This window comes from Micromesistius poutassou (assembly GCF_964030765.1).
Source record: "Micromesistius poutassou genome assembly, chromosome: 8".
Taxonomy (NCBI): Eukaryota; Metazoa; Chordata; class Actinopteri; order Gadiformes; family Gadidae; genus Micromesistius; species Micromesistius poutassou.
The window spans coordinates 12394951-12454761 of NC_140278.1; the positions used below are offsets into that span (position 1 = coordinate 12394951).

The window sequence follows — 59811 nt, forward strand, 5'->3', positions numbered from 1 at the left end:
TCCGCCCATACCGATATATAGCCTATTGGATTTTTACCTGGATTCAGAAGATGCTTCATGAACCCTGTGCGTTCACACCAAAAGCGACGGGGCGACGCGACTCCATACAAAGTCAACGTAGAGACGCGTATCAGGCGACTCTTGTCGCTAGAAAAACCTGCAGCAAGATTTGACTTGTGGCGCGGCATGAACGCCCTGTACCGGCGAGCGCGTTCTTTGTCGCGGCTGTCGCGTGATGACAGCCAATCAGCGTTCACTCCCTGAGTGACGTAACGTAACAGCCAATCAGCGTTCAACCGGCCGGGCCAACCCTGCACTTCGCAGTGAACCTGAAGGAGAAAGTGATTGTTGCCGTTTGCGACTCCCGGAGCTCTATATCTAATATTATACGATATAATATAATATATAATATATAATATCACGGCCAAAAGCTGTGTGCGCCTCCGGATGATATTATGAATAGACTGCATCGGGTTCTCCGACGTCTCTGGTACTTCCACAACAACTCAACTTCCTCATACACGCGTGACTAAATTCGCTTTATAAAACTTATAAAACGTCACTACAGCGACGGATTATGACTTGTCGCACGACAAAACTCAGGCGACACCGCGACCAGACGACAAATGTGGCGTCTGGTGGTGTGAACGTGCAGTGCAGAGTGCACGCCCGTATACATTGTATCTACATTTGCCACTCTCCGAGTCATACCTAGCCCCGAAACCACGTTACCATAGGATGCAAACTAAGTTGATTAGTGACCAATGACCATGGTAATATGTTATGGACATCATATGGTAGGTATGACCTATATTTTTCTGGTCGTGTGTTCATGGCAATATATTATGGACATATTTGTGGTCGTTATGTTTCTGGTATGGTAACTGTCACATTTCTGAATAATTTGTTGTTGCATTTTATAATCTCTCAGTACCATTGATTGAGACCATCAATATATCCTTAAATTTTGATCAGAAATGACAATCCGTTAGAAATACTTTCATAATACCGTCATGACAACATAGACTACTCTAGAAATTAAGCATATTTTTTGTTTCAGTTTCGTTCCCAGGAAATGGGTTTAGCGCCTGTCAGGTAAAGGCGAGACGAGGGTTAACCAATAAGGATAGGTTCAGGGCGGGTACTTATAGCTCCACCCAGTAGTCTTATCATATGATTCAGGCTGATCCACTTCTGTATTGCTACGGCGAAACTTCTTCGTCTTCTGTGACTATATGCGTCTCAAAATAAGTTATTAAGAGTTCTTAAAAAATGATAAAGGAAGTACCGTTTTACCAGGTAATGTGTACAGTTGTTTTTTTTTAGCTTTTCACTAGCCATAACCTAACCTATTGAGCTGATGATTAAGAGAGGGCTTGGTAATGAATGGTATTGGATGTGTGTCGTATAATGTGTTGGATGGCACACAAAAGCTTATTACACGTGTTATTATTAATATCAATATTAGCAGTGCTAATACTATGACACAGACACATCTGTTGATAAAGGTCTACTTTTTAAAAAAACAGACAATCCCTGCTGTTGCTGCGCTGTGCCTTTTGCTCCCGTCTTTATTCCACTGACAGTAACCTACGCTTGCTGGTTGAAAGATTGTAAAATTGCCCATATTGTCGTTGATAGGCTATGTAACATCAAAACCATTCGTAGCCTGTGTATATTTGAACAGACATACGTTCTCGTTTATTCAAGTTTGCTCTGCGCCTGTGTTGCCTTTGGTGCTTTTCCAGGAAGCTTTTACTTTTACTGCCCCTTGCAGCGTTTCATTGAGTCTGTTGTCAACACATGGCGTTAACACATGCATAGGACATTTGTGTACTTCTTTGAGCCCTGCACTCCAATTTAAACCGCTTGAAAGTATTCTATATTGAACTACAATTCGTGGCATTGGTTCCTCATAAACGCTAGGAGGTAGGCCTATACAGTTACCATAATAATATGGGTTTGGCGCCTCTCTCAACTCTCAGCGCAGAGCCCATGTTACTGACAGCCCCTCCCTCCCTCTCTCTCGATAATAAAAAGAGACGAGACGCCTGGGACGAGGTTAACCAATAAGGACAGGTGCAGGTCACAGGTGTGGTATTAAATAGCTCCACCCGGTAGTCTTATATATGATTCAGGCTGATCCACTTCTGTACTGCGAAACTTCTTCCACGTTTGTGACTACGTGCGTCTCAAAATGTAGTTATAATATGAAAAAGGCAGTACCGCTTTACCAGGTAATGTGTACAGGCTACTATTTGTTGTGTAGCCTATATATCTATTTGTTTAAACTTTCCACTAGCATTTACTTATTTATTTCTATTTCTATTTCTATGTCCTATTTGAGCTGTCGGTCTTTGACCGTGTAGTTAGAGAGAGAAGCTATCGCGACACATCAAGTCACAAGGATATAAATATAAATCAGGGGGTTGTGTATTGTTGGTCGCTGTGTCTCGCAGAATTGGTTTCTCTACAACCAATCAAACAGTCGTGGGTTACCTCGGCTATGTATCGCTTAGTATGAATGAAGCTTATTACACGTGTTATTATTAATATCATTATTAATTGTGTTGTTTCAGGCATCCGATATGCAAAACGTGTATGATCTCATGGCTATGGCTCTTCAGAAGGGAAGAGAGTGCTGCCAGCTTTTCTACCATTCTCTAGGGATGTGTTCACCCTTACCGTTTGAAAGAGGTAACGTTGGGGTATATGACAGTGGTCTGTCTCTGTAGATCAATGCCTTACTCTTCACAAATAGAATGTTGAATTAGTGGGCTATAAGACTTATTTTAATACACAGTACATGTATATCTAGTCTGGGATAGATAGATACATAAATAAATACAGGAAAAGTCCTTTAGGCCTATTATTATTATTATCTTTATTATTCGACAATACACTAATTGTGATTAATTAAGAATATTATTTTCACAAATAATTTACAGTAAATAATGATTTACAAATCCTTTTTCTAAAACTGGTTCTCTTTTTGCTTCCATGTGCATTGGAAATCATAATGGTGCGAAAGACAAAGTCATACTACTTCCCATTCTCATGGTTCTCTATTCCTCTCTCTGTGTCTACGTCACAGCACATCTCCTGCACCCGCCAGCCACCACGTTAATTATAAACATCAGTAACTCCACCTTGGTAGACTGTGCTATTGGGAACGGAAACCTACCACACGCAGTAGTGGAAAAACAACCTCTAATAGGGGACTACACACACCACATCTATGGTGCGTAACACTTTATTTAACAAATATTTGTGTTTTATTATATTTAATCGTTCATTGTTTTGTTTGACCTATTAGACAGGACTCTGATGATTATTCTGTAGTTTCTGTGCTTTGACCATAGGGCTTTCTCTTACAAGTCGTCTATCCTTTTTGTTTAAATGTTTTTAGAGGACAAGAGGTGTAGCTGCTTCTATGGCCACCCAGTGGCAGCACAGCCTACTCTTCCTCCCCCACCGGCCACAATCCACGTCCATAGCTCAAACCTGAACTATGTCATCATAGGAGACAACAACTACATGCACGTGGACCAGACTCACTGACAGATGCAGTGAATTGGACCAATGCTACTTGCATGTTGAAAGTATAGCTCTCTATAATGTTATTATATGGCATGCAATCACCCCCATGCAGTAATAACATGAAGGGAACTACAATTGATTGAGAAATGCTTATTTTATTTTATTTTTTAGACTAGTTGTAAAAAAGGAAAACAAGTTAATGTAAAATGCATTTAAAATGTAAAAATGTATGGCCTATGGTCAAGTATGTAAAGGTAATGTAGGCTACTTAGTAGTTCTGACATTTCCATAAATGTTCCAATTCAGTCTAGACTGAGGCTGTTCTTGATATTCAAGTTGACAAGTAATGAAAACTCAAATCGTTGTTGCTGTAGTGAAATGTGAATTAATAATAATTTTTTATCAGTTTGTTTTTGTGTTTGTTACTGCTTCTCTATGAAATAATTTGTATTGAGTGTGGTATTCCCCTCCCCCCCAAAAAAACAAACAAGTCAAATACTGGTTTTCACTTTTCAGGTATTGCATCACATAGTTTATTGTCTTGGTCATCATCAATAGAATTGTCCGCAGTGAGTTACAGCTTTCAGGAACTGCAGTAACATGCATGATGTCTTCCACCAGCTTCCAGCATCATCCAGAGTCTTCAAAACCGTCACGTTGACCGTTCATAAAAGCTTTATAGTCCTGGGAGCGCACCCACCCGCATTCTCTCTCTCTAGTAGTTACAGTAGATGGAGCCGTTCAAAATGATAATAACGGGTGTGACCACACAAGGTGGATGATTTAAGGCAGAAATATTGGAGGGGAAAACGATGTTGGAAGGAAACATAGCAATGAAGACAGACAGAATAACGTGTTGTTTCCTGAATTTGTTTTGACAAATATGCTTTATCACAAGGGTACTACATAAATATGAATGTTATGTCATGTGGGGGAAGAATAATGACTTTAAATCATGATTAATATCCAATCCTTTCTCACGTCAACATTATGTTGGACAGTACAGGTTGTAGTTTTGCATTCTATGCTTCGTTTACAATGCACAGATTTAGTTAAACTGTACAGTGCATTCATTTATATTTAAATAATACAACTACAGGAAGTAGCATTGATGGTCACTTGTATATTAATCTGAAATAGTTGTTTGACAATAGTATCTAGGAATTATTTCCAATAAAATATTATATATAAACATCCAATTGATGACTTAAAGGCATTATATCTAGCAATGGCAACATGCTAGAGACCACAAGCAGGACAGAAACACTGTTCTGCTTGTTCAAGTTATAGGAAATGGTGGGGACATCTGAACCAAAAAAATAAGTTTCCTGTGTTTGGCATTGAAAGTAAACAAAGAATTGTCATATGCTTTCTAAAAAAAATGATAATCCTGGTATGTGTAGTTAATGTGCTTTAAACTGCCAGATGGATATGCCGCTGTATATTATTGCAAAATCATACACTTTATTTACACTGGTCACACAACAAGACATATTTTGGTTGTACACTAATTAGGGGGTGTTGTAGATTCATTTGGCACTAAATCTCAAAAAAAAGCTTCCCACAATTTGATTCTCAAGCAATTGAAGAATTCCTTAATGGAGACTTTCATATAGTCCTAGTAATAACAGACTGACCCACAAAACCCATCAATAAGTGTGATCAGCAAAGTTAAACTACTTTGTTATTTAGTTTTCCTGTATGGACCAACCTCACATACTTTACATACTTTATATATATATGCAATACAAAATTATAACTCATAAAAAAGATTTACAGATAAACATTTATCAGGTAGTCATTGTCTGTTCAGCCGCAGAATAAGGTAAATAAATATAACTCTGAGGCCATTACATGTTTGGTCCTGGCTTTTGGGTCACTTTGTGTTTCCCTTGCCTGATGAATTCAAATGCACTTAAGTCTTTTCCTTTTTTTCTTGTGCTCATCTATAAATGTCATTAATTCCATGTATTCATTGATGATGGACATTAGTCCAGGGAAGACAACCTAATTGTGGCCATTGGTAACAGAAGAAAACCTTTCACTCTTCTTTCATTCTTCTGGGACTCTTCTGAAATTAAATGAAATAGCCTCCAAGATCCACATATATCCACAAATAGTGAGGGAGATTTGATCCAGGAGGGAGCCACACCTCTAAGATCAGGACACCACACAACCCACAGCACACCACTTCAGACGTCTTCAGGGACGAGGTGACCCACCAACCCATCCATTCTGTACAGGGTATCAGACGCGTATATGTGGAGCGTGGAGAGAGCTCACATCCAGCACTGAGTCTTGAGAATTGTGCTATAATATCTGGAAGAGAAGTGAGAGAGTGAGAGAGCGGGAGAGCAAGAGAGAGAAAGTCAACCGAGACCACAAAATAAATAGAATGAAAGATAGAAAGCAAGAAATGAAAGAAAGAAATGAGGAAAGAAAGAAGAGAGAAAGAAAATATGACAAACATGGGGAGAAGAGAAAGAAAGACAAACCGACAGAATGAGCCCTAGATCTCGTTGATTGTCCGTTCCGAGGGTCGGTATTCCTCACGGCCCTTAGGGGAGGACAGGTAGAAGGACTGGGTCTTGCGCTTTAGCCGCGCCCGCTTGGTGGCCAGCGACAGGCTGTGCTTGCTGGAGGAGATGATGTCATGGATGAACTTCTTGCAGTCCACACAGACCTCCATGGTGGCCCAGTCCTCGGTCAGCTCAGGGGGAAGCTCCAGGTCATCACTGGTTTTGAGGGACCCGTGTTTGGACAACCTTAACACAGATGTTTACATGTAAGTTGGGGTTAAAAGGTGTATTTGACGACTTGTGGGAAAGTAGTACACGCTTTGGCTTTGATTATAATGATGAGAACGATTAGATTGTGTGTGGTGTGTGTCATTTTGGGACAACGCATTTAAAGGAGATCATTCTGGGGCTGGGGAGCCGGCTCCCTTATGAACACCGCTCATTTCAGATTTAATAATCTGACGAGTGTGTCTCCATCGGTAGGTACCAGGTAACCATTTCAGCCAACACAGGTAAGCATTAAATAGCATGTGTTTGACCTAGCAAGGGAGCTATCTACAATTCAAATCAATGAAAAGGGAGGCTCAGACTATTAATCTACTTCAATATTTTTCTTTTTACCATGACCAGGGTACATATTTCCAAAAAGGATAAACTCATAGTGGTAGGCTTTAAATAAAACTGTCACAGAGGAGCATGAGAAAGGAACTCAAGGAAAATTAAACACATTTTGTGCAAAAATACAAATGTAAATATAAATTCTTCTTTCCCGAAACCACAACATAGTTTAGCACGAGATATCGAATATAGAAGATACATATTTAGTTACCGGAATATAGCCTCGATTTCCAGTCTCTTTTGTGACACATTTGTTGTATAAGAGAGCCTGGAGGACGACCCTAAAAGTTAAGGGCCAATGACAAGTCAGGGGTGGAGCTTGGGAGCGGTGTGTTAGGGCGTATTGCTCCCAAAGCGTATTGAAAGGTAGGGCGGGCAGCCAATGGCTGGCTAGAACCACGTATCCAAATGCAAGCAGCAACGAGAGAGCTAACCCTGGTAAAAGCAAGGCATCGGGTCCGACTACCGGCATACTGAACACCAACAGGGGGCTTGCTCTAAGACCCCCACTGTTCCAGTGACTCACTTTGACATGGTCTTCTGAAGGCTGTGGCGCGATTGGCCCTGGGAGGCCTTCTCGGGCGAAGCCCCTGCTCTCCCTCTGCCTGGCCTGGAGCCCTTCATCCCCGCGGAGGGGGAGCCCTTCACTGATGCGGAGGCGGAGGAGGAGGCGGTGGTGGGCGGTGGCGCCCCCGATGGCCCGGCTCCGTCGGCTACCGACATCGATTTAGCAACACCGGCCATGGCCTCCAGCCTGTCTCTAGGTAGGGTGTTGGTGGAACCGATGGAGTAGATGGGCAGACTGGAGTACGGCTTGGACGGCAGCCGCATCTGGTCGAGAGAGAGACCATGCAATTGTATGAACATACGTCTCCATGCTGAGAGAGAATAAAGAACCCTGTGTGTGTGTGTGTGTGTAGCCGTAAAACGGGTGCCTACCTTTTTACAACAGTTCGAGCACACAGGCCTGTAAGACATAAGTCACACAAATTCATGGAGGCGAATAAAGAAAGTAATTTAACAATCATCGGAACAGCAGAGAGCCGTTCCCTGTGAAATAAATCGGTTGCTAGGTCTTACCGCTTGCAAAACTGACAGGTATAGGACCAGGTGAAGAAGGAAAACCTTTTGGTCCGACAACAGAAGCAAAGCTGCAATATAATCAAAATAAGGCGACAATGAGTGGAGGTTAACACAATATTCTATATATATGCAACATACATATATGCAATCCAATGAGATGGGTATTATTAGGTTAGTATTGATCGTGATGGATTATGTTTATTGCTTCACCTTTCCCTTCTTCATGGCGTTGTAGACGTCCTTGTACTGCTGGAACTTCTCCAGCTCTGCCTTGACCAGCACCTGTCTGATGTGCATCACCTCCTCCACCGTTAGAGACAGACACTCCACTGGGAAGCAGAACTCCTCCTGTCACGGGACACGCACGCATGCTGTTACGGCCACCGCCATTATCTGGGTATGTGTCTTGTCTATGTATCTATGTGTTGTGCAGCGGTGTCATGTGTGATCCCTTGCCGATGATTGGCTGGCACGAAACCTGTCTACCTCCTGGTTCCAGCTGGTGATCTGATTGCTGCTGATTGGTCCTCCAATCATCTACCGTCTTCCAGACCAGCCCTGGGGTTAAAAGGCTGTCCTCAGTTGCGATTCAGGGGCGGAATTAACTCGCCTCTGGGGTATTGTGCTTACTGTGATAAAACTGTTGATGTTTGTAGAAGCTTAACCCTAGGGATTGTTAAGTGTTGAACCATTTGCGTTGTCTGTGTTGCATTACTTGAAGACATGTGGTAAGGAAATTGGGCAAGGGACTAGGTGGGGTAAACTGACACCAATCAGACACCTGTAGATACTTTCTGTTAGACTGATTAGGTTTTAGAGGGTGCTGCTTACTTTGTATTTTGATTATTCTTGACTGGTCTGTATTTAGTTTACATTGATTTTGAAGCAGCCGGTGGCTATCTCTTGTTTTGAAGAGATCTCTTTAAGTTATATTCCTTTCTTTGATTTAAGCAGGACCTACCTGCCCTTTTCCTGTTATTTTTGTTCTGCAAATAATAAATAACTTGCAATTTAACCAAAAACAATCTGGTTCATGTTGCTTCCCTCTTCCCCACGAGCCGGGTCGACACACACACACACACACACACACACACACACACACACACACACACACACACACACACACACACACACACACACACACACACACACACACACACACACACACACACACACACACAATGAGTTATCATGAAAGCACCACTGAAGACAGAGGGCTCAGTGTTTGTCTTTCCAACCCACCCCCCCACCCCAAGCACGCACACACACCTCTCTGAGCCTCCTATTGGTGGACATGTGGCTGAGCATGTGACCAGGCAGACGTGTCCGTGTGTTGAGGGAACGTTGTGAGAAGCGGGGAAGCCCATCAAAACCGGGCCTCACCAAATCCTTCCAAGAACAGCATGGGCCCCTCTGAGCTCGTCACCCCAGCTTCCCTGAATCAGCATGGTCTTTATTTCTGGGGGCCAGGGCTTTCTCTAATTCTCCATATTACCTATCTATAATCTATGTAAAATGAAGCAGTACCAACTTGAACAAGCAGGTGTTAGTTTTATGATTTACAGTGAACTGCAATCTACGCTCATGCATATTCTGTTTTACGGGATGATTTATGGGGATTAAGATTAGCGGCCTGAACTATTTGCAGTGTGTGTGTGGGGACTGGGGAGAGTATAATTTATATGTTTTGATTCCTTATGAAGTTGATCAATTTCTTTTGGCCACACCCTGCATCATTCATGCATCTCTCTCTCTCTCGCTCTCTCTCTCTCCATCTCCCTCTCCCCCTCCCTAGTGGATGATTAATATCCTGAGAAATCACTGTGTGTGGGGATGTGCACAAGTGTGTGCGTGTGTGTGTATATAGGGGGGGAAATGTGCAGACTCAGCCAAAGAACCTATATAGCTGTCGCTGTTTCTACATTATAATTTAGAAAGTAACATAAAAAAACAGAATAAAGAATCTCTGCGGTAAACTCTGGCCGGCTGAAGGTTTGGCCGCTCACCAGGGACTTGGAGTTCTTCTTGGTGGGGGGCTGAAACAACCTGACGTTGGTGGGGGTCTCCTTCTCGATGGAGTGCCTCCTCTGCTGGGGCTGCTTCCTCCGCTCTGGCTGGGGTGTGGATGAGATGGGCAGGAACATGGGGGGAGCTAGGACCCAGAGACAAGGCAGAGGGTGAGGAAAGAGGGGTGCGGAGGGCCGATAAAGGTTATGATAAATATGAAATATATGAAATATGAAATATGAATAAGGGATAAATATGAGAGAGCCACATGAATCCATCCATTAGTGATGAGAGCCCCCCCGTGTGTGGTGGAGGGAGGAAGTGGAGGGGGAGAGGAAGTGGGTCTCGCTCACTTTTCTTGCCCAGTGCCGTCTCCGGGGATGTGTCGTCCATCACGGACGTGGCCATGCTGGAGCTGCTGGCGGATCTCCGGCCCCAGGTCTCCTCCTGGAGACACAGAGAGGAGGGGGGGGGGGGGGGGCACATTAATCAATACTTGTCTAGCCGCCAAAAGTGGAGCAACAACAGACACACACGTAAACCACTAGTGTTGTTGGTCTGGCTTGTTCTCGGCCTATGTAAAACACCTAAAGTCATGCTCCCTATGGATCAGTAACTGGATGTTTGATTGTGTTTTATTGTATGCTGCTGCCGTCTTGGCCATGTCTTATGAAAGAGATGCTCAAGCTCAACGAGACCGCCCTGGTGGAATAAAGCTTCTATGAAACATCCAACACTCACATCCGAGTCGGAGCTGTCCAGCTCTGCGAGGCTGGGGGCCTTGAGGAGCCGTTTCCTCTGGGGGACCGACTGCGAGCCGGCCGCGTCCAGGCGGGAGGAGTCCGACACGGCGTTGAGCAGCGACAGCGTGCTGGACGACCTCCGGCCCATGCACGGACTGAAGTCGTCTGCGCAGGGCCACAGCGGAGAGAGACAGGGCCCGTTTAGTTTGGGGGAGGCGTACGACTCCCTCCTGAGACCAACCTCAACGCTGCCCGTCCATCCGTCCCTCACGTCCTCTCGGGTTTCGTTTCAGTATACACTAAGGGCCTTGTCATGGCCACTTTCACTTTCAGTTTGGGCTTTTTCCAAAATAGAGAGAATCATGAATCAGTCTTTGAACGAGAGGACGCTGTGAACGTTGGGACAGAAAGGCAGGTGTCTGAGGTTGATCCCGGTGAGGTGGAGTGCGAAGGGAGAGGGGTGGTGGTGGTTGTAGTGGGTGGGTGGGGTGCGGGCAGTGTTAATTTTAATGGGAGGCCAAGGGGGCGAGCTTATGTTACACACAGAACAATGGGGGCCGTTGTGGACGGACATGAAAGCTCAAATCTCCAAACACTCCACCACAGAGTTGGAAGCATTCTTGTGTAGGAGGTTGGGGGGCGGGGGTACTCCCTACCTCCGCCATAACTCCTCTTATATACACTCTAATCTCCCTCAAAGGCCACAGGGAGAGGTAAAATGTAAGAGAATAACATGGCTACACCAGGTCCAGCTACAAATAAGGCCATCTAGCAGCTGAATCATCTCATTCTGGCTTTGGTTGACATGTTCCAAGAAAGGGGAAGATCGAAAGAAATAGGGTGAGGAGAGGAGAGGAAAAACGTTCTCTCCCATCCAAGATAGGGTTAGGGAGGGAGGGAGACGTGGGGAGATCGGGGGACGGGGGGACGGGGGATGGGTGACGGGGGGTTGAAAAGAGCTAGAGACAGCAGATAAAGAGCATTGCAGGCAGATACAATCTTAGCCTCCTCAGGAGTTCTCTCTCTATCTGTTCTTTCTCTCACTTCGTCACTCTCTCCTCGGTTGCTGTCTAACAAAACACCAAACTGTCCGACGGCTTCTTTCTACTGCCTGGCTGGAACAAACCTTCTTTACCGATGCTTCAGAATACCAGGGTAATACTGTCGCTAGACACCATCCGTAACTAGGGCAACACAGCCTGCATCAGCTGCTCTTGTGACGCAGAAACTAGCTCCGATGTGGACTGAAGCCCCTGCAGTTTATTTCATTGCCATTTTAAACCCTGTGTTTCCCATCGACACCCCCCCCCCCCCCCCCCCTCCCGTCCATTCATCAATCTGACCTTTAATGTTACAGGGGAGATTAGTAAAGCCGGGCAGAGGAGACAGACCGGGCCTTTGTGGGTTAGGGTAAACAAGGGCTTCCATTCCAGTCCAGTCTGGTTTAGTCCAGTCCAGGACACCGTTTCATACTTTACCTTTACCAGTACGGAACAGATCCTGAGGCATGCTGCGAGTTTTTCCAAAACCTATAAGCGGGCGATAGCTCCCTTATTATGATGATCATAACCACAGTGGACCTCTGGGTCAGATAGCTTCCACCTCCCTGATCATGTCTGCTGAGTTCTCACTCTGTCAGAGAGCATGAGACGCTTTCCATGTCTCACACACACACACACACACACACACACACACACACACACACACACACACACACACACACACACACACACACACACACACACACACACACACACACACACACACACACACAGCTGAGTGGCTCCTTAACAGCTTACAGTATGGGGACTCAGGGAGAGATTTATAATCGCGCGCACACTCGCTCAACACACTCACACACACACACACACACACACACACACACACACACACACACACACACACACACACACATTGAAAGTGTGCACACTATTGCATTATGCTTTTTTTTTTCAGAGAGCGCACAAATGAGTAAGCATGGTGTTGGCAGAGCTTTGGCCCGGATGGGAGTCACTGGCTTCAGCAGGAAGGGGCTTTGGAGTGCAGCAATATACTGATCTGCCCCCCCCCCCCCCCCAAACAGTAATCTCTAGCTAAAACTAAAAACAACTGTCCGATTAGGTTCATCAAATGTTGTTAAATATCCGGTCCCAGCCAGCCCTTCTAACCCTCACACCCCCCTTAAACTAATCCATTTGCACATCAGATTAGGCTCTGCCGAGTCATACGGACACATGAAAGGGTCTTTTGTCTGAAGTGGAGGATTTCTGCAGAAGGACCCGGGAGGTGGTTCTGCTCTGGTGGGGCTGCTTTCTCTCTCTAATTGGCTGTTGGGCCACATTAACAATGCTCCTCCAATCTCACTGATTCTTGACTTTGTTGACATGTTCAGCGAAAAACACTTTGTGAACTGCTTTAGTCCTCTGAGAAGTTACATAAGCACCGTGTCGTCTGTTTGAAGTCCTCTCTCTGACTTCAGGGACAAATATGACCTGTGTTTCCCGAGGGATACCAAGTCCTCTAAAGGAGGATTTAAAAAGAACCACTGAGATCTGAAACGTTTTCATTCGAAAACGGCTCCTTCTCAAAATCTTCTTAGTAAATTAAATATCAGCATAGCAGAATGTTAATGTCTTCCATTTTAATTCACTTTAATATGTCTTACTTTTTTGTATTGCTTACTATTGATTCCCTGTCTTAATGCTGGCGTTCTTTCAAACACACACTAAGCATTTACACTTTTTAATTATGCCTCTCGGCAAGTAAATCCAAAATGTTGACTTTTGGCCAGGGTTTGATCCAATCATTCTGATTGTTAAATGGCATATATAACTTTCCTTGGTGATACACTGAACAGTACGGTAGATTCTGATTGTTACCTATTTACTGTTACTATGTTATCCTATGATTATAAATGATTGATGCCATAGCATGACATAGTGAAAAGTCGTAAGCATTGTCCTAGGAATCAGTGCTCAATTCACCCTCTTCTTTACAAAACCCTCCTGACTGAACAAACCAGTGTCACAAATTACAATGTTTTTATGGCACAAACCACCATAAGCATGAAATGAACAGTGTTAACTGCAAGATGTGCATGTGTGTGAGTATGTGTATGTATGCCTGTGCGTGTGCATGTTGATGTCCATGTTGATGCTGAGGATGTTAGAAAGCAGGTGATGAAGCACAACATCAAGGAGAACAGAACTGCCTGATCAGCAGCGAGGAATCGTTACCTGCCGCATCAAAACTGAAAGACATGCTAAGAGGCCGCATGACTGGAGAGAGAAACAGTGACATCATGGGACAGTGTTACTGGATGTAGGCTTTCCATTAGTATATCAGTTCAGACACAAAAGTGGGATTATTGCTAAAGTTAACTTATATATTTTTTTAAGGATAATTGTTAAGAGACAGAACAGGAGCCACAGCCGATAGAAAATAAGGTCTGTATTTTAGTGTTGGATAAAAACGAGAATTATTTTTTAAAGTATTCTTCAAAAACATGTTCAGGAGTATAGTAGGCTGAACATGGAAATGCAGACACTTAGCATTAATGTTAATGCACATGTTGCTCTACATGTCAAGAAAGCGCATACACATAAGGAAAGAAGAAAAAAGTCAAAGCAATAGTAGTCATAAAATTAGTGGGTTAACTTAATGAAGGTTGAATGGCAGCAGCTGACGTGATAGGCAGAGGCATGGCAGCATATAACGAAAAGGATCAAGAAGCATAGTTCAGAGAAGTGGAGTTGTGCTTCTCTTGCTTTGAACATCATGGCCAGCCAGTGTGACATCATCACCATAGTCACACACCAAACCTTGTGTGCTTATGAGAGTGTGTGAGTGTCGGCATGCGTGCACAGAGACTTAGCAGAATACCTTAGAGAAACTTGAAAACAACAGTCATACAGGAGCCTAGAGAACAAGTTTGATTCATGAATGATATAGATAGAGAGAGAGAGAGAGAAAGAGAGAGAGAGAGAGATAGAGAGATAGATAGATAGAGACAGAGAGAGACATATATACAGAGAGCTCACCCAGCCTGCCCCTGCGGATCATATCTGGAGACACTGGGCGGAGTTTCCTCTCTGCCTTGATTTCCTCCAGGATGCGTTCATGGAGAGTGGGCGGGGCCTGGGCTTGGGGCTTCAGCTTACGAGCTGATACCTGGAATGAGAGGAGGGGCATAACGTTACCACCCCACCCATTACACTGAAGCAAACCCAATATCCTAATGTCCATAGGTTATTGAACCGGATCATTCTTTACTCACAGGGTTCAAAGGCGGTCTGGAGCGGATGAAGTCCAGGATGACCTCATGGGCGCTCTTCTTTAACTTAGGAGGGATGTCCCCATTCACCTGCAGGGCAGAACCCCAGCACCAGGCAGAATAAATCAAACAGGAGAACTGGGGAACTGATGGTTCCATTTTGATGCATCTTCATATTTATTGAGTTATTTCTGCGTTTCTCATACATTTTCAATCCAGCCAATCAATGCGAGTATACTTTAGGTTTTAGGAGGTACAGTGATACGTTTATGGTTATTTTAATATTTGTCCTCTGATGTTCTGTTCACAAAGTGTGAATGAACATGTGGTGGTCAATTGCTGTGGCACAATCTTTATTATGCATGAAGCCAACATGTTTCATAACCATGAACCATGAAGTGACCAAAGTCACCTGTTGCACATTGAGCAATCAGTGTGCCCAGGTTCTGGAGCACCCTGGCCATGTTCATTAACTACAACTTTAATACTAAACCGGATTTAACAACACCACCTTGCGTCCTTTATGTTTGGAGTGGCCAAGGAAAGTAAACTAGGTGGAGTGTAGATGGACCTTTGCTACAGTTTCCCTTGAATGTTTAAAGACCCTTTGAGCTGCAATTGACTTGCTGTTGATGTACTGTTTTATCTTGGCCAGGAAACATTTGCAGAATTATTGTAAATTGGCTCTCCTGGTGAAATAGATGTAAAATTAAAATAAATTATGTATATTTGTGATATTTTAATTAGTGCCGTCAGTTAAACGCGTTATTAATGGCGTTAACGCAAACCCATTTTAACGGCATCAACTTTTTTATCGCGAGATGAACGTTTTTTTTTCCCTCTTTTTTTTTCCACATTGATGGACAATTAGTGTGAAATTGAACACTACAGTATATGCCAATGTTATTTTCAATAAAAAAACATTTGCACAAAGCAAGCCAATCCACTTTTCCATGTTGATAAGAGCATTCAATTGAGAAAAATAATGGGACAAAAACAAATCAAGGGACATTTAGAATAGATAAAAATGTGCGATTAATTGCGAGTTAACTATGACATTAATGCGATTAAATATTTTAATCGTTTGACAGCACTAATTTCAATATATAAATGGGCCACTTTAATCAAAACGGGACATTGAGATTATCATCTAGTGATAAAGTCTCTAGTCATCTCAAGCCTTAGCCATTTTATTTGCATCAAACAAACGCCAACGGTGACCATATTTAAATAGACTGCAATCCGTTTAATGCTGAACAATGTTATCCGGCATTGTAGAAAAAAATGAATGAAACGCATTATTCTGGACGTTATCCTGAAGTAGACTGCGAGCAACAGAGTGGGCGGAGCCTCACCATGACCTTGCGGAGCTTGAAGCGCTGGGAGCGGATGTCGTCCATCAGCATCTCGTAGGGCGTCAGCTGGTACTCGATGGGCAGCGGATCGTACCGCCGCTCGTGCACCTTCTTCAGCTTCACTCCGTCCCGCAGGCCGCGCATCACCTGCACCCAGCAGCGCGCCTGGGGACCCACAGGAAGGGGTTGTGGGAGGGGTTTAGGTATGGTCAGGCCACGCCCTTAACCCTCCCCTCTCTCGTTAGAATAGCAGGGTGTTGGGTGCTCATTCGTTGGGCTGCATGTGGTTTTAAAAGCATGTGGAAACCTTTGATTTCAAGGTAGTGTCACGACTACTTACCACAGCTAGAACTGCAACAAATGAACTACATCGACAACTAAAGCTGGAAAACTGCAGCAGGATGACTGGGTGAAAAGAAGGGCCAAGGTCTAGGAGACAGCTTACCCAGTCAGAGTTCTGCAGCTCATTCAGGTCCCTGCCAGCTTCCCCTGACGAGTCCCCCTCCATCTTCCTCAGGTTCTGGAGGGGATTGACAGACAGACACACAGACAGAGAGACAGACAAACAGAAGAGAGAGATTATTGGCTATTGAGAGTTAATTTGATGGTGATCAAGTATTTCCCTTACAAGGGCTGTCATCAAACCTAACCTAGTGGCTATTATATATACAAAAATATTTACAAAAATATGAAAATACTGTCTGGGAGGATGATGCTCTTGCATATGCATAATAAAAGCGGTTTGTTCTGCTGTCTGGTGTGTGTGTGTCACAGTGAGAGAGCTTTGCTGATATAGAGAGCGACAGAGACAGACAGAATCAGAGTGTGTGTGTGCGTGAGAGTGACAGTGAGAGGGAAAGACAGCTGACGTGATAGGTATAAGAGTGTGTGTGTGTGTGTGAGTTTGTGTGCGCGCACAAGGACTAGAGAGAGGAGGACTACAGAGAGGCGAGAAAGGGAGAGAGAGAATAACAGACGGAGAGACAGAGCTGATGCAGAGTTGCATAGTTTGACTTGCCAGTGCTGCTGAGTGGAGTAATGACCACAGGCCGCTGGTGCTAAAAGTTCAACCCTTCACTTGAACAGCGGCACACTGGCCCACTGGCCTCGCATTACTGCTATAAAATAAAAACTTTAAAATGCAGAATATCACATTCTAACCTGCTCTGTGTCTTTCCATTGTGTTACACAATGTATTTATTTATTTATTATTTTATTTATGTATTATATAATATGTAGTGAAAAAATCTATACACAACTTAATCAGTATTTAAATATTCAACTACCAGTAAAGAACCCATTCTCTAAGCGTCAGGTGAGTGGTGATCTACTGTATGCACTCAGAGAGAGGGCAGGGAGAAGTGTTCTGATCTTCAAAGAACAATATCTAATTGATATGAGCGACACAGCCTCAAAATGCATCAAAGATGTACGCTCAGGCTGTGGAGAGACAGGACCACACTTAGGGTCAGCGGTAGGGTCCCTCAGAGCCATTTATCAGCTGTGTTATACTTAGTCCACACACCAACCGACCAATAGAAGAGCACCCACATGAATAATTAGGGGCAATTACCCGTAGCCTGGGTGGATAAAGCCCCTGAATGTTACTCTAGATACTTTATCATTCCCTTTTGTTTATTCTCTCCCTCTACCTCTCTGTTCCTCCCCCAATGGATTCCCCCAACATCACCAGCACCACCACCCATCATCATCTCCTGCACCACAATCATCTTGACCACCATCATCATCACCACCACCACCACCACTACCACTATCATCACCACCACCACCATCGACCACCACCAGCACCACCACCATCACAAGCACCACCATCATCAACCAGCACCACCATCCCTATCCCCATCACTACCATCAGTGCCTCCAACACCACCATTACCCACCACCACAGTTTAGCTGCTTTCCTGAGACTCTCTGGCAGCCCCAGGGGTCTTTGTGATCAGACAAAGTGAGCGTATCAAGGGCTGGGTGCGGAGGGGGGCTAGGATGCGTTTCCTTTGGGATGGAGCAGCTCTGTTCACTGACAACACGTGGGGGGAGGTGTGGTGGTGGGTTGTGGGATGGGTGATTTGTGGATGGAGGCGAAGATGCATCTTATGTTGAGTGCTCATCTTACACCTCCCGGGTATACAGTCTCTCTCTCTCTCTCTCTCTCTCTCTCTCTCTCTCTCTCTCTCTCTCTCTCTCTCTCTCTCTCTCTCTCTCTCTCTCTCTCTCTCTCTCTCTCTCTCTCTCTCTCTCTCTCTCTCTCTCTCTCTCTCTCTCTCTTGTACTTCTCTCTTTTTCCTTCTCCTTTTTCTCTCTCTCACACATACACACAATGGATAATTGTACACAGATATGTACTTCGTTTTCTAAAAGCCCTCTCTCCATGCAGCCAAGTCTCTTTTGTAACAGTTATGTAACAAAGTAAATCCTCCATTCATTCATTCATTCTTTATTTCAGATGCATTACCCACTACAACAGGACAGCAGCAGTGGGTATATAGCGGGAGGAAACACTATAGCACTATATAACACTATGTTTGCTGAAATGTCTCTCTCTCTCCTTTTCTCTGTCATGCACACATAAATAAACACAGCTGAGACCCGGGCAAGTCAAACACAAATGTCTGTTGTCTTGTGTAGCGGACAAATACGAGGTGAGTTATATTTTGGATAAGGCAATATTTAGAACAGGGCCTTGGTCATAGTGGGTCATAGCCGGCACCAACACAGCATTCCCTTCTGTTGTCTGTAACGATGCCAACCCCACCCCCAACCTGCTAACTACATGCTAGGAAGAAAGGTAAGGGAACATACAATACAAGATGTCACAAAGGTGTCTTCACTGGTTCAGTGTAGCAGACCCATAGTTATAGTGTTATGTGTTATGTGTGTTTGTCTATGTGACGACACCTCTGTCAAAAGAGTCTATTATGCGTACAGCGCAAGATGGGTTCATCCATTGTGGTATGTGTAAGGGTGAAAAGACAAATCAGCGCTCAGCTCTGGCTCACCTCACCCCTGCCCTCAAAACGGAGTGGTCCAGTGAACCGTGGTGAAGGTTTACACAGCATGTGGGGGTGGAATGGGTGGAATGGAAGTCAAACATGTCTTCCTGTGTTGTATACCGGTAATAACAAGTGACTGTGTGTACTTACTGTATCATATTAGCTAAGACAGATATCGCTGTAGCAAGTATGTGGTTTCTGATAATTCCTAATACATGGCAAGATGTGACAAACGGTGATTTAGCATAAGTTCAATCAGGACCACTAGACACTCTCCTCCCCCCTCCCCCAAACCTCAGTCACTGTCTGCCTACTTCATCCCATGAAGAAGAAATCACTATGCGGTCTAATCCCAGTATCATCCGCAGGGGCAGGCTGGGTAAGCTCTCTCTCTCTCTCTGTCTCTCTCTCTTGCTCCCTCTCCTGATTGTAAAGGAGGCTGTTGAAAAACTGTTTGTGTCTCGACCACCCATTCCCTCACCCGAACCACATTGGTCAGTCATGTGACTCTCCAACTGGGGGCATGGCTGTCTGGATGGGCTGTTGCTGCTGCTGCTGTCCTGTCTCTCTTCATCACTGTATTAGCCTGTGGTTAGGAAGCCTGTGGTTCGCTTCGCACAGCCCTCCCATTCAAACCAGGGGCACTTTGGCATGAAAGCGAGAGCAATGGCGTACGGAGACATAAGATGATATAACCGGGCGGCTGAGAGCCAAACGTCACAGAGAGGTTATCGTTTACTGATATAGTCTATGGCGGGCTCAAGTCTTACCCATCTTATTTGAAAGCACAAATGCCAATGGTGCCAATATTTACATAGATTGCAATGAATTGCATGCTGAACATTCCGTTCATTATACTGTATATGCCTCAGAATTGATGACGCATATCATTACAATATGAAATATTGATAATTCAGAATTTCAATTAATTCAGGATTTTCTTTACTGATAGTTGTAGTAAACATTGAAAGGATCACTGTGAATTGAAACTGAAAACCCAGATTTGTTCCTCTGACATTGCTGTCAGTGAACTGAAAGGTTTTCTGTCTACTCAGACACAGCCCTGTATCTTCTGGTCCGGTGCTGCTAAAGTATGTCTTGGCATGCGTTCTGCCCCTGTTCTGAACACCATGTGATTACTAGGGCGGAGAGCCGGTGGCAGTGCTGAATCCCTTTCAAGTGAGGTTGCGTCTTCCCTGCTGCCCATTTGGCCTTTGCCCAAACGCAGAGGTCACATATTGATTAGCTGATGGGTTTATCATGACAACGACGTGATCATTACCCGTCAGGGTCTAAATACATAGTGCAGATGATATGTTAGACAGAAAGACAAACGTTTACTAGGGTCATTTTCGACCCACCTCTTTGGCACTCCTTATCTTCTCCAGGAAGGTGCGGAGCTCCTTGGTCTCTGTGTAAAGAGCCCGGCACACCGCTTGGTAGTGACTCGGAGCATCTGATTGGCCGGGAAGGTGAGACGTGCAGAGCTGGAATGGAGAGAGGAAACAGGAAGTGAGAGAGAGAGAGAGAGAGAGAGAGAGAGAGAGAGAGAGAGAGAGAGAGAGAGAGAGAGAGAGAGAGAGAGAGAGAGAGAGAGAGAGAGAGAGAGAGAGAGAGAGAGAGAGAGAGAGAGAGAGAGAGGGGTTGTGAGAGGGCTGTGTTCAATATTCTGGGGTTTACACGTTTAAGAACAGAAAATACTTAGAAAGTCAACATACTAGATAAACAGAACAAAGAGCTATTTGTAATTAAATTACATAAAAAATTGCACTGAAATGTTATTGGCACACAGACACAGACACAGCATCGTGTATGTCCTTGTCTCTGGACGATGAACAGAAGGTGCCCAGAGCCAGCCCTTGGCATCTATTCTCCCACACTGCGCAAAAAACCTTTACAACACTTTGAAAGACACATAAGGGTGGGGTAGACCGTCCCACACACTTCACAAAACCCTCTTCCCAGATATCTGGCGATCAGATATTGAACAAATAAACTTGAATGCAGAATTTATTTTCAGTTTGTCAACAAAATAACAAAAAATAGGTATCATAAGCATTTAAGTTCACTGAAATAAAAATAAAAAGGAGGCTTTGCAAAAAAACAACTAACTGCCACTGTATTGTGTGTTAACATAACTGACTAAAGCTTTACTAAAACTATAGAGAACATCTTTGTCAATTTGTCTTTTGTGGATGGTGGTTTGTCTGTCCTAGGTGAATACATTTTGTTTTTGTATAGTTCACAATACTTTTTCTGACCTTGTGTAATACCCCATATTACATATTACTTTGACTTAACACTCTCCCCTTCTCCCCCCACACACAAGGCTGGTAACCAACTTGACCTGATATTCACAAGGTCCTGCAGTACCTCGGCTCTCTCTGTCACCCCGCTCCCCGTATCTGACCATCACTTTGTTGCTTTTTCTCTCCCCCTGAAGTCCTCTCCCTCCTTCCTCTCTACCCCGCACATTGTCACCACCCACCGTAACCTGAAATCTCTCTCTCCCTCTACGTTTGCCTCAACTGTTCTGTCCTCACTACCTTCTGTCGAACAATTCTCCCAACTATCCACTGAGGAAGCCTCAGACACTATGCTATCCTCCCTCTCCTCCTCCTTGGACTCCCTCTGTCCCTTCCGCTCCAGACCTGCACGATCCTCACCCCCTCCACCTTGGCTGTCCGAATCTCTGCAGTCTTATAGAGCAGAGTTGCGGGGCAGCTGAGAGGAAATGGAAGAGATCAGACTGTCCTAATGATCTTCACCTTCTCTCTGATTTCACCTCCACTGTGTCAACAGCCAAATCTACTTTCTACCGGTCTAAAATCAACTCCTCCGCCTCCAACCCAAGGAAACTATTTTCCATGTTCTCTTCCCTCCTCACCCCTCCCTCCCCTCCGCCTCCTTCCTCCCTCACTGCTGACGACTTTGTCACCTACTTTACCCAGAAGGTGAAGGACATCAGCTCCACTTTCTCCCCTGCCACCATCCTCCCTCCACCCATCCCCACCTTTGTTTTTACCCACTCTCATCCCCCTCACCTCCGAAGAGGTCAATAGAATAGTTAACTCCAACCATGCCACCACCTGCCCTCTTGACCCTATCCCTTCCTCTCTCCTCCAGACCATCTCGGTCGACCTCCTACCATTTCTCACCGCCCTCATCAATTCCTCCCTCACTTCAGGCATTGTTCCGGTGTCTTTCAAGACTGCCAGAATAAAGCCTCTCCTCAAAAAACCAACCCTTGACACCACGGAGATCCAGAACTGCAGACCAGTATATCTTCTTTCATTCCTCTCTAAAACACTTGAACGTGCCATCTCTAACCAACTGTCCTCCTATCTCTCACATAACAACTTGCTTGACCCTCACCAGTCAGGCTTCAAGAAGGCACACTCCACTGAGACGGCTCTCCTCGCAGTGACTGAGTCCCTCCGTGCTGCCAGAGCCTCGTCCCTCTCATCGGTTCTCATTCTCCTCAATCTGTCCGCAGCATTTGACACGGTGAACCACCAGATCCTCCTTGCTACTCTAGCCGAACTTTGCTAAATTGGCTCTGTCCTGGTTCACATCTTACCTGTCGAATCGCACCTATCAGGTCACATGGAATGGCTCCTTGTCCAAACCTTGCACACTTGACACTGGTGTCCCTCAAGGCTCTGTACTAGGGCTCCTTCTGTTCTCCCTCTATACCAGATCTCTAGGCTCTGTAATTACATCACACGGTTTTTCATATCACTGCTATGCCGACGAAACCCAGCTATTCCTCTCATTCCCCTCCTCTGACAAAGCCCTGATTGCAACACGCATATCTGAATGTCTGGCAGATGTCAGCACTTGGACGACTGCCCATCACCTGAGGCTTAACCTCAACAAGACTGAGCTCCTCCTAATACCGGAGAAAGATTGCCCACACTTGGACTTACTGGTCACTGTCGAGAACATCACTGTATCTCTGTCTCCAACTGCCAGAAACCTTGGTGTGGTACTAGACAACCAGTTATGTTGCACCGCCAACATCACCGCAGTGGCCCGATCCTGCAGATTTGCACTTTACAACATCCACAGGATATGGCCCTTCCTCACAAGGGAAGCAGTTCAGCTTCTAGTCCAAGCACTGGTCATCTCCCACCTGGACTTCTGCAACTCGCTCCTAGCTCCTCCCGGCAGCACGCCTCGTGTTCAACCTACCTAAATTGTGACTCCCCTCTTCCGCCACCTCCACTGGCTCCCTGTAGTAGCCCACATCGGATTCAAGATGATGGTACTGGCATACAAGGCGATGGAACTGCCCCTGCCTACCTCCAAGCCTTGGTCAAACCACACACCCCAGCTTGATCCCTCCACTCAACTACCTCAGCGGGACGTCTGGTACCGCCATCACTAAGAGCAACCAAAGGTCGATCAGCTAAATCACAACTCTTCTCTATCTTGGGACCACAGTGGTGGAACGAGCTCCCTGCTGATGCCAGGACCGCAGAGTCACTCACCGGCTTCCGCAAACGACTCAAAACCTACCTGTTCAGAGTTCACCTAGACTCAGTCCCCTATTTGACTGTTGCACTATTATTTGTTGTACGTCCTGGCACTTGATGAACGCACTTAATGCAGGTTGTATTCGTTCTTTGTACTTAGTTGTGTAGCATCTGCGGTAGCTAGCTATCACTGCTGTACACAGGGAATGGGGTTAGCCTGGCAATTGTTAGTACTTGCACTTGGTTCTATGAACATCTTTACTGTACCGACGGCGATATATTGTTTCACTTCTTATGACAAATGTACTTATTGTAAGTCGCTTTTGATAAAAGTGTCTGCTAAATGCCCTAAATGTAAATGTCAATTACACAAAAAGACTAAAACTAACAATGATTTGAAACCAATAAATACTCAAATAAAATGAAACTATCAAACCTGCCTTAACAATTAATTAAAATAAACTGGACTAAGAAAAAAAAAGCCTTAACGAAATAAAAATGAATTCTTATGAAAAATGCATAACTATATTAACCTTGGGACCAACACACCCACACCCCTGTGTGTGTTGGTTGTGTTTGTTCTGGTTATGTAAGCAGTGAGCAGGGCAGTTAAGGTCCACCAGGCAGCTTCTCTGCACCACTGGAGGTGGACAGATAGCTTCTAGTGGACAATGACCCTGATCTAAAGAGCCCTGGGGTCACCATAGCTGGACTCCTCTGTGATGATTCACTAGGTTTACTAGGGTATGGTGGTTAGTATGATATCCAAACAAATATGTAAATACACATCCTCTCAGGATTATAGGGCTAACATAACATACGCAATATAACATCTCTAACTATAGGTCACTAAATTCTTAATTTGGTATTGATGAAGCAGAAAACCAAAACCTGTGTATTCCACAATATTACAACGCCAGCGTTCAAATGACAGTCAATGTGGGAGCCCTATCAGCGCCATGTTTAAGCGCTCTGCCAATGTATTCACTCGGCTGGAAAATGGTGCTATAAAAGTAAACGGTAGGTTCAATTCTCAAATCCCGATGACATACACAAACGCAGAATTCACTCATAAACTACAATATAATGAGTTTATCATTCTTTGTACAAAGAAACGTTTCACGATTGGGGCAAAACTAACAGCCCAGTATGACCCAGTATCCCCAGCAGAGCTCCGGTGGGGCAGAACCAACGGCCCAGTATGACCCAGTATCCCCAGCAGAGATCCGGTGGGGCAGAACCAACGGCCCAGTATGACCCAGTATCCCCAGCAGAGATCCGGTGGGGCAGAACCAACGGCCCAGTATGACCCAGTATCCCCAGCAGAGCTCCGGTGGGGCAGAACCAACGGCCCAGTATGACCCAGCATTCCCAGCAGAGCTCCGGGCGCGATGGGACACGGCTCACCTTGAGCAGGTCTCTGTAACATCTGGTGCCGGGGGCGCACCCGGGCTCATCCTCGGCCTCCTCGTCTTCCTCGGTGGCCTCGTAGCCTTCATCGTAGCAGGCGTCCTTCTCGGCCTCCGTCATGTTGATCATGTGGTTGATGAGCTGTTCCAGCGGCGCACTCAGCTCCCTCTCCTCCGTCTCCTTCAGGCCGTAGTCCAGCGCGTTGTACACCATGATGCCCAGGGACTCGATCACCTTGAGAGAAACATTCAATAAGCTTTGTTTAGATTACAGTTATTTATTGTAAAACATAATGTACTCATCATAATAATATTAATAATAATAATTTTAAAAAGCATTAAAACAAATGATAAAAATATGAAGATAAAATTGTGAAGACAAGTGGACCAGACACCAAAATAACAGATTGAAAGCCTGTTTATATAAGTCGGTTTTTAAAAGCTCAACAGAAAAAGACATAAGCAAATGAAAGATGAATGGGTCAGGGCTAACATTGGAAAGGCCTTGAGATCACTGGGGACAGACAGTAGACCCTGATCTGCACTGAAGATGTGTTAATCCTTGTCGACCACTAGGGTTAGGGGTTAAAACACAGCTGTCTACTGCTACGCTGCAGACAGAGGTTTTTGCTTGGGTAATATATGGCGGAGGGCAGAATAACATATATGGGCTCAGGAAACAAGTATGTTTGGTCGAGCAATGGCAAAAATGTTCCTATTAAATCATTTTGATTAGTGAAAAAAGTTATTTCATACTTTTGTTAAAGTAAAAAATACATAGGAATTAAGAATGATTTATCATTCATAATTGTTTTATAAAATTAGAAAATAGGTTCCTCGATATAAATAAGGACTTAATTTGAATCTCCTACACAATATGCCAGTATGGATTTGTAATGCATGACTCAACATCCTTTGATCTCCTGGGTTTCTGCCAAACAGCTGTACCATAGAACATACCATAGAGTTACCATGGTTGACACAACCATTCAGACAGAACACCATGAGCCACACACAAAGACGTCACCACACACACACACACACACACACACACACACACACACACACACACACACACACACACACACACACACACACACACACACACACACACACACACACACACACACACACACAGGGGCAGCTGATTACTGAGGATAGATCATGTGATTAACTGACGCATAAGGGACAACTTCTTCATAGTCATCCTGATAAGAAAAATATGTGTTTTGTGTCACATGTAATCTCTGATTCAAATATTTCTGTCTGGAATTAATTATTTCACTGCACACTAAGAATTCCCAAGAAGACTGATGCCACTCCTTTGGAAGATGACTCAGGGTGTGTATGGATAAACATAGCCTTAGTTCCTCACTGACAGGATGAACACATAAATAACCTGCTATAATTGACTCACGTCTTGCACCTCATATTAAAACAGGTTGACATTTCTGGGACTTTTTTTTTTTTAATTCAACTGTGCAAGTGAAAGGTGGTGATTAAAATGCAGGAAGATTTGAACGCTCAAAGAGTGAAAAATTCCTCTCAACTGTATAGGACTGCAACACTGTAGTTTCATCTGTAGTTTAAATACAACAAACATCCAAGGCTTCTCCTCTAAGGAACACCTAATCCTATACATGTCAATGAGCCCACAGACATCTCGCCATCTTGCACCATACATCTACACAACCAAGGGAAGTATGTGGCACATTCTCTATTGAAGCGCCGGAGGAATGGGAAACATTGCAAAACATATGGTATATAATTTGTAATAAATTGTTCACACACAGAATAGATGCATCTACATGAACTCTACTAAAGAGAAGGGCTGTGTATCAGTGTATGAACCCAACTATTTGAGTGCAAGCATGTACTAGACAGACTTGAGCCCTGGGGACAGAGAGTGATTATGAGCAGGGGGGAGCACCGGCCACATGACCCCCAGATCAATAGAGGGGTTTAGGACTAGGGCTATGAGGGCTCTGTCTGAACGCCTGAGAACCAGGTCCACCACCACCCGAGGTGAATGAAACGTCTTTGTCTGCAGGACTCCACTCCCACTGAAACACAACCCCTCACATCCACCCAGGTAGGCAAACATATTCAACACACAACCGACACATGCCTGTGCCAAAGTAAACAATGGGCAACATGAGTCGTAAATAATACTTCAATTAAAGGAATTAAAAGGGGACAGGACATAATGCGATACATGAGAAAGATACACAACTTGCTCCTTGTTGCCTGAATCTCATTTATTTTGGTTTGCTTGGAGTCTCCTTGTACTGGCCCTGCCATGCAAGAATGAAGTCAATTGCTAGAGCACACAAGGAACTGAAGGGTTTGATATTGCAGCTCAGACGCTCTATGTGATTCATGGTATATTCCAATTTCTTGCCTTCCTGTGTATGCAGATGAGATGAGACGACTTTGTGAGCATCTCTTAAGGCGTTGAAAAACTGTGAGTGGATAACATCTCATCATGCTCCGTTTGTCATGGTAGACACAATAACTGCTTATGTTTGTGATGTAAAATTCCATTGCTTCAGTCATCCACTATCTTCTGAAGGAATTGTAAAGGAAATTAAATGAAAAATGCAGAAAGCAAGGGGAAAGGTCTTTGGCGAGGGGAGATGACAACTGACCAGAACAAGCCCAAATTAGCTTGTTGCTGTACGTATTATCAGTTAATGCATCACATCTTTGGACCTAAATAAATACAGTAAATACAAATGTTCTTCCTCAGCGTGAGCCCTGCCATGTTGTGAAACTAGTATTAATAATAATGAAAGAAGATTAATTTCGGAGGTTAATTCAATTTGAGGTAAAACGTCATGTTGTTAAATCCCTATGGAACCACACCCTTATTTCCTTTAAACACATTATCAGCTGTGTTTTCATAGTCTGTCTCAATCTTCCTCTTCCATCAAGCACATCATGTTGTCAATCAACTATGAGCATATTGTGTTCAATTGGCTACTGTCTTTGAGTCAGCACTGGCACATCTCATTTGGAGACCACAAGAGACTATTCACGGAAATGAATGAGTTTGGAATATGAGTCTTAGTCTTACGACTGAGTCTGGTTGGTCTGCTTCACTGCTGGGGATCATTCTAAAGCCATTGCTTCAAACTGAGAAACAGCACTTCATCCAAACCCCCATCCTCTCATCGACATTCTGTCCATCTCTCATCTCTCCTATTCTCCCTCACTCAAACAACACGTACAGAGCCAGCATCACCTACATCAGTGGGAAGACAAAAACGCAATGTCCACAACAAGAAAGGTACACAGTGTTATAAACTCTCTTCATTGCTTCTCTATTGACGTAAGTCAGTGACTTATTCCCATCAAAAGAGCCAAACATAACGAATGGAATATGCACGATGAGTGGCTAATCTTTTGCTGTGTGGAATGCCATGCAGCTTATTTCACACTTCCTGGGCTTAGACTACACCACGGGACGGCAGTGCTGCAGGCTCCAGAGGGTTGGCAGCTACTGCAAGTACAGTGTGTTTACCTTTAAAAATGTTCTTATGTAAATCTAACATACTTAGGTAACAAGCATAGGCTATCATGTGTTGTTATTTTAGTTAGAAAGGAAAATAACGACGGTGGGTGACTCGATGCAAAAAAACAAGAACGTACTGATTACTTTGGGCTGTCTGTTTTTTATTAAGTACACTTAACGTCACTGCATTTTCTGTTACAGCCACCACTGCATTGTTTTCTGATATGACGTGCTCCTAGTTCACTGGTTGTGACACACAAACACAATAATATGTCATTCACAGCTGCTCTATCATCCTATCAACCCTAACACACACTCACACATGCACGCACACGTGCACGCACACACGCAGGCATACACGCACGCACAGACACGGCCACACATCTGTCCTGTTGGTTTCAATATGAAGCACATCCCACATATAAATAAATAAACCACATCTTCTCCTTTCACCTGGACAACTCTGGAGTGTTTCAAGCCCGCTCCAACACATAGTTATGTTATAACAATTCATCTATGGTGCCAAGCTGCTTAGCGGGGAGTTAAAGACAACGTTTCACATACTCTGCTGCAGCGTGCAGGCGTGCGTGTGTTTAATTCTGTTTAGATCTGTTTCCAGATCGGTAATTCCCTATAAATATGTACAATGTACTACACTTCCAGGTTCTTAAAACATATCCTCTGATCCTAACCCACCACTCACCCACCACAATAAGGTAAATCATATCAATCAACAGTAGAAATAAGCCGTCAAAGTGAACAGATATATTGTCATCTGAGTGTCTTGGAGCATTGACTGTAACAACATACACAGTGAGTGGAAGTCCTATTTGGCCTTGATGAAGTCACTCACAGCTATCACAACAGAAGACAGCTCGCTGTGAGGGATTTCCACTGCCAATCAAACAGAACTGCTGTCACTAGGACTGGGGGGGGGATACAGGGTGTGATTAGGCAAATAAAATGTAGATTAAAATAGGCTGCAGGGGCTATTGCTGTTTATAACTATGACCGAAAGAGAATGGCAACAAACCAGAGACACAGGAATGTTTTGCTTATATTATCTATATTATCTATCCTGTTAGCCATTGTTTTATTTTGACAGACGTTTATGGGACACTGCTCAGCAGAGCAGCACGTAGAGTTTTTGCTACATTAAGGATATTGGTAAACACAACAAACCGTAGCAGGATTTCTGGCAGCCACCGTTGCAGAACAGGCATGTCATATCTCTGGATTAACAAACCACACCCTCAGCTTCAAGTACTCCCACGATACTGACAGCTCACGGCTAGCACCTAGACCAGGGATGGGCAACTGGCGGCCTGTGGGCCACATGCGGCCCGCATCCTCGCTCAGTGCGGCCCACAGATAGTTGTAAATTTAACAAAAAAACAAAAATAAAATATATTTTATTTGTTCATAGAGTATCTGTTCATATAATTCAAAGGCAAACCCATATGTCTAGTTTGCTTAGAAACGTTATCAGTCATGAAAGATTTACAACTACACTGAATATAATGCTATGTGATCAGTGAATCAGTGAATGATGATGTATGTGAGCCCTTTGCACTGAAAAAATGTGGCTATTGTTTCAAAAACAAACTTGTTGTGTTTGTCGTTTAAGAAGATGTAAAAAATGCATTTGAGCATGTAAAATATTAAATTAATGTATGTTGTTTCAATTAACATACATAGGCTATGAATCTGAAAGATTTTTTAGGTAGTGGCCATCCCAAAAATCCAATACCAAATTCAAAATTTTCTGGGGGCAGCCACTGATACAGAAATATACTGTATATACACATATTTTGTTCTTATTTTTAATTATTTTGTAGCTTCTCTAGTATCTGATTAGTTGAAGTGCACGGTCATGTGGCCCTCTGATGGTGATGATGAAAAATTGTGGCCCTCTTTATCATGAAAGTTGCCCATCCCTGACCTAGACTAAGTCATCTGTAAACATTATGTCATAACGTATCTCTAGAGGTATGCAAAATAAAAAACTACTAAAAATAGAAAAGTTGTGATTTGTGATTTGAGTTGTGATTTATTATTATTATTATTATTATTTATTTATTGTGATTTAGCTCAGAATTATACTCAGACAATAGACAATAGATGTATCAATATACTTTTTTGGAAAAACACAGGTGTTACTAACAACACTAATTATGGTCTGCTGGGTTCATGATTAAGTAATCTTCACTAGTTTAATCTGTTACCTGTTAAGTGGCAGACCAATCATGAGTGTTAACCCTCTTTGTTAAAAAGAGATTTCCAAACCTATCAAAGTAGCAATCACACAGGCACATTCTCTCTATGAGCTGAAGGTATAGTTGTGTTTGGATGCTGGTCATCCTTAGCATTGTGCTTGTAATCATAAATTGACAGATGTTTCCTAAAGGAACTTGATTCTTCTCGGGGGTTCCTTCTACCTAATGTGTTATGTTTGATGTTCTCTGCATTATTGTCTAAAGGCGAATTTGACAAGGTATATTTGTCCGGTTTGTGCACCCAATCACCGGAAAAAAACAGGCATTTACCGGGAGCAGAACACACATACAGACACAAAGAGAACTGGATACAAGGGCAGGCACTGGGGGACTACAAATCACATGAAACACAGGTGGACTTAATCAGTAACTAACACAGATGAAACACATTACACCAGCACAGGAAAACAATAAGTGTTAGGGAAAAATCATGACAATTTAAGAAAGAAATATCCTGCCTCTTTGGTTGTGATTGCCTTTCCCTGCGTTTAATATCCGGTTTTATTCCCTTCCAATCTTTATTTTGATAAAGAGTCACAAATGTGATTACAATATCCACAGTATATATTATTCTTCACACTGTAGTTTTGTAATAATAAAATCCAATGTGTTTACACAGGGACACTTACCTCTGTTGATCTGCAGGGGAGGGATTTAGCTGGGGAGAAACAAAATAAAACAAAAAGCTGTGAATATATACTGTATATTTAGAACAGTTTATCGGTCTCACGTCGAGTAGGAATGAATAGGAACCACTGTAAACACACATTAACCACTGCCTTTTAATGCTTAAGCACACAGTAATTGCCAAAATAAAATCATTTTGCCAAAGACACAATTAACTGACTCCCCAATGTGCTCTTCTTTTACTTTAATCTAGCTTGCTGCAGAAGGTGTTGCAGGTCATTCTGCTGTTGAATCCACCTAAAAAAGAGTGATTCTGCCTCCACTGCTCACCACTTTAACACTTGTTTCCTGTCATGAAAGGTTTTTGGTAGCATCTGACTAACATTGATCCCTCTGTGTATTTAACGTCCATGCATCAACGGGGGCCCGATCAAAACTACAATCCACTTTAGTGTTCCTCAAAACCACAACTATGTCGTCACACACTGCATTCTCCGGTAACATGACCGAGTAGTTCACCAATGGTTGACCCTCTCAACAAATGGCAGTATTGTATTGTGACAGACTGCATTGTAGAAGTTCAATTGGGCTGAGAAACACATGACAGCAAACTGCATAAGCATACTGCGCTGTGACGTTGGCGAGCATGTTGGAAAAAAAACTGCTTTTAAATATTGTTAAAGGGTCATTGTAATACTATGCACACTGGCTCTATGTTGCTAGGACCTGTAAGGCCAGAACATCAGTTCAGGACGAGGATAGATGAATAAATGGCAATGATGTATACTCGTAAAGATATGCACACTTATTGTCTGGTTTGATTCATGGTTCTTGTATTTAAATAGATGAAAGAATGGCGGAAAATGACTATCCAAGAGACTATTAATGAGCTTCATTGGTCACTCCACTGAAAAATCTCTAGGCTAGGAAACAATCACTAGTTATTATGTCTGCTCATGCTACATAAATATGATGAACATAACATATTGTCATAAACACATCAACTATTTTGATTGATGGGCTCCATATAGAAATAGTCCAGCTGAGGATCTTTACCATTGAGTCATATTAACTAAACATTTAAGCATTTTGTTATTTTAAGTTTGGGAAGTGTTCTGCAGGCTCTGTTACCCTGTACAGGGTTTGATGTCAGGACCCCAGTACCCGAGGACCTCAGGAACCCTCAGGAGCAAGCCCTGCGAGGGTGGACCCGTCCTGACCCTGTCCAAGGCCCTATAGGGGGCTCCAGGGCCTGTCCTGGGACTGTTGGAGCTGCCCAAGGTCCTCCAAAGGTAATATTTCAGGAACCCAGAAAAGCCTCAAACCTAAAAACAAACCTTCACCAAAAAAGAAACAACCTAAAACCAAACATTTACATTTTACATTTAGGGCATTTAGCAGACCCTTTTTTTTCCAAAGTGACTTACAATAAGTAGGCCTACATTATTCAGAAGAAAGAGAAACAACAATATATTGCTCTCCGTACAGTAAAGACACTTCAACCCTGACCATTCCCACATCCATTACCTTAACACCAATATACATACATATAAACATATATTTATCTATATTTAATAAAAGCAAGTATTTTTTTAATAATTGTGTCCATCGAGGGTTCACGACCCTAAGGTGCAGTAGCCCTGGTCTAGACACACAGGTCAAGACCAATGATCCGATGTACACAACAACACCATGCCACCTCGACAGACTCTTGCTCTTAAGGATAAGGCACATTAAATAGCCAATGTCCAGCAGAACATGGCCTGTTTTCAAAATAAGGGACCATCCTATAACGGTTCACCAAGACCCCACGGGGTTCTGGTGAGAAATCATGTCTTGGTTCATCTCTGGAGGATATCAGTGATATCTTGGCCTCTGATAGGGAAGCTATAGTTGTAGGCTGAACCATTGGATGGATACAAATAGTTAAATAACATGTGTTGGTTATTATAGGCAAATGCTATAGCACTGAAGCTTTTAAATAACATCCTAGATCTTCTTCTCCTTGATCCATCAGGCCGAGAGCGGGCAATCCAGACGCCGATATAGCCTAGAGGCATTTTTGTTTTAGTTTTATTGGAAATAGGAAGGCCCATACACGATAATAATCCAACCATCAAATCTGGCATCCTCTTGTATTATTACGTGCATGGTAAGGCGAGTGTGCCCGTGTACATAAGCCTCGACTCGCATGTATTACCTTGTGTGTCCTCGTCGTATCGGAAACGAACCAATCCGTCTCTCTGGATGATCACGTCCCCGAGTCCCTCGATCTTCCGCGCACGGTGCGCCACGGACGCCGTCCCGAGACCCGCCACGGAGGTCCTCCTCCCGGGTCCCCTCGCCAGCGTGCTGCAGCACTGGTAACACACTGCCCATGCCTGCTCCTCGTTGATGGGCTGGTTGTACAGCGATAGAATCGCCTCCAGAGAAAGATCCTCTCCTTTATCCTCCATGGTCGCTCCATCCATCGCGGTGCACCCGCAAGACGAGCTCTGCAGGAGTTGCTGGTCTCGTTGCAACGCTGCCCTTATCAGCTCGGCGTCGTCCTCCGCCATTCTTGCATTCTTCTCTCAACGGCTATAGGCCGACGACGAGACGATGCCAGCAGACGATGCTAGTGTAGTCCAGACTCCAAGCCGACGTGAGCGAGACCACCTGGTGGCATTGATGCGCTGCGCTCTCCTCTCCTCCTCCACTCAGCACTGGGTGATGATGATGACAGTTTCCTCGCGCGACGCCCCTGCCTGCTGTGTTTTTGGTTCGTCATATGACTGTGTTCATGGACTCAAAGGCTGTCCCATTCCAATTCAGAGCTTGGTTGGTACATAGGTACACCCAGAGCACTCACATGATCGCTTTTGCGCTCCTTCACTCGTCCACCATGCACGTCACACACATTCCACCCCACAGCAAGCAGTTAATTTCAGACATGCAGATTGGAGCCGTTCCTCGAAAGCTTTCTTTACCCACTCTGAGATTACAATGGCCAATGTATATACTGTGGCAAGTCTAATTTGGTATTTAGACTTTGACATTTATTGAGGAATGTTATTAAATAGATGATATAAACGGGAATAACATAGCCAGCCACAGGTGTGCGTGATAAAGAGCCAAATTAGTAGGGCTATCCTGCGCTAATAATTAATTCATTTCATTAAATCCGTAAAAATTAATTGGTATGATATTATGTATTTCATTTGCGTATATTATGTACATAGTGCCCTCTGCTGTTTGAGAGGCTGAACTTGTGGATTCCAGCCTAGTTCCTTAGAGAGATAGTCTATAGAGAGAAGTGGAAACGTTCCCCTGCACGTGAGAACTCCAACACAATCACCCAGACACAACAATAAAAAGGAAATTCAGATCTAGTTAATCATGTGGGTAATCTTCATATTTATTCACGTTCAATCAATGGCACACACAATACTTTCACATTAGAGCTCTTAAACATCAAATATTCACAAAATGGGTACCACATCTTTTTTTTCCCAGGCATGTTTGCCATGGCAGGCAGAAACACATACCAGATGCATCACACACACACGCACACACACAAATATAAATCTGGGAATATCAACCTGGAACAAGCAGCTATCGATAAGCACAAACACAAAAGAGGAATGAATGTAAATGTAAATGTAAAAAGACAACTTGTCATCTGAAGCAAAATGAGATCCACAATTGGTTCTTAATACATGTCAGGTCACGGTGGAATTAACAACAACAACCAAGTCATAAAACAAGATATTCAGGTTTCATATTATCTTATGTGTCAAAGTGGCAGCCATTTTGTTTACGGGTCTTCCATCACAGTGAAAGAGCATGCCCAGAGTTTTACACGTTAGACTAAAAGAGGAAGGAAGAGGGACTGACAGCACACACAGAGCCCAATGACAAAGATGAAGGGGGAGATATATATTTATATATATATGGATTTTTAGAAATTTGGTAAACAGATATGAGATGTGCACTTAACGTACCGACTACATAACCTAAACGGTGTTACAGTTTGAAGTCCAATAGGTTGCAGTCGATCTTGTAGTAAACGTAGGGGTAGTACTCCTGCTGGCTCAGGTTTAACCCGGGAATGTCCATTGCCGACTGCGGAAGAGACACAGACGACCAGTGATGTCATTCACCAGGGAACGGGGGGAGCATTTCAACATGAGGGAAAACATGATCTCAGCAGACCGCAACGGTTCCTCATATTCAGGGAAATCAGTAGCACACAAAAGTCTTGTGAAATATTTCACACATGCATCTAGTGAGAATTTTCAATAAGCAGAAATGTGATTCCATTTGGAAAGGAACTGCTGTTCCTGACCAAATCTATATTCAAATAGTTTTACATTTTGTATGATATTAACCTTACAATAAAACATAACCAGGAAATACAAACTAATAAGTATTAGTTGTTTAATATAAAAAATGATTAAACAAAATCTAAATATGTAAACAAAAGCAGGCAGACTCACATCGATGATGCCGGCGGCGCTGCTGTCCAGGTGTTTGTAGAGCTCATTCAGCACCTCTCTCAGCTTCTTCATGGTCTTCTTGGTGGGCTGGAGGAGCATGGCCTGGAAGTTGACTGGCAGGCCGTACCTGGAGAGGCATAGCGGCGCGATGCAGCTTAGCTAGAACTCATCTGCAGGCCAGTCGGATCAAAAGGATCTACTATATTTGTTTTGTTTTTTAACCACATAAGTGGTGGACCTTTCAGTTGGCAGAGTCATGCAGCATTTAATTACTTTCAATTGTTCCTTAAAGAAACAAACCATTTACTTTACATTACATTTAATTTACTAACTTTGAATAAGTCATCTCATATTCCTATTCCAAATTAGACATGACCTTTTCTGGCAATTCCAAATGTAATTTGTGGTATGGTATTATGGTAAATCAATGTTGTTGAATTTAATCTGGAAATGAGCCTATCTCTTTGGCTTTGTATGCAAAAATACATTAATATAATATGTCTCAGACCTGCTTTACAGCATGGACGTATCCATAACTACAAGGACATATATATAATTCACATGATATAATCCATAAATAAATCCAGGGCTTAGTTTAGAATCAATTCAACTAATAACGGTACCTCAAGACGGACTCAACGAAGACCCGTAGTGCTTTGATGTGGACCCATGCGATGAAGGCCTCACTGAAGTTCACCTTCAGCCAGCGCACTAGAGGCCCCTACAGAGGCATGGGGATCCATATTCAACATTTAGGGTTATTCCTAGTGTGTGGTCAAGGCCAAAATGTAAGCAGAAAGTGAAATGAATTGGAGTCGACTGTGGAATCGACTATTCTCGCTCCCTCTCCTTATGTTGTGTTATGCTGTATTTTCCCATGTAATTTAATACATGGGAAAATGATAATAAAGTCTTATCTATCTATCTAATCTATTCAAATTGAGTGGCTTTGTAAGTTGTTGTTTGTATATAACAACCTATATAAACACAACAATCTGCTTTTGATTATTTCAGTCTGATCCATTTCTCATATCAAAGATGACAGAAAAATTCCTGATGTAGTCAGCCATGCTACTCAATAATGAGTGCTTGCTATCTAGGTACATTTGTGCCATTCTCTCTGTGACACAAAGGGCACGTACAAACTGCTTCTTCTTGTCTGTGGAGAGACGCGTCATCTCCTCTTTGTCAGCCTTCAGCTCTTCTTCGTTGTACTGGAAGTCCCTCATGGTGAACCTAGAGACAACAAGGTACAAGAAAGGTCAGAGTTCACCTTGATCATTCCCGTTGACTACCCAATTAGACTGTACATCAAAAAACATGTTTCATTTTTGATAATGTAACAACTTCAACTGTGTTAAAACCGCAGGTTTTTTCCTTAAACATCTATTTATGTAGGTCTCAGACAACAGCGATGAGGACTCAAGTGATCCAGTGTTGTGAATGTGATAAGTGTGCTGTCGATGCATTTAGTCATGGCTCTTACTTGTTTTCCCTGGCCTTGTGTCTGAAGTCATCGAGGGCCTTTCTAAAGAGGGTCACACTGAACAGGCCGCTGTCTTGGTCCTCAAACAGCAGACTGGGAGAAGCACAGATGTCAATAACACTTCTGCAAACGTATATATCTGCACTATACAAATAACCGACGATTAACTATAGCATTTAAGTAACGTTGGCAAATGACCCCTAAAGAAGTCCACCCTTCCTTTAGTATACATGGAGAATATGTGTGTCAGCTGATCGTAGGACTACACCGCACTAGCTTTTTCAGCAATACCAACATAGAGAAAGTGAACAAACAAGCCCCTGAGCAGATGGATATTGGTTCTGCCCCTCCGACGGTCCAAAGGTCCTGTTCCACGGATGCCAGAAGAGGAGGTCCCCAAGACTATTTTAATGAGCAACTGCTAATGAGCATCTGCAGAGTGAGGGTGTTGCTAGGCAACGTCACCAGTAGGGATGGAGGATCTAAGTGAAAGAGCAACGGTTTGATGGCTGCCAAGTGATTTCATCAGTCACACCATTTTCAGTGTGGGGCCTGACATAGTAATGAGGTTTGCATGCACATCTTTCTTTGTCCTTTGTGTTGACAAAGAAATATAAACAAAATGTGGGTTTTCTGGTTTTAGGGAGATGGGGGTTATAATATATAACTGGGTTACAAGCATTAAAGCATTAAAACTGAATCCACGTGTAACTTACTTTGTGGATCGCGGCACGACCATCTCAGCAAGTGTTTCATAAGTTTTTTGCCAGTCAGCATATCCAGTCCTACCAAGACAACAGAACACCCGTTAAAACAGAGCTCAGCCTTAACTCAACCAATTATACATTCAAAAGACCCATATTTATGTATTTATGCCTTTTTGTTTTACAGCCAAGTTAAGCTCTTACTTTGGAACCACCACCAGCATAGTGATGAGGTACTCTGAGTCAATTACAAAGTCTTCCTTTTTAACGATGTCTGCCAGGCTTCTTGTCAGCAGGCTCCCCCTAGTGGTACAAGAAAGCATTGGTCATCACCAAAAATGTAAACACTAATATATAATCAACAACCCTCACATGCCATGTAAAACTCCCTTGAGAACACACACACACACAAAAAAGAAAAACACTCACGCATTCTTCCTCTCGAGGTTCTGCAGGTTTCCCTTCAGGTTGTTGTAGGCTGAAGCCCTGGCCTTCAAGTCGTTGTCAATCTGAGTCACTTGCTGGGGGGAGGAAAACGTTGAAAGGAGAAATGGGATGAGGTTGCAACAAGGCATGCTTTCAGCCCTGCTCTCACACAGACACATCATTATGTATCCAAAGCACAGGTACAAAACATGGCAACCATGAATGAACCATGAATCACACGTTCACCATGGAGAGGTTAAGGGCCATCAGTTTAAACAATGCTGGGTCTCTAGAGTTAATTTTGAGTTGAGTGGGATTGCTACCTTGGAGATGATCTCTGAGATGTTTTTCAGGGACTGTTTGATGGGATATTTGGCCATGTCCCACTGAAACCGTGTGATGTAGGTGACAAGGTCCACTGAAAAAAAACACATAGGAGGCGCAGAGAGGAGAGTTATAAACCAATGGTACTCAAACCAACAGAAGGAATTCAGGTCAGAATGAACTAAACAGCCTTTAAGTAAACAGTATTTAAGTTTACATACAGCAAAGGGTTAATATTCTTTGAATAAGGCATATTTTTTTCAACTGGGCAGCTCACCATAGATCAGCTAAATTTGATCTATTACATTAAAACAAATCCTAAATGATTGTAAGTGTAGAGATCTCATATCTAAATGGCGTTATATGTGCAGGGGGTTGGACTACCTCCATTGGCCAGCAGGTTCTCCTGGACTTTGTCTCGGCTGTCCTCCAGCACGTCAGCCATGTACTGAGCCACCTTCTTCACCACACTGTGAACAGCCGAGAGAGATGTCAAAACCCCTCGGCAACAGCACACACACATCAAAAGAGTTCTCGGAAGCCTGTTATAAAAACGTATCCCAACCCCTAAAATCAAAGGTAGATTTCTAAGCAGACACACATTGTGCTCCAAAAATAGTTTGTTTCACTGCCATGGCATAGCTACAAGCCTTTTCATAAATCACCATAGCACACATCATTGGAATATCAGCCAATAAATTGTGCTACACGACACACACATTTGGTTTGTTCAACTACAGGTTTAACAGAGATCTGAATCTGCTCTACATAGCTCAATGGCAGCAATCACTTCTCGTTCACGAAAGCAATCCCTTTTGGTCATAGTATAATTTCCATAATTCATAATTTGATCAAGGGTTTACAAAGTGCCTAAAAAATGTAATCACTCTCCCTAGACCCATATGGACTGGGTAGAAATATACAGGAAGGACATCCACATTTGAACAAAGGTAGGTCAACACATTGATTAGAAGGACAATATTGGTCATGAGAAGCAGGAACGTGAGTCTTACATGGTGCCTGGTGGATGGGAAAATTACCCAAGAACTGTTGTAAATTGAAAATCCCCTTTGAAAGTGAAACCATGATGTAATTTTTGACTTTCCATCTCTGTATTATCCAAAGTAAAAAGATTCAGCGGTGCATTCAGTAAATTAGGGTGAGAGAGATTTCTCAACTTTTTCAGAAGAGTACATAACTCTGTGTCAAACATCCCAGAGCCCCATTAGTCATGAGCCTAAAATATCTTTTTTTTCCAAACTGTGAAAGACACCACCATGTCACCCAACTGTAAATTGCAAACTTTAGCCTGCGTGCCTTCTTAGCTTTAGACCAGTGTGAAATTCCTCACAGTTATAGGGGAAGGTAGCAGAAAATAATAATAGGTCCAAGCTTTACATTAGAGGATTTAGTGCTTAAACAGGACTGGACTGTATCAACATTTCAAACTACCCATATGCATCAAAAATGGAAGGATTGAATCACAAAGAGGACACCAACTGAGACAGAGGGTGGCAGGGCAGTGTACCTTTCAACAAAGCTGTCTAGTTTGGCCAGCTCATCCGACAGCCCAACCAAGACGTCCAGAGTCCCCACCTGCAACAAAAGGAAAAGAGCCCATCAGCACAAAAAAATGCTTTGAAGAACATCTCTGGTTCAGTAATGTTAGGCCATTTTGAAACACGGTGTTGCATTTGAACAGGTATCAGAGGTTAGGGGGCTGTCCTTAGGACGGCGCCTATTTTGTCAGAAGGCCTTCATGCGTTGGGGACAGTTCCAGGAGAATATTAAGGCCTCATGTATTGAAAGAAATTGGGTCATCTTGGTCTTGCAATGAATGACCAAACCGAGGTACTGAATATTAGAATGCTTTAGACCAGCCCATCCATCATGGTGTTATGATCATGGTTGAATTGAATTCGTTTTAAATCTAAATGAATTATTGAAACTGTATAAAATAGTTGCTGCTGACGAACCTTGAGATCGGGGATGTTGAACTTGTGGTTGGTGGACAGGTTGTTGGTGCGAGTGGTGGCCACCATCATGTGGTCCCAGGTCTGCTGGCATGTCTTCTCTCCAGGCGCCGAGATCAACCAGAACTCTGTCATGTTTACAGTGCTCCTCCGACCAGTGGGCTTGATGAACTAACAGCATGTGAGACAGCAAGTCCGTTATAATCATGTTTTGTGTCATTAATCATGGAAGATAACGACCACTGTATTCCTCCATGTTCTACAAAGCACAGAAGCCTCAGAAGCTGTCAAGGGTAATGAAACATCACATGATTAGCCCTGTTTCTTGATGACATATTGGCAACAGCATTAACGGTACACATTGTATGAAGTGATTGTAGGTCGTGTTTACCATTTGCAGTTAACAATGAGTTTGATCAACAACCATACACTGCGGGGTGCATCGTGAAGCTGTTAGAAACCAGCTGGTCAGTAACAACACACGGAAGGATTAGCTGCAGAATATTGACCCAATGTACTAGCGACAAACAAAGTCTGTTCGTTGTTGGTTCACTATTTTCGCTTACCTGAATAAGAAACCAATAGGATGTTTTCAGGAAAATATATAGTATTTTTTTTATAGATCGTAAGTATTCATTTTTGCCATTAGTCCAATTCTTGAGGTCTTGTCATAGCAAGTCACCTGATAATTCCGTAAAACAGGAAGGCCTCTCTGCGCACTCAAGCATGCGCACTCGTCATCCACTAAGCTCACTAGCGTCCACCTCTGGTTGGGATGCATACTGCAATCATATACCGTTCCATCCCCACCGTAAAAAGTTGGTACAATAAATTCCCAAATGTTTCAAAGTGAATATATTATTTTGCGCTATTAATATTGGTAGGCTGAACATGTTACTTTTCCCTTCCAAGAAGGTACACATTAGAACTGCTGTCTGGAATTGAGTGGGTGTGTAGATTTTTCTGACAGCAGCAATAACTGTTCTGGACACCGAAGGCGTCTTGATTAGCATGGAGTCCGCAGTCCGACACAAGACATATTTGACTTTCCAAAATTGGATAAGGTGAACTCTGGTTTCCTGAACTTGGGTGTCTCCTTCATGGAAGTCTTGGAAAAATGCAGCCGATGGGATATGTTTACAGTTCAGTGGGTCTGGGGTTCATTGTTTCCAACACAATGCTTGGTCTGAGTGGAGCCAACCCTAGAGATCAAACAGCAGGATTGATTTTTGCCCCTATGGCTGGCCATAGGCCAGTCTGCCTGATGTTATCACCGCCTGCCATAGGTCTTAATCAGCAACTATGCAGAGGAAGACGTCTGTCCATGCAACTAATCAGTTGTCAATTTTAAGCTTAACAACAAATTGAACCTGTGGTTTTATGTATTTTATTAAAAAGTTGTATGATACATTTGAACTAAAAACAAGAGCTTACATCTGAATATTTTTGCAGGGTATTTGAAGAGCATACAGTTATTGTCCAGCAACTCTCAAAACCCCTTTAGATTCCTAGACTAAATTAGCTACACACACACACACACACACACACACACACACACACACACACACACACACACACACACACACACACGTATGAAACCTGCTGGCACTGTGTGATGCCATGAGCAAAGTGTAATAAATTGGGCCCTGATTATTTGTGGCAGAAAGAGAAAGAGGGGTGAGAGGTGGGACATGGCTTATCTTCATATCTCTTGACCCCTTTGATACTATTGTTACAATGACATGGACTGAGAAGGCCTACTCAAAAGAGAAAGATAATTCTGGTAACATAGAAATATATATTTTAATATATTATCTGGCTTATCGCATTATTTGACCCTGAAGTTCCTTCCTTTATTATTTGCTAGTAAAATATATATGGCATCTAACTATTAAAAAATATAATATAGTTTGTTTTTCTTAAATATCTTTTAAGACCCCGGAGGTTAACCTTTAAAGGAATTTACATTTGCACAATCATTGAACTTAGACGGCCAATGGCTTTCTCTAACCCTGCTTAGCATTCACCTCAGAACTCAGGAAAGATGTGTTTGGACTTCTTTCTACTTAGCAACATTCTCTTACAAAAGAGGTACAAGAACCAGGTTTTTAAACGCACACTGCATTACAACAAGCACAATACTAAGCCCTGTTACATAATGCCCATTAGCATAGACCAAATCTATGAATCTTATCTCATTCATCATTAAGGTTGTTTTTTTAAATTAACTAGAAAACAGGAACAAAGGATGTTCCGTGCCTGGTGTTATCTTTGTATGACATGATTCTGAGTGTGTAGATTCTTTGTAAGCTTCTAAGTACGCCTGTCCATGGCCTTTGGTCCTATAAACTGTATCTGCAGACCTCGCTGAGGCACAGGGTTGATGTAATCTCTTGGCAATTCTTGCAGATGAGAATTCAATGCAGCCACTGAGCCCTTTTTCCTCCCAGTGGGCCACACACGTCTGGGCCGCCCGTACCCGGCGGCTGCTGGAGTTGTTATTATGATCTAAACAATGAAAATTAAACATTGGGGTTTGCCGGCATGCCAGTTCAGATGTTATGTGTGATTAGACTTGCATATACGTAACATTTACAGAAAACACGGAACAGCTTTTGTGTTGTGGTCTACAAAGACTTCCCATCTTAAGAGGTTACAAAGGACCATATGCAGCACTTGTATGAGTGAGGCAAACATCGCTATTGTGTAGGACTATTTTGTGCTTTGCATTGTGGAGTTGCTTCAGCTCTGAACCCTCCTTTACTGATGTCAACAGTAATGTACAATTGGTATGTCTTACAAATGAACAGCACCCACAAACCAACAGAATATTGAATATGTGTGTAGCTTGTAAAATGGATGGTTCCTGTTAACTGTACCTATAAAAAGAGTCACATATTCAAAAACTTTTTATTTAAAAAAAGTTGCAAAGCAACTCTGTTGTACTTACATTTCTCAGCTTTTGCTTGTCTCTCTTCAAATATGCTTAAAAATATGATTTGTTTGATGACTGTGTTTATTAAATAATAATAATGATATACCCAGTGTCATGCTATCCATAGTCTAAAGTTAAGTGTATCAAACATATTGAATTCCATTTAATTTATGGAACTGCACTACATTTATACAGAATCTTAGTAGTGTCTTGTTTAAAACAAAAACTGTAATTAATTGTCTGAATTAACCAGTAACTCTTATTTTTTGGTTAATCCATTGGAATTATAATGTGTTCAAGTCATTGCAAATTTCGAAAAGACCTGTGTTGTGCTTTCTGTAAAAGTAGACTATATTTTATTTATAGATTATATTTTGGATTAGGCCTTGACTTCTTAAAGGACATGTAGGCTATTCATTTTCCAATGAAGAAGCCTAGCTAAAGATGTTGTCACTTTTTTCATTCCAGAGCCAGCTTGGAGACTTGCCTGAATACTTTCTGTCTGTTTAAACAGTAGCTCAGCCCTGCCAGCCACCGTCACGCGCTGTGTTGTAAAAGGAGAGAGAAAAAAACTTCTGTGGTGTTGCCGCCTTCAGGGGCCGACTAATATCTTCACCATTTCAAAACAAGGGCAAAGGACGGAGGAATCCAGTGGAGCTTGAATCTGAAGACAAATGTATATCGCTTACTCTCCAGTGAGGAAGATTGGGAAGATGCCGAATGCAGCCGCAGAAAATTAATTATCTGGATACTACTGGACAATGTTCTGACATTGTTAACTAGCCAGAGGAAATTAAATAAGGAGACAATTCAGGTATTTAGTTGAACATTATACTGAACTAGTTAATGCATTTAATTTAATAACATTAATGAATGCAGAAAATGTAATGTCATGTAATTATTTTTTGAATACTAATATTAGAAAAGTTTATTTATTTCCTCTTCATAATACATTTTCAAGATTGATAAGCAAGTAGAAGAAGAAAGAAGAAATACACGTGTTTAGTTATCTGACGTCCTCTTTTAAGTGTATGCTAAGTTCATAACCTTTTTTTAACACCTAGTCACAGCCCAACAAAAATACATGTATGAAGATGTATTTGACTATATTATTATTTATCATTACAATTAATTAATAACACGTTTTTATTCATAATATTATTATAATTTGTGTGATTATAATTTGTGTTATGTTCATGGATATTATGATATTTTGTTCAGTTAGTTTACCTTCATTAGTATTTGTGTTATGGTTAATAGAAGGAAAAGCAAACTAAAGGCTCGACAGCTCTGACAGCCTTAAGCCCCACCCACCGAGCCTCCCTCGACCTCCAAGGCATATTTGATAGAGAGGATCCAGAATTGCAGCAATATTCCGGTCTAGAGCAACGCTAATGCCGGTCTCACTTCCTATGAGCTGTGTCCATCAGTTAACAGTCCCTAGATCGAGAAGAATAAAAAATATGACAATAATGAAACAAAACCAACCACAAGAACGACAAGGGGATTATGGAGAAGGGACGAATCCTTTAATAAAGCAATGTCCGAAACATGTTAAAGTAACGGATATCTATCTATCTATATCAGAAATCCCGCCCTCTTTCCCGACTCTCGCAGCAAGTAACTGAAAGTCCCGCCCTCTATCTCTCTCGGTCATAACGCTTATTCGGAGCATCCGGTTCAAGGCGTTCCGCCTTGAGACAAGAACGCCTGGGTACAACGTTTACGCCTCCGGTGATTTCATACATCCATGGTGACCGTCCATAGCTGGTTTAAAAAGCAGTCGAAGTAGCTCATTTTCGCCGCGATCCACGACGTGTATGGCAATAATTATTTCATTCTTTAGTAGCCCCACTACTCTTTAAAAATTCCGCCCAAAAAGAAAAAGGGATCCATCCCCAGCTTTGGGCTTTCTGCACACGTAAGTAACGTTAGACGCCGTTAGCTCTAGTTGTCCTCCGTTAGCATGTTGTTGATATGAAACTGGCTTCGGCTGGTTTGATGGCTAGTAGGGTGCATGGCATCCAACGTGCGGACATGGTTATATATATTCAATACATATACATGTTGATCGATGCTGAAAACTATCGCCTCCAGGTCCAATGAGATGTGTATAAATACAAAGGCCGTGGTGACGCTCGGCAGGCTGCATAGTTGTAGTTTCACGGTTTATAATGTGAACCTCATCTTAATGGGCGAAATCTAAGTTACGAACTCACGTTTAACTCACTCACCGCACCATTTAAAATTAAATGGCTGTAGATATCTATCGCGTTACTGGATTGAAATACGTGTTGCATGGCTGTTTTCGCGTTACTGGATTGATATACGTGTTGCATGGATGTTAATCGCGTTACTGGATTGATATACGTGTTGCATGGATGTTTTTAATTAACAGGTGAAACTGGGCTACTTTTATTCACCCCGTAGGACTAACAAGGATTAACCTGTTCAATTCGTCTAACATATTTGGTATAACTCTCGGTCCAGTCATTAGATAGTTTACCACCAACATGTGCATATATCATCTTTCAAAATAAGTGTGCTTTATATAGCCCTAAACTCTGGGTTTGTTTACAGGCTTACAACTACCCAGAAGGCTTAGGGAAGGCTCTCTACCGAGAGCCGTTTGACTTCAACGCCGAGCCTCCTTGGGATCCCAGCTGATAGTGGATGAGCGCCATCACCGGACTCCTCCATGTATGTATCTCATATTATGTAGGCCTAATGCTTCTTACAAAACTCAAAATGTGTTGGTATGTTCTATGTTATGTATGTGTCGATATGGTTTCATGTGAAACCATATATTTCATTCTTAAATGTTGGAGGAGTTAATGAGTTAATATCAAATGTGATTAATTATACGTGCATTTTCCGACCCAAAAATGTTATTTTCGGTTGAATATTGTGTCCTTTTTTGTGTTTTTTTTTCCTCTGTCGTCAGTCATATTTAAACAAAAAAATAGTAATTAATCTCAACTACTTCTAAATAATTTATTACTTGATTACTTTTAGGACAGTCGTCATCATAGCTTTCATTCAACATGCTTGTGGGTATTTCCTCCTAATCAGACATCAGACATGATGTTACGGCTTTTTTTACACTTTCAATAGTTGGGTTCCCATCTTGGTTCTATTGAATACCCAGTCAGACAACTAGTTTCTTCGCACTAACCCTACAGCCACACACAGATCCCTAGAAATCTACACAGTCACTTCACATCTGTTCCTGAGTGGACAGCTCTGTCCTGCTGACGCACTGTTTAACATTATCGACGCTGCCATCTGACGCTGAGGCCGCCTCCATTGTACCTTGGTTAATGCCATCAAAAGCAGCCTTTTACGGGTCACCAGCACAGGGATTATGGGTGATTGTGTGGGGTAATTGGTGGTAAAATAAACGAACTCTGTGCCCCAGACTCTGTGTTTTCCTGGTGGCCATTCGGATGAATGAGCCTCCTCCACACAGTACAAGCGCTAATACCGCTGGGTCCATTTTGTGCTCCGATTGGCTACTCGCTGAAAAATGGCTTGTCTCGCTCACATTCTTGTCCACCAAAGAAACAATTCAAATAAAAGTTTGAAACACCCATGCTGATATTAACCGTCCTGATCTTGGAAATATTTATCGTGCTATTGATGGGGTTAGTAAGACTATTGTCTTACTTTTATTTTATTTTTTTACAGTTGTTTGCATCTAGCACCCTAAGGGCTGAAGAAGGGCCAAACCAGAAAGACCTGGACCTCTCCGTATCACACATGTTTGTTGGACTAGCGGAGGTCATTTGACAAGATGAAAGGACTATTTGATGAACCGCAGTACTCCATCGACCTGCTGGATGGAGGCACGCTCCTCCACCATGTTGTCGACAACCACATCTCTGAGCAGACCCTGGTAATGCACCTGGAACAATGTGGAGTGCTTGTAATCAAAATGCATTTCCTACTACGTCGACACAACAACATATTTCAGAAACGGGATTTGTGTTTCGCTAGTACTTAAATTAATGTAACTCTCATGTATACTTCCCCTGTATACCCTCGTCGAGTATATTTCCTTGATATCACTGACTAGAATTGGCTAATACTGCATTTCATTTTCATTGGTCCCTTAGGCTGACAAGAATGCGTTTTTTGTGGCCGATCTGGGAGTCGTAATGCGGCAGCATGTTCGCTGGCGAACCTGTGTGCCCCAGATTCGGCCCTACTACGCTGTCCGATGCAACAGCAGCCCGGCACTCATCGAAGTCCTTGCCGCCCTTGGAACAGGATTCATGTGCACAAACAAGGTAACCTAGTTGTGGGAGTGCTCGTCTTACTTATGTTCTATCTGGATCCCAGTCTGTGTTTGGCTGTTGGCTGTATACAAAGGGTTGAAATGTGTCGAGAGAACCCGTGGGGGATTTATAAATGAATCATACCAGAGCAGTCAGGGTTTGTCAGCAAACGCCTTTGATATATTTTACGCCTGGAATAAACCATTTGGGCCAGCTGCCAAAATCACTTGATTGCAACACCTATTCATTCAAAACGGTGCAGCATTTTTGGCTACACTTCCAAGTACACAAGTTTCCTTGTGTTTTTATCTTCGTATCGTACTATGATCATGTTATGCAATGGACCGCCCACCTGTGCTCTCACGGGTTCCTGCTGCCAGGTCTCCCTACTACGTCGCCATAGTAACACGTACGTCCCGTCGTGTTTGTCTACCCCTGGGGGTTTGTTTCAGGCCGAGCTGGAGATGGTGCAGAGCCATGGCGTTCCATCGGAAGACATCATCTACAGTGGCGGTTGCAAACAGCTCTCCCACATCAAGTACGCCGCCAAAAGCAGCGTGGACCTCCTTGTGTGTGATAACGAGGCGGAGCTACGCAAGATCGCCCGCTGTCACCCACGTGCCAAGTAAGTGCCTTCTAAAAGACCCGAAAGATCGGCTTGTAACGATCAGCACACATCATGTACAGTATGTGTTAGAGTTGACGTGTCCATTATGGTAAACCTCACTCCTCCACTCAGTCCGTTACATATCGTTATTGTCTGTTTTGCTAAATGAATGGTGATGATGTTGTTTACAATTCTACTAGCAATATAAAAACGCCAGTATGCTTTGAGGATTCAGAAGCTCTGTTGGCATAATGAAAACCCTTATTTTTCCCTAAACCAACACCCACTGAGATTCTGAGAAGGAAATGCTGGCATCCGTTAATAATTTGTCCATCTGCGCGGTTGATCATGCTCACCGGATATAAACCAGAACATTGTTTGCTGTTGCAGATGTTCTGAGAACTGTTTTTTCGTGGTGCATTTTTCCTGGTAAAAAGTTAAAAATATCAGCCCATTAAATACAAGCCGAGTTGACTCAGGGTTCTGGCTTTTTTTTGTGTCCATAGTCATTTTTTTAAAACTCAATTTAACCATATTTTTGGTATATTAATTTTCAAAATAGTATATTGATTTAGTATTATTTTTTCCAAAGGCTGCTGCTGCAGGTGTGGACGGAGGCGTCCGGCAGAGGGGAGGAGATGAGCGTAAAGCTGGGCTGTTCCCTGAAGGATTGCAGACGCCTGCTGGAGAGGGCCAAGGAGCTGGGTGTCCAGGTGGTGGGAGTCAGGTAAGACCTGCCCAAGACACATGGACAGGGAACTGGACAAATAAAAACCCCAGTGCTTCAAGTAAGTAGAACCTGGCCCCTGACATGGTTCATTACTACCTAGTTCAGTTAAGTACTGAACCATAAGTAAAAGCTGTGTTTGTTCTTCCTGCTCGCCATAGCTTTTTAATGCTCCTCAGTTAGTTTTGACTATGAAAGTACTGTTACTAAGTAATGTGACTTACACCTAGTATCCCTGACCTCTTTAACAGGTTCAACATCTCCGGCTGTGATAACGAGCAGGCATATGTTAACGCCATTTCTGACGCCCGGTGTGTGTTTGACATGGCGGTGAGTTTTCAAAAACTGTTTTTTGTATTGGTATTTATTTTTTATGTTGAACATCATGTAAAAATGTGTACTTATTTGTATTGAATTATTTTAATATTTAGTCATATTAGTATTTTCCTCAAGGTCATATGGCTTTTTTTTTGTTCATGGTGTTTATCCCATTCCCCCAGGAGGATATGGGGTTCACTATGAACATCGTGGATATTGGAGACGGGATCAGTGGCTCAGAGACCCAGCTCAAACAGGTGTGTGTGTGTGTGTGTGTGTGTGTGTGTGTGTGTGTGTGTGTGTGTGTGTGTGTGTGTGTGTGTGTGTGTGTGTGTGTGTGTGTGTGTGTGTGTGTGTGTGTGTGTGTGTGAACTGATATAAAAGCAAAGTAGCCCCAATGAAAAGGCGATCAAATGAAAAAGGTATTTATCGGGGTGCTTTTCATGCAAAACAGCTGTCATCAGCAGCAGATACATTAGAGGTAGGATTTAAATTAGGATAATTACACATTGAGTAATTTAGGAGAGAGCTAAACTAAATCTGTATGGTAAATTTTTTTTTTCATGTTTCAATAATCGTGTGTAAATAATAGTTCATTCATATTGCATGCGTACAAATATAATTACATGACAGACATGTAATGCATCAATGCAACTTCCCTGAATCATATACATGTATTTCTCTCTGCTTCAGATCAACAGGGCTGTGATGTCTGTGGTCGACTTGTACTTCCCTCCTTCCACTGCGGTCTCCATCGTGGCTGAGCTTGGCGGCTACCTGGTGGCCCATGCCTTCACATTGGCTGTCAACGTCATCTCCAAGGGTGTGGTAGCACGTGATCTGCAGGAACACCACCGACGTCAGTAATGACTCGTTCTGCTCTGAGATTCTTTGAGAAGAATGAACCCAAAACTAAATTGAAGACCCCTGGATGAATCCAATATTAAGCAATTTAAAGGCAATCAAATTCTGCTTGGGTCAAGTCAAAGAAAACCAGTTAAACATATATAGCTTAAGTACAGTATATATCCGCCCCAATATACAACAAATTACTTCCTATTAAAGCTAGGATAGGCAATTGATTTTAGAAACTTTTTTTTTTCTATTTGTTGAAATTCTCTTAACATCCCTACAGAAATCCATAATAAAAATTATCTGTGGTTGTCACAGGCCGGTAATAAGCCCGTCGAATAATTTCATTTGGCCCACATGAATTGATTGGATAGCCTTCCTGTCTGACTTTCTACTTACCTAGATATCTGCTTGCACTTTGCCGTCATGCACTCATTGCACATGACCGGAGTCTTCCTCAAGGCTAGGCAGACCTATTGCTAAAGCTAGCGAGCAAGTCGGCCAGAAGAGAGGGGTGTGATTTTTATGGTTGGATACTATAGCTTAAATATAGCTTACTCTAGCTTGTTTCTCCAAATTGCCTCCACTAGCTTCAACCACCTGTCTTTGTGCCCTCTTGCCACAGACGAGCCGTCTGCCAATGACGAGCCAGAGTTTCAGTACTACATCAACGAGGGCGTGTACGGATCCTTCTCCTGCAAACTCACTGACTCCGTGATCCCCGTGCCGTCGGTTCACAAGGTGAGTGGAGGAAATTACCTCCCTAGTGAGGGAAGATGGAACTTTTCAAGGTCTATGTATCTGGATGGTGCAGAGGAGAGGAGGTCACGGTGCGTCACTTGAAGGCAACTGCCCAAGCTGTGTGTATCCTGCAAAAATACCACAGTCAATAATATTGTAGTACTTCATTGATTACCAGGGAGACCTGGTGCAAACGGCACTAGGAGTGTTCAGAGAGCTGACGCCTAGATGACATATCTAACATAGCCCCGTCTTGGATTAGATGATGAACGCAGTATGAATAATAATGACAAAGAAAAATTATTTACATAGAAGATTAAAATGGAAAACAAATGGGGGCAGTGGAAGTAGAAAAAAATGGAGATTTGAAAGTAATCCCCAGCAACCTTGGTAGGAAAAAAAAACATTTTCCCACCCGACAGCGCCTCTGAGTCCTCACTCTACCCCGTTTCTCTCTGTGGGTCTGTGTGCTGCCATTTGTCCTTGCTATAGCAATCAAAGTACCTTCTCTTTTTGGTCATCCCAGAGCATTGCCCCAGACGAGCCGGTGTTCAGCTGCAGCCTGTGGGGTCCATCCGGGGACGACATGGACCAGGTTGTGGAGCAGTGTGCGCTGCCTGAGCTCCACACAGGAGACTGGCTGGTGTTCGCCAATGCCGGGAGCTTCAGTCTTGGCCGGCCGATGGGGGGAGATGGGGCCTACACGCCCGCTCCCCCAGTCCACTATGTCATCTCCACCAGAGACTGGTACGAGTTCCAACATTAAAGGAGAACAAAACACTAAAACAACTTATTTTAAATGAAAAGTGAAAGACATCGAAATACACACAGATTAGAGCGTTTTCTGACTGTTGCGAGTGGAGAAAACAGAACGGCAATTAGGCACCCGACCCTTAAATGGAAAAAAAAAGTAACTACAATAGTGGGCTAAATAGTAACTAAATAGTGGGCTGGGACAAGCTCAAATGGGGTGTTTCGTTTCATAGAAAAATCAGCAAGTGGTTATTCCTTTTTTGTTGTAGCACTGTATTAAATTGTAACCTCACATTGTTTTGTTTCCATCTCAGGTTTGAGATGCAGGATACTGGCGTCACGCAAGAGATCAACCTCAAGAACTTCTCTCTGGTCCCTTATTTCTTCAAATCCTGCCAATCAGGGGCTGCCTTCTCTGTCCCAGCTTAGTGATTATTCTGGTATACATTTTGGAAGGACTTGGATGGACAGTGTGGCTGGAACCAGGTTTGTTATAGTTTGCAAACCCAAATGTACACTACAGTATGTCGGATAATTATGCAACAAAATGGATGAGTCAAAAAGTTAACAGAAAACTTAGTGTATCCTGTTGTATTAGTGTGTACAATTGATTTAAATTTGTTTGCAAGATTTATCTCCAGTGATTGTACTACATGCATTCAATTGTGTATTTATATTTATGTGTATTTATAATTTAAGGGGTTGTATATTTGTTTATTTTGTCTAAAAGCCTGATTCCAGTATTGCATCTTTGCTTAGTTTAGCACTCAGTAATTTCACATCAGGGCTTACGGCATGACACGGCTGCACAGATCAACATGCATTTCATTTCTTCCCACTCTTGGTTGCAGTATGCAGTAAACTGTATCCAATTGTGCCTCAATGGTGAAACATTGTGTAGAATGAGTGCGTTATCCAGCATGAGAGCAGTCTCTAGGGGATGGCTATATACTGCTTGCTGCTCATTTCTGGGCTAGAAGCGAGAAGGCTCACTGCTTGGTGTGCACCAATCGACTGGTGGGTTTCAGTGTGGTAACCCGCCGCAGTGTGGAGTGCGGCGTGCTGTCTTGGCGAGCTACCAGACTATCGGAGGACCGGGCTGGTAATTGCTGTACCTTGACCTGGGAAAACAATGTTTTTTTTGTTATATTTTTTAAGACGAAAGAATGTGCTAAAGGTGGCACAGAGGATGTGAAAAGAGGCCTAAAAAATGCTGATTATTGAAGGAAAGGGATGCTTTGTAGAAGGAATATTTTATCTTCCTATAACTCTTACAAGCTGTGTGTGCCATGTTTAATATTTATAATGTGCTGCTGGTTGAGCGTTCTTCTTCATTTTTCAATGACAATTCTTTGGCTTTACCAGTATACTTAGTTTTAACATGTTTATCTTTTGTCAACGGGCTGACAACCCAAAGAATAATATGCGTTGTTAACATGTAGCTGTGTGTGTCCAAGTTATCAGATCATTATTGTTATTATTAAAAACCTCACTGGGTTGATTATCAATTGCATCGTCCTGTGTTGTATTAATGTTATGTATTTTCTATATGGATATGTAAATATGCAATATAACATGATGCCATATTGAGTCTCAAATTCTAGGGCTTTGTACAAAAGTTCTTAATTATTCATATGAATAGGCGAATATGGAAACAATACGAAATGTAAAGGATATCATTACAAAGATTTGATAATTCACTTTTTAAAGTATTCAGTTGATTGAGTCGTAGGTGTATACATGTATAATAGAATATATGGCTATATTTAAGCTCTGATAATGTAATATTCAAACATTGTTGAATATAACTACTGCTCAAACCGGAACAGTAAAAATATAAAAGTGTATATACTGTATATTTGGTGTCACGTTAAGATCTGCGATGTCAGCTGTGCCCTACAGAGAAACAGAATAACCCCAATCCAAACCGTGAAATACAGTACGTGACATGCAATCTGACGTATTGTGTATCCCCTCACATTATACCTCAAGACCAGGATAACGTTAGCCTGGAATGGTCTTGCGATCTGGGCTTTACTCACTGAAACATGCAGTCGTGCAAATTTGACTCCATGGTTAGCTTAGCTTGGTCCCCTTTTTAAAAAAGTTCACTCACGTTTCAGATTTTGGAATGATTCCAACCAAATGGACCACTTTAATCGACATGCTCTACTCTGGTATCCAGACATGCCGGGACAGTTTTAGCCCGGGTAATAGCTTCCCTCAGCCCTGCCACGAGCATGTTGATTGGGAGAAAAACACCATGATGTTTACAGGCGGTAATTGCGCAATTTAGGTCCTTTTTGTCGTGTTAATATTATGAAAATTGTAAATACTTAACCGCCTTAATAAAATCCTTTCAATAGGAATCCCACCTTGATAAACAATATGAATCCCAACATACAACTTCTGTTGATGTTTATCACTTTTTTCACCACATATATTTAATTTCATTAGATTTTCTTCTATTTCGTGCTGATGAAAGGGGCACACGGCTAAGACAAATAGCTGAGAGGGGTATAAAGTATAGTATAAGTTAAAATAGTTTGAGAACCACTGTCCTGGATGATCAATCCACCGAGGATCTAGGCCTACTGCTAAACAACAAAGAACATTCAACTTAAAGTATATCAGAAATGATGATTATGATGAGGATGGGGAATCATTTTAATCAGGCTTAATTCACCCTCAGGGGTGAATAAAGCACCACAGACAATTGAGAGTGTGATCCACGCGTAGGCTTACCTGTGTGAAGCCTCATGTGTATTGTCAGACTAGACTTTGTCGAAACGATCTTTCCGCAGTCCCCCACGGGACCAACACACCCACAACTACCTCTCTCCGAGCGTGATGACTCTGGGCAGAAGAAGAGCGGACTGTCACAGGCACAATGGGTGGAGGCAAAGGTGCGATGGGTGGCAACTTGCCGCCACCAGGTGTCACTGCTGATGGCTGAACAAAGACCACGGAGAGTCAAAAGTCAAAGGTTTTTTATTCGCCATTTGTGCAAAAACCAGACAGTCTAAACACATAGGAATTCTTGTGCAGGGCTTCCCAAGTCAAGTTCAGAGTAAAACAAGTGTTACGTGTCAATATATATTTTGCCTGTCCCGTCGTATGTGTCTGCCATGTCTCTTTAAGATGCAGCCTCCTGAGTGGTGATTGCGGGCACTTGCATGAAGCTGGAAAGGAAAGAGAGAGAGAGAGAGCGGCACAATAAATAGTAATAATAAAACATCATACAAATTTTAAAAAGTTGGGTTGAGAAAGAATTGCACATTATATATAGCATTGCAGAGAGCACCACAGTAAGAAGTTATACACATATAAAACATTTAAAAAATTTCAGTGTACTTAGCTTTTCAACTTTTTAACCATACTGTAACACAATTTTAGCAGCGTTATTGCACGTAGGAAGTGGGGGTGGGGTGGTGAGGGATATTGCACATTGTATTTTTTTGTGTGGAATTGGGATCAGGTGTAATTTCCTTTTTTACATCAGTCTCACTGTGGCAGGGAAGAAGCTGTTGAGGAATCTTGTTGTGTGTGTGTGATGAGACTGTCCGCTCTACTGTGTCTGAGGCTGTATTTGCATTGTTTCTGTTTGAGTAGAGGGTGAGCTGGGTGGAGGGAGTCTCTGATGATTCTCTGCCCTTTTCCAGCAACGCTGGTTGTAAATAGAGTCCATAGAGGGTGGAGAAGTGTGGTCCCAATAATCCTTTCTGCAGTTTATATGACCCTTTGGAGAGACCTCCTCTCTGCCTGTGTGGTATTCCCATACCAAACAGTGATACCTGAGGTGAGAATGCTCTCAACAAGTCCACTGTAGGCCAGGGTGAGAGGGCGCTGGTTCAGTCCCGATTTCCTGAGCAGTCTGATAAAATACAGCCGCTGCTGGGCTTTTTTCACTGTGGCAGCAGTGTTTAAAGACCAGCTCAGGTCAGATGTCACCTGCAGTCCCAGGAATCGGTGGCTGTCCACCCTCTCCACCTCAGTCCCTTGGATGGTGAGAGGCTGTAGTGGGGCAGGACTCTGCTATTACCTTCCTTGTTTTGGCTACGTTGAGGATGAGGTCATTCTCCTCTCCGTAGACAAGAATGTCCTCAATTGCACTCCTGTAGCCTGACTCGTCACCCCCCTTGATGAGGGCCAGGATGGTAGTGTCATCAGCATATTTGATGACGATGGTGTTGTCTTGTGTGGAGGCACAATCATGCGTGTAGAGGGTGAAGAGTTTGGGACTGAGGCAGCAGCCCTGTGGTGAACCTGTGCTGACTATGAGCTCAGCAGACACCCGCCCTCCCACTCTCACCACCTGTGGTCTTTCAATCAGGAAGTCTAAAATCCAGTTACAGGTGGGAGTCGGGACACCGAGGTCCGTCAGTTTGCCAATCAGCTTGCCCGGGCGGATCGTGTTGAAGGCAGAGCTATAGTCCAGGAAAAGCATCCAGACATATGTTCTGCTGTTGTCCAGGTGTTGTAAAGTGTGATGTAGGGCTATGGCCACCGCGTCATCCACTGATCGGTTGGGGCGGTATGCAAACTGGGATGGGTCGACAGTGTCCGGTATTGTGTTGTTTATGTGGGTAAGAACCAGCTTTTCTAGGCACTCGAGTCATTTCGAGTCTGAGGGGTCAGGCAGCCAAGGGCCCCACTAGACCTAACCCTAACCCTACACACTTTAGTAGATGGCCGGTCAGGCTTTCCCTATGCTCTTTGTGCATAGTGCACAGCATGTCATTGCCCACAAAATGGAGAGTGAACCTGACATTAAATCTGATGTGAGGGAGGAAGAGGCGAAAGAAGATGCCCTTGAAGATAACATTGAGATAGACGGATAAAACAAATTCACTTCTATTCTGAACCTATGTTTAGATGGAATTTAAGGCCAGACTTTATCACATGATCATAGGATAAGAGGCTATGAGGTTTGAGTTTGACAGAGCAGTGTCAGGGTATCTTGCTGAGTTCCCAGACAGCCATGTGGCTTCATTAAATGTCAGTTCTCTGGATCTCCCTGCAAAGACTCAGAGAACAAAGGGGAGATTGTAGACACAATGGATTCGTGCACACACAGGCAAAAGGGGGTGGCAGTGGTCAGTCTGGATGGTATGCCATTCTGTTGTGGTACACATACAAAGAAAACCCATAAATTTTAATTTTTCTGAAAAAGGTATGCATAGACATCGCCATACAAATTGCAAACTGCAGTCTTGAATCTCTCTTTTCATTTTAGATTTCCAAAGGGCGTCACCCACGAGATGCAGACTAAATTGCCTCTGGACGCAAGGACTATAACCAATCACAGCAACAAAACGGGTGACGCAGCTCTGAGCGATGAAAAAGGGCAGTCGTACCAGGCAGAAATATTTTTGTATGAAGCCAGACTTTATCCGCAGAGCAATGAAATATGAGCTTGTGAGAATTGTCTGGTTCCCAGGCCCAAACTAGAAACAAAGAAACAAAGAAATAACTGTTGAAACACAGTGTTTGACAAACAAACATATTTGCTTTGAGAATTATTAAATACAATATCATTAATTGACTATTACTAATATTTCAAATATTACTACTAAATACTTAAATATCAGTAAATACAAATGTTATATGATAAAATGTGTATTTCAGAACTAACTAACAAACTAACACTATAATACAATTTTTGACTAAATATAGTCAACGCAGGCTCTTATAACTATAGCATTTTATATATAGCTAATATTGTGTTACATGTCTTTTGTCTGCTCATTTTGTGTGTTTACTTTTATGTTAACTGTCACAATACTTTTTGTTCGGTTAGATGCAAGTAATCTTTATGTTGCATTGCTGTTAATCACCACACGTACCGTATGTAGCATTAAAAAACAATTAATTACGCAGATTTTAAATATTTTATATTTATTTTTGTAAAAATCCTATTCATACTCCCTGGTTAACTCATACATCCAAGAGCACAGCATGTCATACATTTCCAAAATGAGACCAAAGAGCCACCTTGATTTGGAGCAATGTTGGCTGTACCCAAATGTGTGCCACTATCAGTTCTAATTGCATGAGTATATTAAACATCAACACACCAAGTAGTGCTTGTGCAATACAAAGTTGAATCCTGTTTTGCCCTGTGTGGAAACAAAAATACAGGCAATACTTTAAGATGATTGTCATGCCTAATCATTCTGTTTCCAAACCTCTCTCTGTGAAACTGACTGTAATGTATCTCCTTAAAAAGTTTCCTTACATCCCAGAACTCTATTTCCTCCCTGGAGATTACCAAGAGGCTTTCATTCTCTGTTTCCTTTATGCTCATGGAGCCATAATCCTATTAAGCTCAAAGGAAATATGAGTAGCTAGGCAGAAGATTAGCAGTTTTGGGCCCTAAGCTTCACATGAGCAATTGCCAATGGACACATCAGTCCCTCTGCTTGGTCCTAAAATATATGTCTGTGTCCAGGGCAACCATAAGAGGGGTTATTTAAAAGACCTTAACTTGTGATCGTGTTACCTCCCTGGGAATAACCTCTACTTTAGAGGCCTGAGTGACAAGACCTGATGCTGGTCTAATTAGCCTGAAATAATTGTTGAACTGTATTCTCAACACTATCTGGTCATATTTAGTGGAACCTTGTTCAATGATGATTCCATTATATATTATTCAATCATTATTATCTGAACATATTGAGTCAAACTCCTGGTGACCCTAACAAAAAAGCATTGCTGTTTCCAGCCATTAACTCGTTGATGGCCTAACAATGACTAAGGTCATTTGATAACCCACTGCCCAACTTTCAAAAGTTAGCTCACACATATCAGAGGTTTTGTTTGTGTTCAGCCCGAGTGAGGTTAGACTTCAAGGGAACTAGTGTCAACAACCTCATGTGCTTATATTCAGGCCAACAGGTTGAGGTTTTAGATACCCTGATGTGGACTTTTGGCTCTAATTAGCATATTTGGAAACAAGTTCCAAGTTCCTAATTTCAAGGTTAGATATTACTAATAGTTTTATTAGACCCAGGGTACCTAAACCTCATTTGTAGAGAACATTTGAAATTCATTAGCTTAAACAAGTCAAGTTATGTTTGAAGAGAAGTTCTTTATTTGTCATTGCACAAGCACAAGTACTGTTTAACAAAATGTGATCTCTGCATTTACCCATCACTAGCAGCACCAGGAGCGACAGAAAGCCACAGTGCAGAGCCCAGGGACAGACTAATGGGTACGTTTTCTCATTAGCAATCTCTAGTGGCATGAGTTGTTGCTACAGATATGGCGAAAACATTCTCAGATGAGGGGGCGAAAGTGGACCAGAATAAATCAATTTATGGAGAAAAACATTGTTCTTGAGAAAGTTGTATTTCAGATATGTTTTAAATGGAGTAAATCGCTGCAGTACAACAGTTACATAGTGCAGCATTGAGTATTTGGCCTCATTTTATAATGTGTGTTGACAGTTAAAACATTGAAGATAACATGAAGGTAGACGTGCCTGTTATTTTGGTTGGTAGCATATATGTTTGACAGTATCTACCAGTGTGCTTACCTCTCATTCAATCATGATTGCACATCTCATTAATATAGGTAAATCCTGCCATCTGCTGGTACATAAAAAAACCCATTATTATTGGATTGTCATGCGGTCATAATTATACATAGAATAATGCAGAATCAAGAAAAATAACGATTATTTGGTTTTCCAATAAGAGTGTTTTTTGAATAATTTTCTTTCAGAGCTCATTTCAATTATTTATTGTCCTATTAAA

General features: G+C 42.6%; 4 protein-coding genes across 5 annotated transcripts; 2 read left to right on the forward strand and 2 right to left on the reverse strand.

The window, feature by feature from the left end:
- Positions 1-1181: 1181 nt before the first annotated feature.
- Positions 1182-3899, forward strand: LOC311351433 (uncharacterized protein). The gene is made up of 4 exons (XM_084471571.1): positions 1182-1299; positions 2580-2697; positions 3095-3241; positions 3410-3899. Exons 1-4 carry the CDS (start codon positions 1273-1275, stop codon positions 3559-3561), a joined length of 444 nt encoding a protein of 147 aa, XP_084327697.1. The 5' UTR covers positions 1182-1272; the 3' UTR covers positions 3562-3899.
- Positions 3900-6049: 2150 nt separating this feature from the next.
- spire1b (spire-type actin nucleation factor 1b) lies at positions 6050-34011 on the reverse strand (the record flags this gene model as incomplete). Its single annotated transcript, XM_084471917.1, has 18 exons — positions 6050-6305; positions 7204-7508; positions 7617-7644; positions 7758-7828; positions 7971-8108; positions 9767-9912; positions 10121-10214; positions 10509-10675; positions 11989-12039; positions 13747-13788; positions 14551-14680; positions 14787-14873; positions 16139-16303; positions 16584-16658; positions 20511-20636; positions 25035-25293; positions 31456-31465; positions 33654-34011. The coding sequence occupies 18 exons, from the start codon at positions 34009-34011 to the stop codon at positions 6050-6052; spliced, it is 2508 nt and encodes an 835-aa protein (XP_084328043.1).
- An 818-nt stretch (positions 34012-34829) lies between these two features.
- Positions 34830-41544, reverse strand: atp6v1c1a (ATPase H+ transporting V1 subunit C1a). Its single transcript, XM_084471543.1, has 13 exons — positions 41411-41544; positions 40848-41015; positions 40400-40467; positions 39256-39341; positions 38871-38965; positions 38551-38642; positions 38326-38424; positions 38134-38202; positions 37418-37510; positions 37074-37167; positions 36555-36652; positions 35932-36058; positions 34830-35557 (listed from the first exon to the last, which is right to left on the reverse strand). Exons 2-13 carry the CDS (start codon positions 40977-40979, stop codon positions 35459-35461), a joined length of 1152 nt encoding a protein of 383 aa, XP_084327669.1. The 5' UTR covers positions 40980-41015; positions 41411-41544; the 3' UTR covers positions 34830-35458.
- A 3979-nt stretch (positions 41545-45523) lies between these two features.
- LOC311352078 (antizyme inhibitor 1-like) lies at positions 45524-53562 on the forward strand. 2 transcript variants are annotated; one of them, XM_084472276.1, is made up of 12 exons: positions 45524-45700; positions 46360-46479; positions 47467-47674; positions 47895-48068; positions 48509-48681; positions 49256-49390; positions 49642-49720; positions 49891-49965; positions 50402-50567; positions 51186-51301; positions 51828-52048; positions 52369-53562. In XM_084472276.1, the coding sequence occupies exons 3-12, from the start codon at positions 47573-47575 to the stop codon at positions 52481-52483; spliced, it is 1356 nt and encodes a 451-aa protein (XP_084328402.1). In that variant the 5' UTR covers positions 45524-45700; positions 46360-46479; positions 47467-47572; the 3' UTR covers positions 52484-53562. The 2 variants fall into 2 exon arrangements, with proteins under 2 accessions (XP_084328402.1, XP_084328403.1); XM_084472277.1 differs by having other exon boundaries at positions 50402-50531.
- Positions 53563-59811: the final 6249 nt, after the last annotated feature.

Coding starts and splice junctions, on each gene's coding strand:
- atp6v1c1a (XM_084471543.1), bottom strand. CDS start 40,979: ATGACAGAGTTCTGGTTGATCTCGGCGCCTGGAGAGAAGACATGCCAG. Junction 40,468..40,847: donor TCAACATCCCCGATCTCAAG/GTTCGTCAGCAG, acceptor CTTTTGTTGCAG/GTGGGGACTCTGGACGTCTT. Junction 35,558..35,931: donor GCGCCGCCGGCATCATCGAT/GTGAGTCTGCCT, acceptor TCTCTTCCGCAG/TCGGCAATGGACATTCCCGG.
- LOC311351433 (XM_084471571.1), top strand. CDS start 1,273: ATGATAAAGGAAGTACCGTTTTACCAG. Junction 2,698..3,094: donor ACCCTTACCGTTTGAAAGAG/GTAACGTTGGGG, acceptor TCTACGTCACAG/CACATCTCCTGCACCCGCCA. Junction 3,242..3,409: donor CTACACACACCACATCTATG/GTGCGTAACACT, acceptor AAATGTTTTTAG/AGGACAAGAGGTGTAGCTGC.
- LOC311352078 (XM_084472276.1), top strand. CDS start 47,573: ATGAAAGGACTATTTGATGAACCGCAGTACTCCATCGACCTGCTGGAT. Junction 47,675..47,894: donor ACATCTCTGAGCAGACCCTG/GTAATGCACCTG, acceptor TTGGTCCCTTAG/GCTGACAAGAATGCGTTTTT. Junction 48,682..49,255: donor CGCTGTCACCCACGTGCCAA/GTAAGTGCCTTC, acceptor TTTTTTCCAAAG/GCTGCTGCTGCAGGTGTGGA.